At 44.5% G+C, this 71871-nt stretch overlaps 2 protein-coding genes across 2 annotated transcripts; both read left to right on the forward strand.

Moving 5' to 3' along the window:
- The first annotated feature begins 8128 nt into the window (after nt 1-8128).
- On the forward strand, nt 8129-43068 carry SLC25A43 (solute carrier family 25 member 43). Its single transcript, XM_036839121.1, has 5 exons — nt 8129-8463; nt 14896-15137; nt 18537-18709; nt 41252-41386; nt 42222-43068. Exons 1-5 carry the CDS (start codon nt 8189-8191, stop codon nt 42420-42422), a joined length of 1026 nt encoding a protein of 341 aa, XP_036695016.1. The 5' UTR covers nt 8129-8188; the 3' UTR covers nt 42423-43068.
- Nucleotides 43069-56511: 13443 nt separating this feature from the next.
- SLC25A5 (solute carrier family 25 member 5) lies at nt 56512-59427 on the forward strand. The gene is made up of 4 exons (XM_036840726.1): nt 56512-56715; nt 57758-58244; nt 58476-58616; nt 59009-59427. The coding sequence occupies exons 1-4, from the start codon at nt 56605-56607 to the stop codon at nt 59164-59166; spliced, it is 897 nt and encodes a 298-aa protein (XP_036696621.1). The 5' UTR covers nt 56512-56604; the 3' UTR covers nt 59167-59427.
- Nucleotides 59428-71871: the final 12444 nt, after the last annotated feature.

The following is a 71871-nucleotide window of genomic DNA, read 5'->3' on the forward strand; positions in this document are numbered from 1 at the left end:
AAGCAGCTTCCATGAATATTATGGTCTTATAGGAAGGCATATTCCTACAATGAAGATGGGTTGATCACATTTACCTGTAAAGAGTATCTATCCTAATATTCCCCTAACTTCTCATTCTAGTGTGACAGCCCATTAATACTCCCCTAAAGGGAAGAGGGTGCCTTGAATATCTAATGTGAGTATTCAGGTCTGCTTAGCAGTCATACTTCTCACAGTCAATTAAGAAACAGACATTCTGATGCATATATCAGTATCATATGACTCGGTTCATTCATTCATTCATATATTAAACAAATATTTAGTGAGTGCCTACTAGCCTATGTGTCATGGCACCATTCTAAGACCCAGAAATATAGAAGTATACAAAATAGACAAAACCCCTGCCCTCATGGAGTTTACATTCTAGTGGGCTAAAGGAAGACAGGTTTTTAAGGAAAATACATAGTATGTCACATAGTGATAAATTCTATAGAGAAAAAGAAAGCAGAGAAGGGGGCAGTGGTGGGAATAGAAAGCCCTGTTAGGAGGAAATTCCAATAATGTAAGGGAGAGAGAATAAATTTTAAAGGGAAAAATGAGTGCCAGGCACAACTACAAGATTTTTGGCCTGAGTTACCAAAAAAAAAAAAAAGTTTCATTTACTGACATGGGGAAGACAAGGGGAGGGGCAGATTTGGTGCGGAAGACCAGGGGTTTGGTTTGAGACACATTAGGCTTGAGATGCCCATTAGATGTCCAAGTGGAGCTATTAAGGAGGAACCTGGGTATGAGAATCTGGAGTTCAGGAGAGGATGACAAGCTGGAGATACCTATTTGAGTGTCGTCAGGACATAGATGGTATTTAAAGCCACACGACTAGATGAGATCACCATGGAAATCAGTTTAAACAGAGAAGAGGCTCAAGGACTGAGCCTGAAGCACTCCAATATTTAGAGGTTGTGGAGATGAAGAAGAACCAGCAAAGGAGACTGAGAAGGAGTGACCAGTAGTTATCAAGAGTCAGCCCCCGGAATCAGCTTATTGCAGGGTACACTGACAACGCTGGATTTCTGGATCCGCAAAGTGAAGGAATAGATAGCAGGGACTCCCACCAAGGTACTACTGTCCTGTGAAATCTGGTTGATTAGTCAGTCAGCTTTTCCCTTTGCCATCTTCAAAATGCAACAGACCTCATGCAAATTATATGCAAAATAGCAGCAGCATGGCAATATTGTGGGAGGTATGGCTAGTCTCTGGTTGAGGATACTAAACACCAGAACTGTGCATGCCACACTTGCAGGAGGAGCTCAGCCCTGTGACCCTCCAACCAGGCTCTCAGGCCCCATCTTGGAGAGCTTCCAGAAGACACAATGAAAACCACTCCCAGTGCCCCAATGGCAAAGGGCTACACAGCTCATTGCAGCCAGCTGCTGCTACTTTCATTGCTGCTGCCAACACCAGCTGATCTAGAAGGAACACTTTCCACGACAACAGCTGGACCTTACCAGCAGGTTAGGGTGAGGATGAGGGTTAAGTTAGTGTTCGGGTTGGATTAAGGTTAGAACTTCCCGTCTGTGATGGGCTAAGTCCCAGTGGCCTTGAGCCTCTCCTCGGGATGTTCCCGCCACATCCTGCTGTAACTGAAACCTTGGCTGTCTGCTGACCCCTCTAAAGTGCAGGCTGTTTATTCTCTCATCTCCCCACAGCTAAATGCCTTAGAGAGTGCCAAGAGGTGGAGTTGGAGCTCTCCTTGCTCCCCAAGGCCACTTCCTGATCTTCGTTCCTCGCCACTCTTGAGAAGTCTCTGGCTCCTCCTTGACTCACACCATCCTGTTATTTCACCCTCTCCCCATCCTGCTGGTAGTCTTCTGTCACCTTCCTGGTCACTGCCCTCATTCATATAGGCTTTAGTTCTTGACTATCTGTCCTCTTTGTCCCAACTTCTCTCATCATTCTCAGTGATTTCGACATTCACACGGTCAACCACCCAGCACCCTGGCCTCTTGTTTCCTCAATCTGCCCATTGCCAGTGATCACTGCCATTTTGCGGAGCACTTCACAATCTGGAGCAGCAGTATGGGGCCCTGTATCTTGAAGGTCCATGTACATCAATGCATTTTTTTTCATTCACACATCCACACATGATTTCCAGAAGCTGACAAACCTTTAGTACAGGAATTATGTAAAGGCGCATATAATTTACTAGGAATTAGGCCTGTGCTTCATTCTTTTCTGTTTTGTTTTCCATTAAACTCACCATGGGTCAGCGTTTACAAATGGGATTTTAAAGTTTAACAGTGGATGAAAATAAACCCCCAACAATACAAAAATACACATGCAGGAGGTTGTTCATTGTAACATTGTTTATAATTGCAAAATACTGGAAACCACCTAAATGTTCATTACTAGGAGCGTGGCTAAATAAACTACGGTACATCCATACAATAGGATACTATGTGTTTATAAATAAGAGTGAGAACAATACCTATGAACTGAGTTGGAGTAACCCCTAGGATAGAGTATACAGTGAAAAAAGCAAAGTACCAAAGTTATATCTATAGAATATTACCTTTCATGTAATAAAAGGAGATATTTTCATGCAAGCACCTGTACACAAATGTTCATAGCAGCTTTATTCATAATAGCCAAAAACTGGAATCAGCCCAGATGTCTACCAATGGATAAGTGGATGACCAAATTGTGGTACATCCACACAATGGAATATGACTCAGCAATAAAAAGGAAGAAACTATTGATGAACACAACAACATGGGTGAATCTCAAAGACATTGTGCTGAGTGAAAGAAGCCCGTCTCAAAAGGTTACATGCTGTATGTTTTCATTTATACGGCATTCTCGAAGGGCAAAACTATGAGAACAGAGAACAGATCAATGGCTGCCAGAGCTGGGGGTGGGGGAGGCCTTGACTACAGACAGGCAACACAGGAGAATTCTGGGGGCTGATGGAGCAGTTCTGTATTCTGATTGTGAGGGTGGTCACACAGATCTATACATGTGTTAAAACTCATATAACTAACTCTACACGGAAACAAGGTAATTTTACTGTACATAAATGGCAAAAAGTGTAGAGGTGGAGCTGGTGATTAAAATGTGATGAGTTTAGGGAATTCCCTGGAGGTCCAGTGGTTAGGGCTCCACGCTTCCACTGCAGGGGGCACGGGTTTGAGCCCTGGTCAGGGAACTAAGACCCCACATGCCATGCGGCCAAAATAAAAAAAAATGTGATGAGTTTAGCCCTAGGTCTTCAGATAGACATTAAAGGTGTATCATTTCATCACCTGGACCATCTCTTAGTGTTTTAAAAATACCAGCTGCAAAGAAACTAAAAGTATTAGGTGACTACCATAAAAAACCATTGAAATTTGTATTACCATAGCCTGGTAACGGGAGCAAATTAAATTCCATTATGTGAAATATGTATCCCCAACATAGTTCCTGATACAGAGTAAGTATTCAATAAACATTTGTGGAATGAATAAATGAGTGAGAGAATGAAAGAAGGAAAAGGCTCACACATTTTGATATGAACCCTTCCTGCCTCAACATCATCAAAAATTTTGAAGCAGAATGGAAGGAAATTCAAACACTGCTTAAAGTTAAATACAGTGTGCCAAGGGAGAGAAATGCAAAAGCTATGGAAGCCACACTTTATAGTGTTATATTTAACTGTAAAGGTCAGAGCTGCTGAAGTCATTGTTGACACACTTGCCAAAACTGCTGCTCAAGACATGGTGAAAATGATGACTGGGGACAAAGAGTCTCTGTCAGATATCACAGTTCACTTTAGAATTACAGATGTGGCTGGAAATTTAAAATGGCAAACATCCAATTTCTGACAAAGCTGATATTATTCACTGGGAATTGATAAATCTACCAATCTTGTGAATCTAGTTAATCTTTTGCTATTTATCATATATGACCTAAATAAATAATTTCGTGAAGACATTATGTTCTGCTAATCTTTTCCAACTTGTAGAACTGAAGATTTCCTTCCTTCTTTCCTTTCTTTCTTCCTTCCTTCCTTTCATCCTTCATTCATCTAACTAATGTTTACGGAGCACTAACTATGTGCCAGCCATTGTTCCAGGCACAGGGGACACAGCTGTGAACAAGAGACAACATCCCTTCCCTCATGGATCTTACATTCTGGTAGCTGGACACAGACGATAAACCAAGAAAAGAAAAAGAGCAGATAGGGATAAATGCTATACAGAGAACTGAAATGGGGCGATGTGGCGGAGTGAATGGGGGCTGTGTAGACTGGGTGGTCAGGCGAGCCCTCTGACAGGAGATAACATTTAAGCTGAGCTTGGAATGACAAGGAACCAGCTCTGCAAATATCTGAGGAAAGAAATTTCCAGAGAGAGCAGCTGGAGCAGTGGTTCTCAAAAGGAATGGCACTGTCTCCTAGAGGGCATTTTGGACACTGGGGAGAGGGGAGCCGGAGTGACTGGGGTACCCTACTGGCATTTAATGGGCAGGGCAAGGATGTTGCGTATCTGCAATGCACCAGACTGTCCTGCATCCTTCATGGCTTTCAAAGATCCCACCAGGCATCCATGTAGGTGGAAAAGCTGTTTCTAATTATCAGAGTTGAAAACTTAACTCTGCTTAACTCTAAAATACAAAACATTTTTCTCACAGTGTTTATGTACACAGAATTTCCCAAGAATGCAATTACCATGTAAATAGAAAGCAGATTGTATTTTGTTTCATTCAGAACTTCACCAAGAGTTGTTCAACATTTCAAAACCAACACCTCCCTCATGGCAAGGCAAATATCACCAGAAACACTGCAGCTAATGGGAATGTTTCAGGGAAAATTGATGATGGCGGAGAGATTTTTTTTTTTAAATGGATAATACATACCGGTGGTAAAAAGAAAAGAGGGGAAAAAGCAAACAGTACAAAAGGGCACACAGTCAAAAGTCAATCTCCCTTCCACCTCTGTTCCTACCTCTCCCAGTTTTCTTCCCTAGAGATAATCTGATTATCAGGGGTTTTTTTATATCCTTCCAATGGAATTATATTTTTTCTTTAGAAGGGAGGAAGGGAGTGAGAGGGGGGAAAATCCATACAAATGAATATTTGTCTGTGCATTAAAAAAAAAGATGAGGAAAGATGCACACAGCAGAGGGGGTATAGTTCAGTGGTAGAGCATTTGACTGCAGGAGAGATGTAGGCACACAACACACACACACACACACACACACACCCCCCAAGCTCTTAAGGTTGGTTGCTCTAACGTTACCTCAGAGGATGCGCAGGGGGACTTAATTTTCTTTAATACACTTCTATACTGTTTTTTTTGGTATGACAGGTATATTCTACTTTTGCAATTTACAAAATTCCATAAGGTTAAAGAATAAAATACAAATTAAGAGAGCAGGAATCAACCAACATTGGCATAAATATAGCAAGATAAACTATAATCTTAGAAACATCAGCAAGTTAAACTAAGGTAATGTACTAACAGAAGATTTAACTCAGTGAGAAGAGAAACAAAAAGTGAGAGTTGGAGAATCAAAAACTGTGAGCATCCCCCAAGGCCTGATGAGGAGGACAGGAGGCTGCCTGCTGGCCTGATCAGCCAGCCACCCTTTCTCCTCATATTACAGTACTACTTCTAAGATCACTTTGCTTCCTGCCTCTTTCCTGTTTTTCTTTTTTCTTTTTTTTAGTTATCATAAATTTATTTTTAACACAGCACTCCAGTTTCACATCGTGTGCCTTTTCCAAAGTTGGAGATCCTTTTCCAAAGTTGGAGAACTTACTATGTTCTTCACAGACTTTTCAACAAGTATGAAAAAGAGGCAATGAGATTAGCTTGAGTCTACAAGTCACAATCCAAATATAGGACACCCTCAAGGACTGATTTATGTTTAAGATCAAGCTACATAATGTTCCCAATGCTTAGCAAATGAATGAGACTCTGGCTGAGTAAAATATGAACAAACCTTGTTACGTTAGCACATTATCATGAAAAGACAGAAGGCAGCAGATAAATACTTTGCTGTTACTCATTTTACTGTGCAAGGTTCCTGTTGTGAAAAATTACTTCCGAGGTTAAAATATACCATCAACTCACGATCTCTCCTGGCTCACAGCTGTGAAGACTAAACTGGTTCTTCCTGCCTCTGGCTCACTTGAACATCTTATTCCTGCTGAAGACAAAAAGAACAGCAGTGCTAAAGAAAAGGGTATACCTGGTTCCCAAGGTGGATGAAGTTGCAAGCTCACACAAGTTGCCTTAAAACCAAACAAAACCAATACAACCCAGTTGAGCCAATCTCCACACAATGTGGTTATTGCATCAACTGTTCCATTCCCAGGGCAGAGCTCCCTGAAGGACCTTTAGGATCTAGTCCTGTTGTCCAACAGAGTGCTCTAGGACAGAACTGGTAACTGAAGGTTCCCTTACTGTAGCCCCCAAATTCCAATTCAAACCCTCTTAAAGTCCAGTGTCCTCTGGTCTTTAGAGTCATAAACCTACTTTCTCCAACCTCCCACAGCCGTGAAATTAGCTTACAGCAAGACAGGCGAATTCACAAAACAAGAAAAATAAGCATCCCCAGTGGTTGAGAGCAGAGCAAGCCTTCTGTAACTAGAACAAGTCCTCTTTTTCCATTTCTTTTTTTTTTTATTGAAGTATTGTTGGTTTACAATGTTGTGTTAATTTCTGCTGTACAGCAAAGTGATTCAGTTATATATATACATTCTTTTTCATATTCTTTTCCATTATGGTTTATCACAGGATACTGAATATAATTCCCTGTGCTATACAGTAGGAACTTATTGTTTATCCATTCTATATATGATACTTTGCATCTGCCAATCCCAGTCTCCCAAACCCATCCCTCCCCCACTCCCCATACCCCTTGGCAACCACAAGTATATTCTCTGCCTGTTTGTTTCATAAATAGGTAGAACAAGTCCTCTTGATCTAAGCCGTGCAATGCCTTTTAGAAAAGGATCCTTTATCATCATGTGTGTTAGTAAATGTAGAAAATAACTATACAAGCCTAAAAGCAACTGTGTACCTGTAATGTCTTCTACTAATGTACTGCTAGACTGCCTTTTCACTATTATTACTGACATGGCTTTTTAAGAAGAGAAAACAGAGAGAAGTTTGGAATTTTTTTAACTTATCAAAATCCTTCTTAGACTCTGGCCAAGTCACTCCTAACCCTTCTTTGCCTCTGTTGTCCCCTTAGCTCGCAGAACCACTGAAAATGTCTCTACTTGAGAGACACTCTGCAGTCGCCGTGGACGTGTTAGTGTAGCTGGTAGTGGATGCTGGCATAAAACCGACCTAGATTTGAATCCTGATGGCGTCTAGCAGCTGTGCCTAGAGCAAGTCAATCTCTCTCTGTCTTGGTCTCCACTTCTGTAAAATAACATCTAATCATGGCTAGCACATCTGTAGTGTTACCTGCATCATTTTTCATTTAATACAACAACCCCTAGAGGAAGAAACTATAGATGAAGCAACTGAGGCACAGAGAGGTTGAGTGACTTCCCCAAGGTCACACAGCTGGTAAACTGCAGAGCCAAGATTCTAACGCATGTTGGAGTCCTGGCCCTAACCACCACACCTACAGCCTCTCCAACTGAGAGCAATAAATGAGGACACACCTACTAAGGGCTGTTTTGAGGATTAAAGGAGTAAATGTATGAAAAACCTAATTCAAGTGTCTGATATCGTGTGTATGTTAAAAGAAGGTTATTTTTCCTTCTGCACTGGGAAATCTGTAAGGCTTTTTCCTGGGGCAGAAAAAAAGGTTGGAGGGATGAGAACAGAGGCGAGGGGAGGAAGGAGGCAAGGTGGAACGTGGAAAGGAAAAAAGGGGTAAACAAGGCGGTGGGGGGGCACTGAATATTCAGGACGCAAGAAGTGGAGCGGGCTAGGCCTTGAGAGAACGCGGTGACTCTTTCTCAACTGCAAACAGAAACGTACCCGCCGAAGAGCAGACATTAAACCGACGCAGCCTCAGCCCCGAGCCGGCTTCCTCAACCCCGCCCCGGCCCCAGGCCGGCTCGGCCGGGGCGCGGACCTGCTTCCCGTCCGGGCCGCGGGTCCGCCCTACGCCGGGCGGAGCCTGGCCCGCCCCCCGCACCGGAGCCCGGGAGCCCCAGGCCCGAGCCACAAGATCTGCCGGCCGCCCGGGGCTCGGGCTGGGGAAGCGCGATGGCGACTTGGCGGCGGGACGGCCGGCTGACGGGCAGCCAACGGCTGCTGTGCGCGGGACTGGCGGGGGCGCTCAGCCTCAGCCTCACCGCGCCGCTGGAGCTCGCCACCGTGCTGGCCCAGGTCGGCGTCGTGCGCAGCCGCGCCCGGGGGCCGTGGGGCGTGGGGCTCCGCGTCTGGCGGGCCGAGGGGCCCCGCGCCCTGTGGAAGGGAAACGCGGTAGCCTGCCTGCGCCTCTTCCCCTGCAGCGCCGTTCAACTGGCCGCCTACCGCAAGTAAGAGCCGGGCACGGGCGGCGTGGGCGGGGCCCGGGGCCCGGGAGGCCGCCGCCTGGCGTCCCGCGGCCCGACGCCGCCCGGGTGCACGGGATCCGGCCAGCGGCGCGCCACAGCCCCCTTCCGAAGCGCGCGGGAGCCCCTCGGGCCAGAAGGCAACCTCTCTGGCCTCCAAAGCGCAGTCCCCACCTTTTCCTTTTCACCTTTTCTTGGGATTCCTGCCCCGCCGGGTGCAGTTTTGTGGGGACGCAGCTCTGGCCCAGAGAGGTTGACCGGGTTGGACGGGCGAGGAGGTGGAAGGGGGCCAAAGGAGATTTGGGGGGAAGGAGTGAAGAGATCTCCGGAGAGATGGTCCCTAATCCTTCCCACCATCCGCCAACTTGGAAATTTTGCTTTGGCTGGCTTGGGAGAGAGACCCTTTTGAAGATGCGTGTATGGAAGTGTGTCAGAGCCCCCAGAAGAACGTGCTTGGTAGGGGCACAGGGCCCAATCCACTGCGACAAAAAGGCCACGGAGTTCGGTGCTCCCCACACCCCCAAGAAACTGGACTTTAGGGTCCTACAGAGGCTGCAGCTTCCCTTCCCCAAACTGCAAGCAGCTCCAACCTCGCTGCTCCCTGGACTCCTTCTTTGGGCTTTTAACACCTCCCCCCAAAACAGCTGCATTTTAGGAAAACATCTAAAAAGGTAATGCCAGATGACTCTTAAAAGCTTCCTCAAGAACTCAGAGATACTTGCATTTTAACTGGAAACAAAGTCTAAAAGAATGAAGCGGTAATGATGCAAATTCAGGTAGAGGAGATGTTTCTGCAGCTGGGGGGATGTTCCCCGTGTTCCTCATTCGCTGGGCACACTGCCAACTCGGGAGACGCCTTGGCTCAGAATTAGAGAAACACAGCCCACAGTCTTGACCACGTAGGTCGGCCTTGGAGGCTAACAGTCAAAGGATTTTGCCTTTGGCTCTGGGAGGCCAGAGCTGGCAGTCTCACCTGACAGCTGACAAACAAGCCCGATGGAATCTTCCTTATCACTGAGTCCTCGAGGCCAGTGCTCATTTCACCTGTGCCTGGGAATAGAGTTGCCTTCTCTTTCTCTAGGAAGGGAGGGTAGTGAGATCGTGGGGCATTTCTGTCAAGGCTCTCTTTCCTCCCCAGCCCCCTTTCCCTCAGCAACATCTGGCCTGCAGTCTGTAAACAGTTCTCCTCTGAATTTTAATGACTCAGTTTCTCCCCACTTCACTCTGCTCTCCACAAAGTATGGAACTCCTCCTTTGGAATGTGTACCAAGGGGAGGGATGCAGAACTTCAAAGGCTGGTTTAAGTACTGTGGCTTTGCTGCTAACCATCTAGAATATATACAGTCATCCCTCCGTATCCGGAAGGGCATTGGTTCCAGGACACGCCCCCCCAACCAAAATCCCCAGATGCTCAAGTCTCTTGTAGGAAATGGAGTAGTATTTGCATGTAACCTATACAGTCATCCTGTACACTTTAAGTCATCTCTAGATTGCTTATAATACCTAATACAATGTAAATACTATGTAAATCAATGTAAGTGCTATGTAAATAGTTGCTGATGTGCAGCAAATTCAAATTTTGCTTTTTGGAACTTTCTGGAATTTTTTTTCCTGAATATTTTCAATCCGCAGTTAGTTGTGGAACCCACAGATATGGAGGGCTGACTGCATATCATTGGATTTTTAACAGCTTTACTGAGATATCATCGACATAAAAATTGTATATGTTTAAGGTGTACAACTTGATGTTTTGATATGTGTACATTGTGAAATGATCACCACGATCAAGCTAATTAACATATCCATCACCTCTACCTAGTTACCATTTTGTGTGTGTGTGTGTGTGTGTGTGTAAATCGTTGGATTTTTACAACACCTGCCTCCTTCCCTGTAAGGTCCACAGGGCACGAAGTATTATGCCCACTTTACAGATGCACAGTTGGGCTCAGATTGGCCACGCCACTTGTCAGTGACAGAGCTGAGCTCCACCACCTGGCCTTCTGACTCCAATGCTCATGCCCTATTACTTCATGCTGCCTTTCTCTCTGCTTTCATTAAGTGACCATGGTGTGCATGATGCTGGGGACGATGCAAGATGAAAGGGGCATGGTCCCTGTGCCCCAGAGCTTACAGAGCAAAAGAATAAAACTACTGTGTCCATAGCATGTGATTGCTAAGGATAAAGTGCTATAGCAATTCACACCTCTGATGACGGAGGAGGAGGAGGAGAAGATGTAAAGATGTCACAGTGGAGAAAAACCATCGGAGTTTGGTGTTGGGAGAATGAGTAGGAGTTTTCTGGCAAAGCTGGGGAGAAAGATACTGCAGATAATGCCACAAGCAAAGGCACAGAGGTGGGAAGGCATGCAGCGTGACTGGAGCATAAGGTGTGTCTCTGGCTGTAATGGCAAGTACAGCCAGAAAAGCAGGTTGGAATGAGATCTTGGAGGGCCAGATTAAGGAGTTTGGACTTTACTTGGAATGCAAGGGTAGCTGTGGGGGATTTTTGATGGGGGAGTACTGTGATTACAGCAGTTCAACAGGAATTGTTGTCACCTGGTAGCAGTGGAGGACGGCTAAAGAGGAGGGAGGCTGGGGGGTGGCAGGACCACCTGTCGCACTAGTCCATGTGGCGGCTGAGGGCACCTGAAATAGGCTGATGACAGTGGGAGTGGAGAAGAGGAGATGTGTGGGAGAGGAAGAACAGACAGTTACCCAGGCTAGGTTTGCTAATAATTTTTTCCTGCAAGATTAGTTTCTTTCTGGAAATTAAACAGAAATATTTCAGTGATGGACAGCAAAGTGGTTGATTAATCATGGTGCCAGCCTTCCTACATAAAGACAATACCTTGGGTCCATCATTATACTGATTAATCTCTACCCTCCTGACCATGAATTTGCAAAACAGTTGGTTGGGGGTAATGGTACAGCCTATGATTATGGGTTTGAACTAAGCATAAACCTCCAGAATGTTCAGAAAATGGAGTGGTTCAGTGACTTGTCCACAAACACAATTAATGGCAGAGCTGGAGCTTGAAACCAGGTCTTCTAGCTCCTTAGTGCAGGGCTCTGCCCAACATTGTGATGCTGAAGTGTCTCCTTACTTGGATTTACAGTTAAAAGAATCCACTCAGTAGAGTCTTTTAGGAGCTAGGTCCTTGTGCTAAACAAATAAAACCTAACACAATGGATGGCTTTCAAATATATCAAATAGTAGACCCTCACCCAACTTTATGCCACAACTGTTTGTCTAGCTGTAGAAACATTGGTTTGGGTCCCTGAAACTCTGAAATTGTTCATAACCAACACCATTTCCTTATTGTGTAATCGATTCATGAGCTTGTGTTTGGCTGCTAACTTGTGTTAGGTTGAAGTGTTGGCAGTTCTACCTACATACATCCAGGGTGTGTGTAATATCCATGTGCCTGAGAGGACGGGGTTACTGCTGTTCACCAGCTCATCCAGTTTCGCTGGAAGAAGCTCCTGTGCTGTGTGTAGGAGTGGGAGGAAGAGCAGAAAGGGGAACTGCTCCACACAATCAGACGAGCACTTAAGATGTGGGGACCAGGATGATGTAATTGATGGCCCATCAGGGGTGCCCTGCCTTGACTCTGATTGTAAGAGGAACGATTTGTAGTCTTTGTCTCTGTATAGTAAAAGTCTGAGGAGAAGGACTTTCTTTGGTGGTTCTTTTAAATTTTGTATATTTGATAGCAAGACCCTACTTTATAAAACAAACTCATACGAGACAGAGCTCCTCTTCCTAGTTCATCAAGTCATTCAGAGAACCAAGGGCCTAATGCCTCTCTTGTTGCCCCTATCAGTCATCTCTTTGGCAGGGCTGTTGAACTCTCTTAAGATCTGTGCTGAATGCTAGCGCAGTGTCTGGCACAGTGTGGATGTTCAGTGACTGGGGAATGAATGCATTAATGCCCTGGGAGTGGCGCGCGGGATGGGGAATAAGGAGGAGGTAATGAGAATGAATGGTGTTTCTTTTGGCATTCAAACTCCTGCTTCTTCTAGATTGTTCCCGCTTGCTGCAGACCACCCCCCCCCCAGCCAAGCATTTCCACTTCCTGTCTCCCCTCCCCCGGCTAAGGTTCCCCTGCCACTTGATTGGCCAGGGGAGGGAGGAGGGAGGACCGAGGGAGTGTGCAGGCAGCGAAACCGAGGCAGATGGCCCACTGGTGAATGCCAGCTTAGTTACCTGCATCTTTAAAAGGTTGCTGGTTCACTCAAATGACTGTTTCAGTTGGTGCAGTTAAGGTAGGGTGACAGAATGAAGTCCAGACTTTCCTACAGCTTGAAGGAGATGTTTTTAATCGACCAGTGTTTACTTGGGAGCCAAGGAGCCGTCCTAGAACCCCTTCAGTGGTTTCACCTGAACTCTGGCTCGTCTTATTTATCAGAGAGGGGGCCCTGGCCTGCTGCCAAACTGAAAAAGCAGGAAATACACAACTTCACTGGAGCTTGGAAAGCCAAAGAACTGGGGATGCTCTCATTTTTAAAAAGATACAATACTTTTATTTTAGCCTAGCTCTGTTCACTTTCTTTTTATTCAGATCCTTGCTATCCCCCTCCCTCTTCCCCTCCCCACCCTCCGACAGAAAATATTATTTTTCCTGGTTTCCAAGCCCTTTTTTTTATTTTGTCCTCATCAGCAAGAATGAGTAAAATTCCTTTGCTTCCTGGCCAGGGAACGTGCACCATGTAAAAGTCCCCTTAGAACAATTTCTGCCGAGGTAGGCCCTCATGACTGGGGATGCACTGCTTCCAGAAAGAGGGATTGTAACAGAGTGGCTTTCTATTCTGCATTTAGAAAAGTCCACCCAAAGCCATTTTTTTACTAAATTGTGAAACTGCAGAGAAACACAAAGAATAGTCTAGCAAACATTCATATACCCACCATGCAGAATTGACAGCATGAAAGATAATTAGTTTAAAAGATACTTCAAGTATCTTTTTTTTACACAAGAAATAAAATATTACAGATAAAGCTGAAGTCCCCTTCATTCTCATTCCCAGTCCCATCCACTCTCCACCTTCCTGGGGGGTCTATTTTATACTTTTTTATATGTATCTATATCTATCCATGATTAGTATAATATATGGTTTTGTGGATGTGTTTCTTAATTTAAATGTAGTCAGCCCTCTGTATCTTCGGGTCCTGCATCCATGGAGTCAACCAACCACAGATTGGAAATATTTGGGGGAAAAAATTCCAGAAAGTTCCAAACAGCAAAACTTGAATTTGCCACACTCCAGCAACTAGTTACATAGCATTTACATTGTACTAGGGATTATAAGTAATCTAGAGATGATTTAAAGTATACGAGAGGACATATAGTATACCATTTTATATGAGCAACTTGAGCATCTGCAGATTTTGGTATCCGTATGGGGTCCTGAAACCTGTGGATATACAGAGATGGCTGCAAATGGTTATCATACACCATAGGTCACTCTACAACTTGCTATTTTCACTCAACTTTATGCTTTTACGATTTATCCGTGTAAATACATAGTTCTAAGCACATTCATTTTAACTAAAGTATCATTGTATCACTGTTCTACAATTTATCCATTCCCCTACAGATGGACATTTAGATGGTTCGATTTCACTTACAAACAACGCTGTATGTGTCTTCATATGTACCCGTGCAAGAGTTTCTCTAGGATATACACCTAGAAATGGAATTGCTGGGGTGAAAGTAGGCATTTTTCCAATTTTACTAGATACTGCAAATTGACCTACCAATTTACATTTCTCACAGCAGTGGGTGAGCGTTCCTGTTTCCACACTTTCTCACCATCACTTGATGTTATCAGACTTTTTAATCTTTGCCAGTCTGCTGGTTGAGAAGTGGTATTGTGTTATTGTTTTTATTTGTTATTTCCCTGACGGTGGGGTGGCACATCTTCTCTTATAATTATTAAACCAATATATTTTTTAAAACTCAATTACTGGGGATGCTCAAAGTCATCGTTTCAAGCAATTTCATTTACGTTGCAACAGAATCAAAGGAGCACATTCCAGTTCCGTATTTACCAAGTATTTCTGTTCATTTACACCCCACAGGTAAGCCAGGGTTGACAGTTATGCAGATAAAAGGGGGAAATGCTTGAAATGAAGTGAGGACTTAGGGTAGATAGAAATAAGAGGGTTAGGTATCTCTTCCTTATAGCTGTTATATAAATTATAACAGCTAATTTTATATAATTAGAATCATAGTCATTAATATGAACATAATTGAATGTGTAGAATTGAATGTGTTATTCATTAATCCTAATACATTAGTAATTTTCATTTTGTAAAGCACTTTCAAATGCAGGGAAATTTTGCAATAAGTAGCATCGAGCACTCTAGCACAATCCATGGCTGATTCCCTTGGACTTTTTCTCCCTATTTTCTCCCAGGTTTGTTGTGCTGTTCACGGATGACCTGGGACACATCTCCCAGTGGAGGTCCATCATGGCTGGGAGTCTTGCGGGCATGGTTTCCACCATCGTGACATATCCTACAGACCTCATCAAAACCCGGTTAATTGTGCAGAACATGCTGGAACCATCTTACAGGGGGATCCTCCATGCTTTTTCTACTATTTATCAACAGGAAGGGTTCCTGGCCCTTTATCGAGGGGTGTCCCTTACTATTTTAGGTAAGATGGAACTTTTCACCTTGCCCAAGAAAAGACTGTGTTCTTTGATACATGCAAATGACTTGTATACCTTTGTTGGTAACCAGTTAAATCCATTTTATTGAGTTCAAGGGATATATATATGAATGTATTGTATACCTTTGTTTGTAACCAGTTAAATCCATTTAACCGAGTTCAAGGTCATATGGATTCAATCCACACAGAGTCGATTAGCTTCATTCTGTTCCATAGCCATACACCCCACTCCTAACTCTGGTCTGTTATATCCCAGGGAGGGAGTAGGACAGAGTGCATGTGGCTCAGCACAAATTGATAGGAAGACAGTCCCACACACTCCCCATCTGACTGCAGGAAAGAGTCTCTGTGTGCATCGGTACACGTATGAGCACAACCAGGGTAGCAACTGTAGCTTCTGTGGTCTTTGGAACCTTTGCCAGGGCTACACGTGCACAGGTCACCAGGACCCCCAATTGCCAATCCAGTAGACTTTTGCCTTTTATCTGACCTTTGTTGCAGCATTTGATGAGATCGATCACTCTATTCTGGAAACTTGGCTTCTAGGACCCCACTGTCTCCTAGATGTCTTTCCCACCTCTCTGCAGCTCTTTCTTATCTGGCTCATCTGACGATGCCAGCCCCCTGTGTGTCACTATCCCCCAGCTCCTGCCTTAGCTTTCTTCTCACCCTCCATACCCGCCCTGGGTGGCCTCATCTAAGCCAGTGGCTTGAACAAGCATCATTATACTCTAATGACTCCCAATCTCATCTCTATAATAACAATGACTAACATCTAGTGCAGTTTACTATGTGCCAGGCACTGTGCTAAATGGTTTGCATACAGTTCCTCATTTAAGCCTCATTTTACAGATGAAATAGATGCTTGGGGAAGCTAAGTGACTTGCCCAAGGTCACAGATAGAAAGTGGAAGAATCTAGCAATATAACCCCAGAGCCCTCTCTCTTAACCACTGACTACTACCACTTCCCAATGGCAATACAAATGCCTGCTATTGGACACCCTCACTTGATGCTCCCTTGGCTCACTGAAGTCAAGAGTAAACCTGATGGCCTCGTCAGTCGCACACCTGCCCCCCTCCTGTGTTCCCTAATGAACGAGACCACCTTTCTTTCACCCAGTGGCCCAAGCCAGAAGAAACCTAGAATCACTTCAACTCCTCTCACTCCACGCCCACTTCAGCCACAAGTGTTGTCAATTTCACCTCTTTTAACTCTCAAGTCTGCCCCCTTCTCCATCCCCATCTTCTCTGCCATAGGTCACACTCTCATCATCATCTTTCCTGCAGACACTTATGAGAGGCTCCTACCTAGTCCCAGTCTTGGGTCTCTGCTGCCCTAGTCCGCCCTGTGCCCTGCTGCCAGGGTGTGACGATCTTTCTAAGTGCAAGTTGATCATTTCACCAACCTCTTTCCACTGCCCTCCTTAAAAGCCTTCACTGACTCCTGTGAGCTACAGGGAAAAGCCCAGATTCCTTGTGGCATACTAGATCCTTCAGACCTGGCCCTGCCAGCCCCTCCTACCTCATCTCCTGTCACGTTCTACCTGTACTCCTGCTTTGGCCATCTAGAAATACTTGCATTTCTTGGAAATACCACTCTCTTTGTACATGCTGTTCCCTCTGCCTGCTCTCCCAATGTCTGATGAACTCCTACTCATTCCTCAACACCCAGTTGAAAAGTTCTCTCTTCTGTGAAGTCCTTCTTGATTCCCCCAGGCAAAATTAATCCCTCTGATCCTTGTGTACCTAAAGCACTTTGTATAGCCCCCTTACTATGGCATATGTCATCTGTCTGTCTCTCCCACTAGGTGGTGAGCATCTCCAGGAATTAGCCTACTTACACCTCTGTATATTCCTGGCACCTGGCATAGGGCACATCACATAGCATAAACTCCACAGATGTTTTCTGAATGAAGGAAAATGTAGGGTTGGTGCGTCATTTTTAATGTGTTTATTAAATAAATATTACATTTTTCTAAAGATGAGCAACCCCACTAGTGTTAGCCCCTCTTTTAAATCTCATTTTGAGGGAGAAATTTAGTCCCTGTGTAAACTTCAGATTGCTCCCAAAGTTTCTGGAAGTTTCAAAGTGCCAACTACTGCACTACTTGCTCACCATGTTTTCCTAGAAAGGTGAGGCTGCCATAAGGTGCAGGGTACCCACTGAGCCCTGATATGGCCACATCATTCCCAGGGGCAAGGGCAAGTAACCTTCCTCACCACTACTATCTCACTCTTCAGGTTTCACAGAATGTTTCCTTCTCAGCTGGAGATCAGTTCCCCCCTAGTCTCCAAAACTTGATTAAGTGCCGCCCACTAACTTTTTTTTCATGGGAGTGATTTTTTCCCCAACACTCTATTTTTTAAAATTCAAACACCCAGAAAAGTTAAGAGAATTGGAAACAGCCTGGATAAACAACAAGGTCCTATTGTATAGCACAGGGAACTAATTCAATATCCTGTAAAAAAACCATAATGGAAATGAATATGAAAAAGAATATATATGTATCACTGAATCACTTTGCTGTACAGCAGAAACACAACATTGTAAATCAACTATACGCCAATAAAATAAATTTTTAAAAAAAGAATTGGAGGGGCTTCCCTGGTGGCGCAGTGGTTGAGAATCCGCCTGACAATGCAGGGGACACGGATTCGAGCCCTGGTCCGGGTAGATCCCACATGCCACGGAGCAACTAAGCCCGTGCGCCACAACTACTGAGCCTGCACTCTAGAGCCCGCGAGCCACAACTACTGAAGCCTGCGTGCCTAGAGCCCATGCTCCGCAACAAGGGAAGCCACCGCAACGAGAAGCCCGCGCACCACAACGAAGAGTAGCCCCTGCTCGCCGCAACTAGAGAAAAGCCCGCAAGCAGCAACAAAGACCCAACACAGCCAAAAATAAATAAATTAATTAATTAATTTAAAAAAATTGGAAACACCCATATACCCACCATATACCAGCTCCTTCAATTAATGTTTTGCTTTATCTGTCCCTCTAACCATTCATCAGTCATATATTTTTTGATGATTTCCATGTAAGTTGCAAACATCAATACACTTCACCCCTCAACCCTTCAACATGCATATCATTAACTAGAGTTCAATATTTGTTTATGGCTCTTTTAAAAGTAAAATCGACATAGAGTACACAAATATTTAGGGAATCTTTTGATGCATGCATTTTGATCAATGACACAACCCGTATCAAAATATAGCACATTATCATCACCCAAGAAAGTGCCTGCTGCTTCCGTTGGAGTGACTTGTTTAACAAGCCCAGAGCCGGTCCTGTTTACTTTCCCTGGATTCCCCACAGGCATTTATGTTCTCAAGCCAGTGTTTCCTGAGACATCACAGCCTCTCCCTGGCCTGTTTTTCAGGTGCTCTCCCTTTCTCTGCTGGCTCCCTTCTAGTTTACATGAACCTGGAGAAAATCTGGAATGGACCCCGAGATCGGTTATCTCTCCTCCAGAACTTTGCCAATGTCTGCCTGGCTGCCGCAGTGACCCAGACACTCTCCTTTCCCTTCGACACGGTGAAGAGAAAGATGCAGGTGAAGAGTTATGTTTGGGGGGGTTTGTGAGTATGTGGGAGGGATGGCTTGCAGTGTTTGTGGGTGGGTAACAACAGCAAAGAACATGGAGCCTGAGCGATGCCAGGTTTCCAAGGAGCCCATGACTGCTCATACAAACATCCTGCAAACCCTCACTCCGTGGCATTTCTGCTGCTAACCTCAGGGCAATGGACTCGAGCCCAAGCCGCCTCCCCATTCCCATCCTCTGCTTTTTTAGGTCTTTTATAAAGCGCTTTCCTTTCCTCTCTTCATAGCTGCCACCGCCCGTTACATCAAGGCGGCCTCCACAGCGAGGACAGGGCACCCTTGCCTTCATAGCCTGTCCTTACTTCAGTGAAACAGACTGGAAAGAACCAAAATAAGCCAGGAACTATCAATAGCAAGGGGCCAGTAGTCCCTGATTCCCCTGCTGAGGAAGTAACTGCATTTGAAATGGGCCGGTGTCTTAGTGGGATTGGCCCTGCATTTTCCTAATTGTTACCTAGGAAAACTCACAGTTTCTCTACAGACCACAGAGACAAAAGCCTGATATCTGAGGTCTCAAAGAGAGGAATTGGCTTAGCCTAGAATCAGCCAATTTTGATCAAAGAAAAATCAGAGTAGTCCAAGTAAGGTTGGGGGTTACAGGCAGATCCACACAGGGCAGGGGTGGGAGTCGGTGGACTCAGAATCAAGCAAGGCTTCACATCTGCCCTGAACCCTGCTCACTCTCCACCAGCCTCCCTCCAGACTCCACATCCACAGGCTTGCCTGCCTCCCTGGCCTCTTCCGGGCAAATCTTGATTTATACAATCGATGTATTCCTGAAGAGCTGCTTGGATATTAACTTGGGGGAGTTGAATCCAATTTTAAATGATCAGTCCCCACTGAGTTTGTTTTTCCCCAGGTCTCTAACTTGTCCCTCTGCTATCTCAGTGGCCCCCGGCTTCCCCACGTGGTTTTCTTGGCCAGGCCAGGCCAGGCCTCACTTACCTCAGCACTAAAAAGCCTGAAAGTACTTATCTCAACCTATAAAGAAAAGCTGCCTTCAGAACAATACACATCACAATTACACCCAATTCTGCTGCTCCAATCCATCAAACTTTTCATCTGTCTGGGTTGTGTTCCTTTCCTGTCCTTTGTCCAAACACATTTTTTAAATTGTCACGTTATTGTAATTTTAACGTAGATGCAAGTTTAAAGCCTGCTTAGTGTGTGCTTATTTATAAAAGCCATTATTCCTCTTTTCAAGAGTAATGTACATACACTTAAAGATGGTTAAAATGGTCAATTTTATGTTGTGTGTTTTATTTTACCACAATTAAAAAAAAAGGAATGCACATAGATTATAGAAAATTTGGGAAATACAGAAAAATACAAAAAAGAAAATAATAATTACCTCTAAGCCCAACACCTATGCATTATAATGATTAATAGTTTTACTTCTGTGTATGTTCATATGTGTATGCATATGTGTGTGTGCATAAATGTAAGTATATAATATATGCATATGGAAAGTTATTTTTCACAAAATTGCATTCCTACTGTATATAAAAATTAATATCTGTTTTTTTCACTTATTTTATAATGGATAGTGCCTCAGGCCATCAAATATTAAGAGCATCTTTTCTAATTATCACATATATTCCACCATATGGATGTGCCATAACTTAAAAAAAAAAAAAACAGATTTATTCTCTCAAAGTTCCGGAGGCTAGAATTTTAATATCAAAGTGTTGGCAGGGCCATGCCCCTTTTGAAGGCTCTGGGGGAGGATTCTTCCTTGTCTCTTCCAGCTTCTGGTAGCCCTAAGCATTCCTTGGTTTGTGGCAATACAACTTCAGTCTCTGGCTCCATCGTGCCATAAATAACAATTTTTGTTTTTTAATATTCAGGCTGTTTCTAATTCTTCAGTATGATAACACCACAGCGAAAGCCCTTGTATTTTTTCACATTTGTGATGATTCCCTTTAGCTGTATTCCTAGAAATACAGGCCACAAGATAAAAATAATTCTGAGGCTCTTAATGAAGTTTGCACCCCAGAAAGGCTGTAAGTTTACGCCTGCACCAGCAGTGAGTGGGGTGGTTCATCTCAACTCCCATCAACAGTAATGACTATCACTTTCTAAATCCTTGTGAACCTAATAATAGCTGAAAAATGCTGGCACATTACTTTAATTTGAATTTCATTGATTATAAGCAAATTGTATGTTTTTCATATATCAATTTGTCCTTTGTATTTCTTTGTAAATTTTCTGTGTCCATTGCCTATTTTTCTAGGCTATTCAGCTTTTTTTACTAATTGGTAAGAAGTCTTTATATGTTAAAGATATTAACCCTTTGTCATACACTGCATGCATTTTTCCCAGTTTGACAGTTGGCTTCTAATACTGTTTATGTTGTTATTATACATATTTTTAAATTTTTATGCAAATATATATATATATATATTACTATTTTTTGGTTTCTAACTTTGCTCTTCCGTGTAAAAGGCCTACCTCGTCCCACAATCATATGGCTATTCACTTATATAGTTCTTTAAATATTTTTGTTGTAATTTTTACACTTATCACCTTATTTAGAATTTACCTGAGGTATGATGTGAGGTAATCATCTGACTTTTAAAAAAAAATAGTTTACCAATTGTTTAAGCACCATTTTTGGAATACTCTCTTTTCCCCACTACTCCGTGCTGCGACTTTTACCACATCCTAGATATTTGTATATGTTCTAGGGTCTGTCTTGGGGCTGTGTATTCTGAGCTGTAGATTTGTCAGCCTGTCCTCGTGCCAGTGCCACACTATTTCAATTCCTATAGCTTCATAATACCTTGTAATGTCTGACAGGGCATCTACCCCCTCACCACTCTTCTTTTCAACATTTCCTTGATTATCCTCAGTCATTTGTTCTTCCTGATGAACTTTAGAACTACCTTGTGATTATGACTGGAGTTATGTTCAACCTATATACTTGGAATAATTTATGTAAAATATTCTATCTTTATTCAGGAATACTGTATATCTCTCCTATAGCTTCAGTCTTCTTTCTTTACATTGAACCATATGACATTGCCAACATCCTACCTTTTTGACATACCCAAAGGGCAACTTCATATGGTTAACTCTTATAAAAGTTGATTTCTTCATATGATAATTATGCTATTTCTAAAAAAGATAGCTTCTTAAAAAAAAATCCAGGGTGAGGTTGAGTGGGAAGGAGGTATGATATACTACAAGCTTTTTATTCATTTTTTTTTAACATCCTGGCCCTAGGAATTTATGTTCCTGTCAGGAGTGAGAATGGGCTCTCGCTGGTTGGCCATCAGAAGATGGATGAAACTAAGGCTGCTTATATCACTGGCTTCCATGCTTTGAGGATTGCTTTTTGAAATAGTAGAGCCAGAGGCGTCTCGCCAGCACTTTCTGGCACCTCTTATAATTTAGTGTTCCTTATGCAGAGTTCAAGGTTTAGTGAGCTCACTTCCTCCCCATAGCAAGCCTGCTCAAACCCAGGGCTTTGAGCCTGGGGGTTGGAGCAGTCAGCGAGAAAGGGTAAAAGTCTAGGACCAACTCCGGTGTGTGGGTTTTTTCCCTACACCAAGGAAGTCTCCAACGGCAGCTGAGTGTCCTACAGTTCCACTCAACTCGGACACTCTCTACTCAGAGACAGCATCAGATTCCACAGGCCAAGGGCTCAGTCCCACAAGACTGCCCCCCCACTTCAAATGCCGGTGTCAAGTCCAGGTTGTCACCTGTGCTTCTGAAGTATAAATTAGAGGTTCCCACAGCCCCATCCTTGGATTCAATTAATTTGCTAGAGTGGCTCACAGAACTCAGGAAACCAGTTGACTCACTAGATTACTGGCAACCAGGCCCCATCCTTAGGTGCTTTCCAAAAGTCACTGCATTAACATAAACTCAGGCGTGGTTGAAAGGGGTTTGTTATGAATATCAAGGCACCTTTATTGCTCTCTTCACTTAGGTAATGTCAAGGATTATAGGAGCTCTATGCCAGAAATGGGGACGAAGACCAAGTATATATTTCTTATTATACATCACAATATCACAAAGGGTTTCAGATGAAATTCAGTGACATCTAAATGTGAGGGTGGAGGTTTCAGTCTTCTCTGTAAACTTTTAGCTTTCCTTTTTCCACCTGAGAGCTAGAACAATGACCTTTTATGGGGTAATCTAGCCACCACTACATTCTACTCTAGAATATACACCTACCACAACAATATGCTGTACACTAGAAGTGGGTATTTGGGGGTAAATTTGATCATATTTTCCCTTGTATGGAAGCCTTATGCATAATGCATACACAGAGCTTCAACAAGAAGCTTTCAAATAAGTGCAAAGTCATGATGGTTGTAAAAAAACCCAAAAAAATCCAAAGAGGCAATTGAATGGTTTTCACAAAATATGATCAGCATCCAGTTACGAATGACAACATAAATGTCATCCAAAGATACGGGAAGCGAAATCTTACGGTTGCGATCAAAGTGTTATTTTACAGGAGTTAATAAACACTAATACCTTGTCCCGCCTACTTAAAAAAAATTAACTCCCCAAAACAGAACCACAGGCTGCTTTTAAATGCAAACATGCGTTGCTTTCTCTGGCCATTAGATGTCGCTGCAGTAACGGAGTTTATCTGAGCACTACCTGAGGGTATGGGAGCCTTGCAGCTGGTGATCACCGACTAGTTAACAACCCCCTAATCCCTGCTCAAAATACATCTTCAGTTCGGAGAGTAAGGAACCTAGAAACAACAGGCTAACCCTAAATTCTGTTGTGGCTGTTGTTTGTTCCTGCAGAGCACTCAATCCAACTTCTCCAAGAAGAGAGAGCTTTAATAACAGTCTCCCCGCCACCCCCCGTGGGAGCAGGCAGGGTTTGCCCGCAGAATTTATAAAGAGAGAGCTTTGCGGGGCAGCCGGGCTGCTCTGACCTGAACACACTTAATGGTAACATTTGCATTCCATCGGCTTTCCTCCTCACACTGTCCATCAGGAAGCAAATCAATGTCAGGTATCTGTTAGATAACAAGCTGGACAGGGAATTTCCTGAACCCCATACCGACTGGCCACTTTGTCTGAATGTCTCATTCTCCTAATGTATGCTTTATCCAGACACACACAAAATCTGTCCGTTTAATGCCGCATCGGGTTGGAAGTCTCTTGAACACTAATGACAGTAATCATAAGTCTTGTTTAACCAGCTGAGCCCTTCCTTCACCGTGCTTACACTCATTTTATTCCTTTTTCTTTTTCTCACCCCGGCTCCTGGCTGGCATGCTAGAGACTGGAGAGGTAAATAAATTATGCATGTGCATGTTTTGATGGGATGGTTTCTGGTGGGAAGGGGGTGAGTCAGCCCTGCGCACAGATAGGATGAGGTGCCCCCATACCTGGGGCGCTTTCATGGCCCCCAAGACCACCCTGCCTGAAATGCCCTTGGCCACACTTCAGCACATTTCAGCTCAAGCTCTTCTAGGTATATACCCAGCCTTTCCACTTTTGTCTCTCCCACACCTGGCCCTGAGCTTGGGACCAAAGAGGCTGGCAGCACTTAGTGTATTGAGAGGACAAGTAGAACAGTAAAATACTGATGGAGATTAGTTTGTCTGATGAATCTGTGGGCTCTCCATAAGGACCAGGGAGTCCTGAGCAAATGGTTCTCTGGACAGTTCATGTGGAAAAAAAAGAGGAAGATAAGCTGCCCGGAAAATCCAGGGAGCAGCTGAGAAGGTGGAGCTTTGGAATCTGGTGGGCCTTCTGAGAGGATCAGGAGGGAGGCACCAGGCACAAGCTCAGTCTCCCGCAACTCTGCCTGACCCCCCTCCCTGCAGCCCGTATTAGGTGTCTCTGTTTCATTAAACATAAAACCAAGTGTTAGCCTGTTGCTTTCTACCCAGGGGACTTCGACCCCATCAGGGCTCACAAGGCAAGCAGGATTAGGCCAGGTCAGCATTTGAACTGAAAGCACATAAGATGAAGGACAGAGGTAGTATCCAAGGGGCACAGCTGACTGAGCAGAAAAGGCACGGTCCCTGAGTGAAGAGAGGGCCCCAGCTGTTCAGACAGATGCTTGAACCTGCCTGAGATGCTGAACTGCGCACGTAGCTTCATCCATTCCCGCCAGGGCGCCCCGCCCCTCTCGTGGTTCCTCCTGCTCAGATCCACATCCTCAGCCCTGAGCCACATTTCCCGAGCCCTGGTCCCACACTTCTCACTGTTTGCCAGACGCTGCCATTTGGCTGTCGCCTCTCCAGGGTCACTTCTAAGTATGTATCAAACTGTCTTCCCAAGGTTCTGCATTTCAGTGCTGTCATTCCCCCAGCCACCCAGGCTGCAGACCCGGAAGTTGTCTTTGACTCTTTCTCTTCCCCCTCCCCCAGTCAACCTTGAACCCAGTTGGGTCTTCATTCCTAACGCTCCCACGTTGGTCTTTCTTTTTGTCACTGTCCCTGCCCTAATCTAGGACCTTATCAGCTCATACCTAGGCTACTGCAGTAATCCTCTAATTGGTCTCAGGATTAACTCTGAAACTGATCATAAGCATTGGGTACTAATGTACCAGGCACTGTGCTAAGGGCTTTATGCTCATTATCTCATTTAATCCTGGCAACAAACCTGCCAGGTGGGCACTGTGCTTATCAAGCCCATTTCACAGAGGAGAAAATCAAGGCACTGAGAGGTTCTGTAGCCTGCCCAAGTTCACACACTCAGTCACTGAGTAACCTGAAATGTAACTTATCGCCAGGGCCAATATTCATTTCAGTCCCCTCCAGCCCAGGCTTCTGCCAGATGAATTTTCTTAATATCTGCCTGCGTTGTGTCCTTTATTGCTCTGAGAGAATAAAGGCTGAGCCCCTTGGCCTGGCAGGCTGCCCTTACCAACTTTGCCGCGCTCATTGCACAGAGGCCCCCTATATCAGGAGTCGCAAAATCAGATGCCGGCAGGAACTTGGAAGTAACAGGAAAAAGAGAAAGTAGGGAAATGCAGGTAACATAACACTCACCCCCTAGAGAATAAGGATTCCGATGCAGTCTGAGCCATCCTGGCTTTCAGAAGCATTCTGGAGCGCTAACTGCACTGTGCTCACAAAATGTGACCAGCATCTAAATATGAATTGCAGCGTGGAACAAAGTGGGCCAGGGGAGGCTGCAGCAAGTTCCTCTTCTCCAAAGGATAGATGCCATTTAGAAATGTGGGCCCACTTTTCAAGGGAGCCTGAAATCCAGATTTTTATGTAAGATCCCAATTTTTCAATGTTGGCAAATAAAAATTGTTAAATCCTGCCAGGGCTAAACAGAACATGCCTTTTTCTGACCTCTGCTCTGTTCCAGCCTCCAATTCAATCAAAATTATCTTAGCCCCCCTCCCCCATCCCCCTGAAGAATAAGTGTATTTCACATTCCTGTCCCCTCTGCCTGGAGCATCTACCTCCATCTCACCTGACATCTGCCTCGTCGTGGCTGTCTCTTCGGACCTACAACAGCACACATCTGTTGCTTTCGTTTGATAAAGGAGTTGGCTTTTCCTACCCCTCAAACAGCTATCCTATCATGATGGATAAAGGCAGGTGTTTTGCCTCTGTAGAACCACAAATGGGGGTGTTCCCTACGGCCTCGGAGGGGATTCCGGGGTAGGAGAATCCAGGTTAACTAACAGGATTCTCTGCCGATAACTGCAGATGCTGTTTTCACTGTCACTCCCACCCCACCCCCAAGGGCATATTTTGTTCCAAAAGCTTTGTGGGTGAACAACCCCTTTTAAATGATGCTCTTAGCCTGTATGTGCGCTCTGGTCCAGCTGGTTTATTTTCCACAGCATTTCTCCGCGTGCCCCACCTTCTGCCATCTCTCCACCATTGCAGCACATCTCCACCCTGTCTGAGCCCCCTCCTGAAGCCTTCTCTCCCCTCCTCAAGAGGAAGAAGTCTCCCCATTCTGAACGCCCAAAGCTCCCTCTCGCTATAGCTCTCAGGCCCATGTCACATATTTCCTTGTATCGTAATCTTCTGTGTCCATTATTCCTTCTAGACTTTGAGCTCTTTGCCTTTGGGACGTATGTCTTACACGTTTGTATGTCCCCACAGCACATAGCCTCATGTAGCAGGCACTCGATACTTGTTTAAAAATGAATGAAGTTCAGGGCCGGCTTCTGAGATCTCACTGCCTTGTGAGTACAGAATTGAACCTTAGCTGCTGCTGGGTGAGCCTCAAGTCTGTGTGCTCGTCCCTACCCCTGCTGAAGGTAAGAACAGCCTGCCCTTTCCCCGGCCTGCTGACCTAGGGAAACCTCGGCTTGTCCCCTGTCTCAAACTGCCTGCAATCCTCGCTCTGAAAGTGCACTATCTCCCACCCCCTACCTTAGCTCTCCAGTTGTGTATCGCAGCTCCAACAGCTGTTACCATTTCAAGATAAGTAAATATGCTAAAAGGACAGAGTAAAACAGTCTTGATGTACACCCCCCTCTTCATGGCAACCTCCCACCGCTTTGTACAGTGCCTGGAAGTGCCTGATGAACCAGCATCATAGCACTTGTATTCGTCAGTTTGTTGACTTCAGTAAATGTGATATGAATGAACAGGTCTAAATCTGTGCCCTCCTTTGGTGGGGAGGCTTTTGTCAGGGGTAAGGATGGGGACAAAATATGTCTGGAGGAGGTAACGAAAGGAAGGTTTTCCCTGGAAATAAGAAATTGTGATAATGTGATAAAACTACCATTTATTGGTCATGTGATACAGACCAGGCAGTTTATTATCCCATTCCATCCTCTTTATCGACCCTGTTAAGTATTGTTATTATTCCTAGTTTCTAGGTGAGGAAATGAGGCACAGAGAGGGTAACAGTCACTTAGCTAGCAAGTGGGGCGGGGGACTGGGATTGAACCTAGGTCTCTCCTTCAGGCCCATGCTTTATCCACCAGGACTGTAGGGGCTTGGTCCTAGATGCTAGGTAATACGTTATTTTTTTTTCCAGTTCCCTTGCCCCGGGTGTGGGAGTAGAGGATGAGGGAGAGGGAAACCTAACCTTGAGATTCGGGAGCACTCGGCATCAGTCGAAAAACACAGTAGTGCGCAAGCTCAGAAACAGGCACGAGGGCGGCTTTGGCCAGGGAATGGTTAACTCAAGTTGGAGAAAAAAAAAAAAACCTTTGGAAAACCAGGCTGTCGGCGGCTCTGGCTTTCTTTGGCCACTGGCAGCCTGACAGTGGAAGGCTTGAAGCCGGCAGGTTGGAATGAGAAGCAGAGAACATTCAGCAGCCATGGACCTTTGGCCGCCGCGGACTGGCCACACCGCTCAGACGGACTGGGAAGAAAGCCCCTCCGGCTCACCGAGCCCCTAGCAGAGAAGGTGCAAAGCCCCAGGAGGGGAAAGTAGATTGTTCTCATCACACCTGCTAGGAAGCGCTAAGCGAGTTTCAGATGTTCCACCTAGCTCGACATTTCTTGGTTGACATCGTGTCTATTGTCAGTAGGAATAGAGTTCTATTTCCCCAGCACAGCCAACTTGCCCGATGATCCTGAAGTACGAACACTGCTGGGTTCTAAGCTCTCGGGGTCATGGGAGAGGATGGGAACCTTATCTTTTTAGTTCGTTGCATTTTTAACTCCTTGCCGTCATCTTGCTCTGGGGGTTGGCCCCTCTGGGGACTGACTTCTGCCTAAGTCAGTAGCATTGCCTTGGCGTTCTGAGAAAAAAGTATGCTTTTCGGATCCAGGTAGATGTCTGGACATCCCTCAGGCCAGGTGGCTTCGTTTGAGCATTATCGTTAAGGTGTAAGGAAAGGACAAGTCTCCCCTTTGTTTTTTCCAAAGGTGTAGAGTGCCCTAAATACTTTAGGGATGGCAGTTGTTGATCATGGAAACGAGACTCTCCCCTAGAGGGCAGGCGAGGAGGGAGTAGGGAGGAGCCTTCCTAATTCCACTCATTGTGAAATCACTCTGCCCTTTCTCCTGACCTGAGCTGGCTTACTCCTTCCAAGAGATAAAGTCTAGGTATCAAAATGGCCACCCTCTGCTAAGCAGACTTCTTTGAGCTCCAGCTAAACAATAACAGCAGCTAAGACAGGCGTTCCCCTTCCCCCTGCCTCCAGAGTGGGGGTGAAGAGAGAGGTAGGGGAAAGGGGAAGAAAGGTCCCAGAAAAGGCCTGCTGTCAGCCAAGAAAGGCCTGCAGCTGTGAGCAGTCATCTGCGGCTCCTGCTGTCAGGAGGAGATGGACACTGGGGTTTGCCCATCCCTCCGCTGGCCTCAAGCCAGCTTTAGAAACGCAGCACCGGTTTTTACCTCCTTCCCCCCACAGAGCTGTTGTTCATTTGTTTTTGACAGCTGTGTTCATCTTAAAGCTTTCATGGGCAGATTAGCTCATTGGTCCAGAGTGTGGGCTTTGGGTGCCATCCCTGTCCCTTACTCTTCCCGTGAACTTGGGTAAAAGCCACATCGCCTCTCTGAGCCTCACCTTCCTCATCTGTAAGGCACGGGGAGAAGCCTAGTGCCTGGCTCATATCCCCATGGAGAAGACTGAATTGGGTTAATGCAGATACAGAGCCAGGAACAAGGTAAACACTCAATATAAATACTCAGTAAAACCGAGGTACTATTTTTATTCTTGAAGCATCTCTTCAGAATCTACGCATGGCGTTGAAGGCCTGATTAGAACCATAAAAGCCGGGCCAAGTGTGTTTGTGTGTTTCCTATGATCGCTATAAACACACAAATGAGCTAGCATCGCAAGACCTCAAAAGATCTTCCGTCTCTATAGATAATGGTGATCAGGGATGGTAGGGGAGTGGATCATTCATTCGTTGGGTTAATTTAACAGGCGTTTACCTAGAGGCCACCCTGCGCAGGTACTGCCTATGTCTGTATTCCCAGCCTGCAGAAAACTGGCATCTGCCAAACCTTCTCCTGCACCCTTCCTACCCAGTCTCACTCCCAATCAAGGTGACACTAGGGAATTCTCTGGCGGTCCAGTGGTTAGGACTCCGCGCTTTCACTGCCGAGGGCCTGGGTTCAATCCCTGGTCGGGGAACTAAGATCTCCCAAGCTGTGGGGGGCAGCCAAAAAATAAAAATAAAAATTTAAATTTAAAAAGGTGACACTAAAAGTTGGCTCTTGGGCCACTGCTGCTCAGCACGCGCTCCACGGCCTCCCTCTGCTGCTCTCGCTTGCATGCATCTCAATTGCTTTCTGGCCCAGCTGCACTTTTGATTTCCCCGCCCCCGCCCCCAATCAGCACGTGGGAACTGTTTCCCTTCTCTTCCCAAGCAAAATACTAACCTGCTGTCCATTTAGTCGCTTCCCCCATGTCATTGCGGGCTTTCCGAGCAGGTCCTCGGGCACCTCGGCCAGGATGGGGGGGTGACTTGTAGGCTTGCCAAGCCGGGGGCAGCTGCCTGCACCCGTTTGTGTGGACGTCCCCACCACAGAGCCAGGGTGCGTCTCGGCTGTATGAGGATAACTCTTGGGGACCTAGCTCTGCCCAGAGAAACTTGGGCCATGTGGCTCACAGGACATAAAGGTCCTTTTACTTCAATACCATTGGCTTTTTTTTTTTTTTGGCTTGTTTGACTATTGGGGATTTGCCAAAGGACAAAAGCCTCCTACCACAACTGCCTTCCATGCATGTATGTCCTCAGATGGCTTGGGAAGTGGACCACTTGGTCTTCAGGTTGCGTCCCATATGGCTACAGAAGATAAAAGTTGTTTCCAAATACCAAGTGAAAGGTTTTGAGCTCCTGTTTGCTCCAACTAGCAGACTCTCTTTTTTTGTTTTTGTTTTCTTTCTTTGGTCTCTCCTTTTAAATGCTTTTTTTTTTAAATTAAGACTTTGGGGGTTTTGGGGAGCAGTTTTAGGTTCACAGCAAAATTGAGAGGAAGGTGCAGAGATTTCCCACGTACCCCTATCCCCACACGTGCGCGGGCTCCCCCATTACCCACAGCCCCCACAAGACGGGTGCATTTGTTACCAAGGATGAAGCTACACTGACACATCTCAATCACCCAAAGTCTGTAGTTTACCTTAGGGTTCACTCTTGGTGGTGTACATTCTGTGGGTTTGGGCAAATGTATAATGATGTATATCCATCATTATAGTATACAGGGTGTTTTCACTGCCCTAAAAATCCTTTGTGCTCTGCCTATTCATCCTCTCCCCCAAACCACTGATCTTTTTACTGTCTTCATATTTTACCTTTTCCAGAATGTCATATAGTTGGAATCATACAGTATGTAGCACTTTCAAATTGGCTTCTTTCACTTAATAATATGCATTTAACTTTCCTCTGTGTCTTTTTGTGGCTTGGTAGCTCATTTCTTTTTCATGCTTAATGATATTTAATTGTCTGATACCACAGTTTATTTATCCATTCACATACTGAAGGACATCTTGTTGCTTCTAAGCTTTGGCAATGATAAATAAAGCTGCTTTAAACATCCATGTGCAGGTTTTTGTGAGGACATAAGTTTTTTTTTTACCTCCTTTAGGTAAATACTAAGATCTAATCTAATCAGTACAATTGCTGGCTCCTATGGTAAGAATATATTTAGTTTTGTAAGAAACCACCAAACTGCCTTCCAAAGTAACTGTACCATTTTGCATTCCCACCAGCAATGAATGGGAGTTCCTGTCACTCCACATCCTCACCAGCATTTGTTGCTATCAGTGCTCTGGATTTTGGCCATTCTAATTGGTGTGTAGTGGTAATTGGGTTGTTTGTTTTCTTATTGTTGAGTTTTAAGAGTTCTTTGTATGTTTTGGATAACGGTCCTTTATCAGATATGACTTTCGCCAATATTTTCTCCGAGTCTGTGGCTTGTCTTCTCATTGTCTTAATTAATGCTCTTTTAAAATTAATATTCTACCTTTTGCATAGGTAACATATGCATATGATACAAAATCCAAAAGGTACAAAGAGTGTCCATTGAAAAGTAAGCCTTCCCCAACCTTTGTCCCTGGGACACCCAGTTCACCGCAGAGAAAACACTGGTTGTTTCCAGTTTCTTACCTGGTCGTTCCAAAGGTGGTCTATGCAAAGATACACATAAACGTGCACATTTATGTTCTTTTTGTTTTTAGATAATCAGCAGCATGCTACATATACTCTTCTGCACTGCTTTTTTCACCTAAAAATGTATCTTGGAGATGGCACCTTATCAGTCCAGATGGAGCTGCCACATATTTTTAAATGGTGACATAGTATTCCATAGTCTGATGTACTGTTTCTTTAACTAGCCCCCTATTGATGGACATTTAGATTATTTCCAATTTGCTGCTGTTACTAACAATGCTGCAACAAAAATCCTCGTAACACATCATTTCCCACAGGGGCAAATATATCTGTAGGATAGATTCCTAGAAATAGGATTGCTTTGGTCGAGGGTATATGAGTTTTACATCTTCATAAATATTGTTTAATTATTTCAGAACTCATGGAAAGAATGAACAACCTAAAATGTTGCCTCTGTTGGAAGGCCTCTATGGAGTTTATCACAGAAACAATCACGCACATTGCTTTGAAGCATTTACCTTTCATTTCTATCAACTGCAAGTTCGTTCCTCCTTTTCTTCAGTATGTATTAAGCACATACTGGATGCCTGGCATATTGGTAGATTTGGGGGCTACAACCACATACAAGATAGATAGACATGGTCACTGCCCTCATGGTATTTATAGTCTGTGAGGTGGGGGAGACATGAAAGAAATAATTACACACTAAATCATTACAAACTGTGTCACGTGCCAGAAAAGAGAAGTACAGGGTGACCAAAAGTGTTTACTAGGCTCCTGACTTAGGCTGGAGATCTGGGAAGACTTCTCTGAAGAAGTGGTGTTTAGTCTGATTAGTAAGAGAGACTTAGCTAGGCAGAGGGAACGGCAGGTTTGAAGTCCTAGGGGCAGGAAGGAGCCTTGAGTAGGACCAACAGCATGGATTAGAGGAGCAAGAAAAGGCCTTCAAGTTCATTTAGTTCCAGTCTCCTTACCTGACGTGTGAGGAAACTAAGGTTCAAAGAACTAAAGGACTTGGTCAAGGTTATGCAGATAGTGGCAGAGCCAGGACTAGGACCCGGCTTTCTCAGATGATGTCTGCTGCAGAATGCTGCATGCCCATCCTGGCAGCTGCAGATCTGAACTAGACGCCATGGGATAGTTGCCTGGGTTTCTGTGGAGGGAGGATTTAACTTCAGAGCCTTGTAGCTAGTAACCTGACATGTTTTGTGTCTCTTTGCTAGGAAGATACGGTTCGGGCAAATGGCGGTCTAGCGTTCTAGTCTACTGGGTTGGTTTAGTCTTCAGCATAATTTTCTCCAAGTTTTGGTTTTTGGTTTTTTTGGGGGGTTTGGGGATTTTTTTTTTTTTTTTTTTTGGCCTTGCTGAGCAGCTTACGGGATCTTAGTTCCCTGACCAGGGATCAAACCTGCACTCTCGGCAGTGAAAGCACAGAGTCCTAACCACTGGACCACCAGGGAATTCCTCTTCTCCAAGTTTAAATACTAAATAATAATGATAATGGTGGTTACTATATGTCAAATGCTGTTCTAAGCACCTTACATATGTTTCATTTAATCTTGACAACAATCCTATAAGGTAGGTGTTATTATTATTGTCCCATTTTACAGATGAGGAAATTGAGGTTCAGGAAGGTCAAGGCATTTGCTCAAAGTCCCAGAGCTAGTGAGTGGCAAAGTGAGGTCTCCATCTAAGCAGTCTGGCCTCAGGACCCATGTGCTTTCCCCAGGCGTTCTCACTGTCAGCAGCTGATTGATGGGCTCAGGTCTCAGCCTGAGCTGCCTTGTGCTATGGAGGGCCTACACCAGTGATCCTCAACCTGTCTGCATATCAGACTCATGTGAGGAGCTTGCCAAAAATGCTGACGTCCAGACCTCACCCTAGGTCAGTTAAATCTCAGTCTCTGGGGGTGGATCCCAATCACTGATGGTTTTGAAAAGCTTCCCTGTTTCGTCTAGCATGCAGCTAAAGGTTGAAAAGCACTGCTATATAGCCTTACCATTCCTTCTTTCTTTGGGGGTATTTTAGTTGGAGCTGCTGTAACAGAAATCCATAGACTTGGTGGCTTAAACAACAAGCACTTATTTCTCACAGTTCTGGAGGCTGGGAAGTCCAAGATCAAGGTGCCAGCAGATTTGGTGTGTGGTGAGAACCCACTTCCAGTTTGCAAATGGCCACTTTTTTGCTGTGTTTCCCCCATGGTGGAGTGAGAGACATTATCTCTCTTGTGTGTCTCCTTATAAGGGCACAAATCCCATTCATGACAGCTCCACCCTCATGACCTAATCACCTCCCAGAGGCCCTCACCTCCAAATACCATCACAGTGGGGGTTAGGGCTTCAACATATGAACTTTGGGGGCGCACAAACATTTAGTCCAAGGGGCAACCAGCAATATGGTTTGCCTTTGTGATCTGGGTATCTGTTTAGTATGACAGTTGTAGAGGTATTTATTCATACCACACCATGAGCTCCAGTCTTAGCATAAAGAATTCATTTGGTGTGCATGCTGTGGCACCCACATTCAAGGACGATGTGTGGAAACAAGTCTGTCGAGGGCTGAGGTAGTCATCGCAGTCCTGGGCATCAGGAACCAGTGTAGCTTAGTGGGGTAGAGCTTGAATCTGAGTCAAACAGACCCAAATTCAGGTTGATGCTTTTTTTCATACAGTCTGTGATTTGGGAGATTTATCCTTTCTCGGGCTCCATTTTGCCCTCTATAAAATTAGGCTAATAAGATAATACTACCTATTGCATGGGGCTTCTGTGAGGATTAAACGAGCTGGTACATGTCAAATGCTCAGTGTAATGCCTGGCACCTAACACTCTGTAAATATTGGCCATTATTTTACTTCATGGCCGTCCATGTGGCTTACTTGAGCCTGGTCACGGGTAAACAGTTGTATTTGGGAAAAACTACTAGTGACACTGATATTAAGGGGAATTTTGTTTGACATTTAATGAGTGCCCAGTATGTGCAATGAAGGGTATTAGACCCCAAAGAGCTAGGACAGTGAGGAAGGCCTAGTGCCTGCTCCATGAGCTTGCTGGCTGCCAGGCCAGAGATTGCATCCAGATAACTCACACCAGGTAGCCTGGACCACAGCAGAGGTCTAACCAATAACTAAGGGAGCACAAAACAGGAAAAGAACCTCGATTCAAACGAAGAAGCTATAAACTAATTATAAGGCGATCAAGGAAATGTGAACACGGATTAGATACATGATAATATTAAGGAAATATCATAGGTGTAGTAATGGTATCATATATTTCTATATATGTAATATACTTTATTTTATATTTTAGAGAAGAAGCCATTGTATTTTCGAGAAACATAACTAAATTTAAATTAAACAGATACATTAAAATGATGTCTTGCGGGCTTCCCTGGTGGCGCAGTGGTTGAGAATCTGCCTGCCAATGCAGGGGACACGGGTTCGAGCCATGGTCTGGGAAGATCCCACATGCCGCGGAGCGACTAGGCCCGTGAGCCACAATTGCTGAGCCTGCGCGTCTGGAGCCTGTGCTCCGCAACAAGAGAGGCCGCGATAGTGAGAGGCCCGCGCATCGCGATGAAGAGTGGCCCCCACTTGCCGCAACTAGAGAAAGCCCTCACACAGAAACGAAGACCCAACACAGCCATAAATAAATAAATAAATAATTTAAAAAAAAAAAAAAAAAAAAAAAAAAATGATGTCTTGCAAGGGATAGAGATGAAAAAAGATTGTCAATACACTGCTAATTGTTGAAGCTGGGTGGTGGAACTTTCCATTCATTTTACTAGCCTCTCCACTTTTGTATATGTTTGATATTTTCCACAATAAAAAGTGTTTTTTAAAAAAAAACAGGGACTTCCCTGGTGGTCCAGTGGTTGGGACTCTGCGCTTCCACTGCAGGGGGCGCGGGTTTGATCCCTGGACGGGGAACTGAGATCCTGCATGCCGCATGGCGCAGCCAAAAAACAAACAAACAAAAAAACACAGAGAGAGGTAAACTTCAAGAAAAGGAGGGAGGGAGACAAAGGAAGAGGGAGCAAGGAAACAAGCAGTTCCAATCGCAGAATCAAGAAGTTTCAAGATGAGGTGGCATCTGACCTGGACCTGGGTGAGGAGGATTTTGCCCATCAGAAAAAGTATACGTAATGTTCAGGAGGTAATGGGTGTGACTGGACGTAGGGCTCCTGGGGTGGGGGTAGGTATTAGTCAAGGTTCTCCAGAGAAACAGAACCCATAGGATGTATATATGTAGAGAGAGAGAGAGATGGATTTTAGTTACTTGGCTCATGTCTGAAATCCGCATGGTAGGCCAGCAGACTGGAGATGTTGCAGTTCAAGTCCAAAGGCAGACTGCAGGCAGAATTCCCTCTTTCTCAGGGCACCTCAGTCTTTTTGCCTCTTAAGGCCTTCAACTAATTGGATGAGGCCCACCCACATTATGAAGGGTAATTTGCTTTACTCAAAGTCTAGTGATTCATTTTTTTTTTAATTGAAATATAGCTGATTTACAATGTTGTGTTAGTTTCAGGTGTACAACAAAGTGATTCCATTTTATATATCTTCTTTTTCAGATTCTTTTTCCTTATAGGTTATTACAAAATATTGAGTATAGTTCCTTGTGCTATACAGTAGCTCCTTGTTGGTTATCTATTTTATATACAGTAGTATGTATATGTTAATCCCCAACTCCTAATTTATCAAATTAACAAAGTCTAGTGATTTAAATGTTAATCTCATCTACAAAATACCTTTACAGTAACATCCAGACTGGTATTTAACCAAATAGCTGGGTACTGACAGCGGCCTAGCCAAGTTGACACATGAAACTAACCATCACGGGGTGATAGTGGGAAATGATACTGGGAAGACAGGTGGGAGCCAAACTGTAGAGAGTTTCGAATTCTGTTAAGTTTTCTTTGGAAAACACTCCTTCTGGAAGTGTTTCTTTGGAAAATTGGGGGTTGGTGAAGGTTTCGAAGCAAAGCAATGACAGCACCTGATGAGTTTTGAGTGGTACCTGGCCGCTGTGTGCAGGAGGGAGAGGGCAGAGACTGGAGACGAGGGGATGGGTAAGCAAAGTCTCGTCCTCACTCAAGAGAGATGAGAGGTACTGGCAGTGGAACTGAAAAGTGTCTGAAGCATAGAATGTAATGCAGGAAGGAGCAGGAGATCAGACTGAGAAGCAGGCAGAGACCAGGTCATGGAGGGCCTGGTAAGCCAGATGAAAGAGTCTGGACTTCATTCTGAGGGCAATAGGGGCACCCTGAAGAGTTGAAGTCAGGGAGTAACCAGATCAGATCACCCTGGCCGCTCTGTGGGGAATAAGGGCAGGTAGACGAGCTAGCAGCGGTTGTGGTGAAGGTGAAAGATGATGTGGCTTGGACAAGGGCGATGATAGTGGGAAGAAAGAAAAGTGGACAGATTTGGGATACGTTTGGAGCACTAGCTGGTGAGAGATGAGATAGCAGAAGGTGAGGGATGAAGAGAACTTAAGGGTGACTCCAGTTTTGGGCCTGATCAAATAGGTCAATGGCGGTGCCATTTCCTGACATGAGGACAACTAGAGACAGTCAGGGTTGGGGTGGAGTTCTGAGTAGGACATATAAAGTTTGAGGTGTTTGTTAGACTTTCGAGTGGAGATGTCAAGTAGATAGTTGGTTACACGATCCTGTGGCTCAGAGGAGAGAGGGGGGCAGAGGGGAACAGAAAGAAAGCCAGTGCAGTTGAAGTGTAGTATGTGAGCAAGAGAGTGACACAAAATGAAACTGAAAATATGTACGGGGGCAGGTCACTCAGGGCCTGAGCCTTTGAGTCGTGTGCTACAGCCATCTCCTACTGGCTCAGGAGAGCTGATTATTAAATTGCAGCAAATTTGGGAGCTGGTTGACCTCACAGTTGGTAGCCTGCAATCTGCCACAGTGGGAGTATTTACACCATCGAGGTCAGCAAATGCTACAACTCAGGGCTTCCCCCGCCCACAGAACCAGTTGTTAAATATTTATCACTATATTACCACTGCAGCTTACAGACAACAGTAAGAAATTTATATTTTATCCTAAGTGGCTTTAATAAAGCCATTAAAATATTTTAAGCAGGTGAATAAAATGAGTTGATTTTTTTTAATCACTCTAGCCGCTCTATAGAGAGGGAGGGTAAGGAGTTTCAAACTTTTTATGTCCCAAGGGGACTACTAAGGAAGCTGCTGCGGTGGTCCATGTGAGCACTGATGGTGGCTTGGCGGTGAAGGTGGAGTGAAGGAAAGACATTTGGAAGATTGTTAGGGTCCTAAGATTGACTACAGATGGCCCCCGATTCATCACAAGTTGATTATAACTGACCTGTCATATAACTCATGTATATGAGTTATACATGAGTTAGACACTTGGTTAGTGTCTTCTGTTTTAGTTGTGGTAGGGGCTCTCAGGTTGCAAAATTATTACCTTGACTCATGACTGGGGGCTTTTTGCAGTTTTACTGGAAACCGGCAGAAAATAAATCAATAATATTATCTCATAGCAGAATAAGACAGTTAATTTCCTACATGAACACAATCTCCTTTTTTCAATATTTCAGTCTTACAGTAGCAGGAGGAGCTTCAAGTCTTGTGATTAGGCTGATTCTTTCTAAGGGAAAGGAGGCTTAATATCTGTTTGACAGCAGTTCTTTCTCGATGGGATAAGAAGGAAAGGAGGCCGAGTCGGAACAGTGCTAAGGTAAATGCTTTAAAATAAGACATTCGCTAAAACCCCCTGACCATTTTGGTTCCTGTAACTCCAGGCTGGAGACTCAGCTTGTTCATTTCATATCCTGTTTCTCATACTCTGGTCTGTGCTTGGTTGTTACTGTACCTCAAAGGGAAGGCCAAACCCCAAAGTTCACCCTTCGCCCTGATGGGGAACAGAAATCCCTTTTCCTACAGAGCTGAACTTCTAGTTGGGGGTAGGAGCAGACCAGTAAAGAAAGTAAATAATTACACCAACTATTAAAAGGCAGGGAAAAGATATAGGCCTGGTCAGAATCAGTTCAGTGAAGTCATGGAGACAGATGCCACAGTGAGTGGGTAGAGCAGTGAGTGGGGAGGTGGGAAGGGTTGTGCCTCAGCAGGTGAATGGATAACCAAACATCCACACAATGCAATACGACTCAGCAATAAAGAAGAAGAAACTAGTGATGAACTCAACATGGTGACTCTCAAAGGCATCGTGCTGAGTGAAAGAAGCCCGTCTCAAAAAAGTTACATGCTGTATGTTTCCATTTATATGACATTCTCAGAGGGCAAAACTATAGGGACAGAACAGATCAGTGGCTGCCTGGGGCTGGGGGTGACCTTGATTATAAAGGGGCAGCACAGGAGAATTCTGGGGGCTGATGGAGCAGTTCTGTATCCTGATTGTGAGGGTGGTCACACAGATCTGTACATGTGTTAAAACTCATACAACTAACTCTACACCAAAACAAGGTAACTTTACTGTATGTTACTTTGGGAATGAGATTGGGCAGTGTCTATAGGACAAAGATTGGAGGAAGGAGTCATTTTTAATTTGGGAGGGACTTGAGTTTATTCCTCTGCTAGGGGGGAAAATCAGGTCTCTTGGGAAAGGTGCCCAAGAGGAATTCAAAGGTGTGAGATCCAGGGCACCAGTGGGAAGAAAAGATGATCTATTTTCCCTACGAACTGGGAGGCAGGGTCGCCTGTCTAGGGCGGAGGACACGGTGTGGCGTGTGGGGCGTTGAGGGGTGTGGTAAGGTTGGGAAGAGCCACTGTGAGGAATGGGAAAGGATGCTTCCAGGGCTCGCTCTCCAGTATGAGGATCCAGCAGAGGTTAGAGACCTCAAAGCTTTGGTGGCACCGACCTGCCCCTTTGTGGATTCATGTTCAGCGGCTTGGAGCAGAGAAGGGGTTGGTGGGGAGGGGGGCGTGGAGATCAGCTGAAAGACAAAGGATTTCGAGACTAGGAACAAAAAGAAGTGCTGGGAGGACAAAAAAGGAGGACCGTGAAGCCAGCAGGGAAGTGGTGGCCTGGGAGACAAGGGAGAGGGCGTGTGACTAGAGGGGTTAGTGATCTGAACGCTGACGGTTAAGAGGCACCAGGGAGCGGGGGAGCTGGGTGGATGAGGACACGGGTCCGAGCAGTTCTCAAGTGTAAGATTTCAGAAGTGGAGACAGAGGACTAATAGGTCACGTAAGGGATTTGATTGATATTTAGAATAATTTCTACATAATAGTAATAGCAGCACTGGCTCATATTTATTGATCCTTTCCATGTGCCTGACACCGCTGAGTGCTTTGCATGCACATCTCATTCATTCTCACAGCAGATACTATTCTTATTTTCCAAATAACGAAACTGAGTCTCAAAAAGGTTAGGTGAGTTGCCCAGGGTCACATGGCCAGTAAGTAAGTGGGGCAGCCGTGGGCTAGAACCCAGCCTGCCTGACTCCAGAGTTTATGCTTTTCCGACTCTTATACTCTACTGCCTCTCCCACATGGAAGAGCTTGATTCCATTGCAATAAAATGCTATACTAGCCTCAGCTAGACATTTCAGAAACGAACCAAAGTAGGTGCGTAGCTTGAGGTAAACTTGTCACCATTTCTGAAAGCCAGCTATGAGGGGCTGTCCCCCTCACAGTGAACAAATAGAGTCCATTTGCATATAGATGGTATACTGAAAAGTTATTTCATCTGATCGTAAAATTGTTTTTCTAAAGGACAAAAGAGTTACTTTCAAAGATGGGGCATTTTGGTGGTCAGTCAGGATGGTACTGGGGGTGATGATGAAATCCATGGGGTGGCCAAAGGGGTGTAAAGGTGAGGATCACTGAAGCCGAGGTCCAGAAACTAGGTATGGGATGGCCTGTGACTACAGATGCCGAAGTTCCCTACGACGGTGGTGAGTGTGGAAGACGGGGAGCTACCAGGTGTCACAGGCCTCAGTGAATGTGGAAGAGTGGCCAGGAGGCCAGTAGCTCAGAGCAGGGACCAGGAGTGTGGTTCAGTGGCACGAGCCCCAGCTGAGAGCTTTTGGCATGAGAGCAGCAGAGTCAGGGTCTGGGAACAGAAAGAGGGAGCTGGAAGAATGCCCTGCCCTCTGCTCCCCAGCCTGGGACATCTGTGATGTGGGGAGATGAGCAGCCCCCACTTGAGAACTTCACAGAGGAGGAATCAGTTAAGACAAGGAAACAGAAGGCACTTAAAAAAGATGAAGGGCCTGAGAGGTGTCTACCACGTCCAAAGGGCATAGTTTGGGAGGCAGTGTTAAGTGTGAAGTTGAGTCCATCCCAAATGGCTGCTTCCTTCCAAGAAAAAATAGCCACAAATATGTGAATGGGGTGTCATGGCTTTACTGCATGCTAATATTCATTCTAAGCCCACGGAACAGGTAGAGCCCCGAGGCAACCATTCTTTATCATCATCTTGGCCAGGACATTGCATCCAGAGCCCAGACTTGAGACCTTGGCTACTTGACTAGAACCGTTATTTCCCAGTGACTAAATCACCTCATCCCATCTTCTGTTTCCTGCCAGGCTCAGAGCCCCTACCTTCCCCACTGTGGAGGAGTAGATGTCCATTTCTCAGGAGCAGTGGACTGCTTCCGGCAGATAGTGAAAGCCCAAGGGGTCCTGGGGCTCTGGAATGGATTGGCAGCCAACTTACTGAAGGTGAGAGGAGTGGTGAGTCTACTGCTTGTCTGCCTCTTTCACTTCTACCCTGTTCTGTGCCTTTGCTGCTCCCCCTACAGTTTGCATAGAAACATCTCCTCTAGCACAATGCAGGCTGGTTGTCAGCCCTGAAGAGTGGGGACCCTGTGCAGTGTTGGGGCATCTGACACCCCATCCCAGAGGAGCTGAGCATTTAGTGTAAAGGTTCCCAACATGTAGGTTCATGGACTCCAAAGGGAACTTAACCCCCTATCCTAAAATTGTATGCAAAAATATGTCTATATGGGCATCTGTGCGTCCCTCTGCGGAGAGGATCCATAACTTTCATCATTTTCCCAAAGAACTCCATGACCAAAAAAAAAAAAGTTAAGAACTGTGGACTAACCTTGGACTAACCTTGATGCCAAGTGATTCCTGATTCCAATCAAGACAAGCACATGTTGGGAATTCCCCAGCTGTCCAGTGGTTAGGACTCGGTGCTTTCACTGCTGGGCCCAAGTTTGATCCTTGGTTGGGGAACTAAGATCCTGCAAGCCGCGAGGCGCAGCCAAAAAAAGGACAAGCATATGTTGACAGGCAGTGTCAGGCTGCCTACATGCATATCAACCCAGACCCAGGCTTCCCCAGGGCGTGCCCTTCAATGGTTCTGCCATTCCTCTCCCCAACACTCACTGGGCCAGCTTGCATTTTGCCATCTTCCCTGATTCCAAAAAAGAATGACCATGTTGTATTGTCTACAGCCTTTATCTTAGTTTACCCTGATCCAAGTTGATTGCAGACGCACTGATGTTTTCTTTTAAGATTTTAACATGATTTTCATTTTCTTTTTAAACAGATAGTTCCATATTTTGGAGTTATGTTTGGCACCTTTGAGTTCTGCAAGAGAATCTGTCTTTACCAAAATGGCTACATCGTGTCTCCTCTGAGCTATAAATTGACCCCAGGGGTGGATCAGAGTTTGAAGCCCCAGGAATTACGGGAATTAAAGAAGTTTTTCAAAACTGGACAACTAAAGTCTAAAAAACCAACTCTTTAAAACTGAATGGAGCTAGAAGTGCACTGACTGAAGGTGTGTTGCAATCAGAGAGAAATGTAGCCTCAGAATTGTGCACGCGTGGAGTGACAAGAGGGTGCTCCTGTCTGCTGCTCTTGGAAATGAGAAGATTCGGCCATACCTGAGCTCCAAACTGATGGCCCTGTAAACACCTACGCCACCGAGGGTTTCCCAACGTGACCGTCGCAGGATGGCATTCCACCAGATTTTACAACAAAACCTAGCAGTAGTGAAATGTGCAATCTACACTCTGAATGTAAGTAGGCAATTTACACAACACCAAAGAAAGGGCATTGCCATGACTCTTCAGAGCAACATGTAGTTGAAGTGGCTGGGCAGATACCACGCCGGGAGCTCCGCCACAGGCTCACAGCTTACACCAACCCACAGCAGCCTAGTTTCACCCAGATTCACTCCAGGCTTCCTGGAGTGAATTCCTGATACAGTCCTGGAACTCATAATCTTTGCTGACTTCTGAGTGCACACACCATGGTGTAAATTATGCCTTATCAGAAACTAAATGAAAACATTTAACATTTAAAAGTTACCACTGTCGAGGAGGAAAACAAGATGGCGGAGTAGAAGGATGTGCTCTCACTCCCTCTTACGAGAACACCAGAATCACAACAAGCTGCTGGACAGTCATCGACAGGAAGACACTGGAACTCACCAAAAAAGATACCCCACATCCAAAGACAAAGGAGAAGCCACAATGAGACGGTAAGAGGGGCACAATCACAGTAAAATCAAATCCCATAACTGGTGGGTGGGTGACTCACAGACTGGTGAACACTTATACCACAGAAGTCCACCCACTGGAGTGGAGGTTCTGAGCCCCACATCAGGCTTCCCAACCTGAGGGTCCGGCAATGGGAGGAGGAATTCCTAGAGAATCAGACTTTGAAGCCTAGTGGGAATTGATTGCAGGACTTCGACAGGACTGGGAGAAACAGAGACTCCACTCTTGGAGGGCACACACAAAGTACTGTGTGAATCGGGACCCAGGGGAAGGAGCAGTGACCCCAGGAGAGACTGAACCAGACCTACCTGCTAGTGTTGGAGGGTCTCCTGCAGAGGCGGAGGGTGGCTCTGTTTCACCGTGGGGACAAGGACACTGGCAGGAGAAGTTCTGGGAAGTACTCCTTGGTGTGAGCCCTCCCAGAGTCTGTCATTAGCCCCACCAAACAGCCCAGGCAGGCTCCAGTGTTGGGTTGCCTCAGGCCAAACAACCAACAGGGAGGGAACCCAGCCCCACTGATCAACAGTCAAGTGGATTAAAGTTTTACTGAGCCCTGCTCACCAGAGCAACAGTCAGCTCTACCCACCACCAGTCCCTCCCATCAAGCCTCTTAGATAGCCTCATCCACCAGACGGCAGACAGCAGAAGCAAGAAGAACTACAATCCTGCAGCCTGTGGAACAAAAACCACAGTTATAGAAAGATAGACAAGATGAAAAGGCAGAGGGCTATGTACCAGATGAAGGAACAAGAAAAAACCCCAGAAAAACAACTAAATGAAGTGGAGATAGGCAACCTTCCAGAAAAAGAATTCAGAATAATGATAGTGAAGATGATCCAGGACCTCGGAATAACAATGGAGGCAAAGATCGAGACGATGCAAGAAATGATTAACAAAGACCTAGAAGAATTAAAGAACAAACAAACAGAGATGACCAATACAATAACTGAAATGAAAACTACACTAGAAGGAATCAATAGCAGAATAACTGAGGCAGAAGAACGGATAAGTGACCTGGAAGACAGAATGGTGGAATTCACTGCTGCGGAACAGAATAAAGAAAAAAGAATGAAAAGAAATGAAGACAGCCTAAGAGACCTCTGGGACAACATTAAACGCAACAACATTCGCATTATAGGGGTCCCAGAAGGAGAAGAGAGAGAGAAAGGACCAGAGAAAAGATTTGAAGAGATTATAGTCGAAAACTTCCCTAACATGGGAAAGGAAATAGCCACCCAAGTCCAGGAAGGGCAGAGAGTCCCATACAGGATAAACCCAAGGAGAAACACGCCGAGACACATAGTAATCAAAGTGGCAAAAATTAAAGACAAAGAAAAATTATTGAAAGCAGCAAGGGAAAAACGACAAATAACATACAAGGGAACTCCCATAGGTTAACAGCTGATTTCTCAGCAGAAACTCTACAAGCCAGAAGGGAGTGGCATGATATACTTAAAGTGATGAAAGGGAAGAACCTACAACCAAGATTACTCTACCCGGCAAGGATCTCATTCAGATTCGACGGAGAAATCAAAAGCTTTACAGACAAGCAAAAGCTAAGAGAATTCAGCACCACCAAACCAGCTCTACAACAAATGCTAAAGGAACTTCTCTAAGTGGGAAACACAAGAGAAGAAAAGGACCTACAAAAACAAACCCAAAACAATTAAGAAAACGGTCATAGGAACATACATATTGATAATTACCTTAAACGTGAATGGATTAAATGCTCCAACCAAAAGACACAGGCTCGCTGAATGGATACAAAAACAAGGCCCATATATATGCTGTCTACAAGAGACCCACTTCAGACCTAGGGACACATACAGACTGAAAGTGAGGGGATGGAAAAAGATATTCCATGCAAATGGAAATCAAAAGAAAGCTGGAGTAGCAATACTCATATCAGGTAAAATAGACTTTAAAATAAAGAATGTTGCAAGAGACAAGGAAGGACACTACATAATGATCAATCCAAGAAGAAGATATAAGAATTATAAATATATATGCACCCAACATAGAAGCAACTCAATACATAAGGCAACTGCTAACAGCTATAAAAGAGGAAATCGACAGTAACACAATAATAGTGGGAGACTTTAACACCTCACTTACACCAATGGACACGTCATCCAAAATGAAAATAAATAAGGAAACAGAAGCTTTAAATGACACAATAGACCAGATAGATTTAATTGATATTTATATGACATTCCATCCAAAAACAGCAGATTACACTTTCTTCTCAAGTGCGCACGGAACATTCTCCGAGATAGATCACATCTTGGGTCACAAATCAAGCCTCAGTAAATTTCAGAAAATTGAAATCATATCAAGCATCTTTTCTGACCACAATGCTATGAGATTAGAAATCAATTACAAGGAAAAAAACGTAAAAAACACAAATACATGGAGACTAAACAATATGTTAGTAAATAACCAAGAGATCACTGAAGAAATCAGAGAGGAAATCAAAAAATACCTAAAGACAAATGACAATGAAAACATAACGATCCAAAACCTCTGGGATGCAGCAAAAGCAGTGCTAAGAGGGAAGTTTATAGCAATACAAGCCTACCTCAAGAAACAAGAAAAATCTCAAATAAAGAATCTAACCTTACACCTAAAGGAACTACAGAAAGAAGAACAAACAAAACCCAAAGTTAGTAGAAGAAAAGAAATCATAAAGATCAGAGCAGAAATAAATGGAATAGAAACAAAGAAAACAATAGCAAAGATCAATAAAATTAAAAGCTGGTTCTTTGAGAAGATAAACAAAATTGATAAACCATTAGCCAGACTCATCAAGAAAAAGAGGGAGAGGACTCAAATCAATAAAATTAGAAATGAAAAAGGAGAAGTTACCACAGACACTGCAGAAATACAAAGCATCCTAAGAGACTACTACAAGCAACCATATGCCAATAAAATGGACAACCTGGAAGAAATGGACAAATTCTTAGAAAGGTATAACCTTCCAAGACTGAACCAGGAAGAAACAGAAAATATGAACAGACAATCACAAGTAATGAAATTGAAACTGTGATTAAAAATCTTCCAACAAACAAAAGTCCAGGACCAGATGGCTTCACAGGTGAATTCTATCAAATATTTAGAGAAGAGCTAACACCCATCCTTCTCAAACTCTTCCAAAAAATTGCAGAGGAAGGAACACTCCCAAACTCCTTCTATGAGGCCACCATCACCCTGATACTAAAACCAGAAAAAGATACTACAAAAAAAGAAAATTACAGACCAGTATCACTGATGAATATAGATGCAAAAATCCTCAACAAAATACTAGCAAACAGAATCCAACAACACATTAAAAGGATCATACACCACGATCAAGTGAGATTTATCTCAGGGATGCAAGGATTCTTCAGTATACGCAAATCAATCAATGTGATACACCATATTAACAAATTGAAGAATAAAAACCATATGATCATCTCAATAGATGCAGAAAAAGCTTTTGACAAAATTCAACACCCATTTGTCATAAAAACTCTCCAGAAAGTGGGCATAGAGGGAACCTACCTCAACATAATAAAGGCCATATACGACAAACCCACAGCAAGCATCATTCTCAATGGTGAAAAACTGAAAGCATTTCCTCGAAGATCAGGAATGAGACAAGGATGTCCACTCTCACCACTGTTATGCAACATAGTTTTGGAAGTCCTAGCCACGGCAATCAGAGAAGAAAAATAAATAAAAGGAATACAAATTGGAAAAGAAGAAGTAAAACTGTCACTGTTTGCAGATGACATGATACTATACGTAGAGAATCCTAAAAATGCCACCAGAAAACTTCTAGAGCTAATCAATGAATTTGGTAAAGTTGCAGGATACAAAATTAATGCACAGAAATCTCTTCCATTCCTACACACTAATGATGAAAAATCTGAAAGAGAAATTATGGAAACACTCCCATTTACCATTGCAACAAAAAGAATAAAATACCTAGGAATAAACCTACCTAGGGAGACAAAAGACCCATATGCAGAAAACTATAAGACACTGATGAAAGAAATTAAAGATGATACTAACAGATGGAGAGATATACCATGTTCTTGGATTGGAAGAATCAATATTGTGGAAATGACTACACTACCCAAAGCAATCTACAGATTCAATGCAATCCCTATCAAATTACCAATGGCATTTTTTACGGAACTAGAAAAAATCATCTTAAAATTTGCATGGAGACACAAAAGACCCTGAATAGCCAAAGCAGTCTTGAGGGAAAAAAACAGAGCTGGAGGAATCAGACTCCCTGACTTCAGACTATACTACAAAGCTACATTAATCAAGACAATATGGTACTGGCACAAAAACAGAAATATAGATCAATGGAACAGGATAGAAAGCCCAGAGATAAACCCATGCACCTATGGTCAACTAATCTATGACAAAGGAGGCAAAGATATACAATGGAGAAAAGACAGTCTCTTCAATAAGTGGTGCTGGGAAAACTGGACAGCACATGTAAAAGTATGAAATTAGAACACTCCCTAACACCATACACAAAAATAAACTCAAAATGGATTCGAGACCTAAATGTAAGACTGGACACTATAAAACTCTTAGAGGAAAACATAGGAAGAACACTCTTTGACATAAATCACAGCAAGATCTTTTTTGATCCACCTCCTAGAGTAATGGAAATAAAAACAAAAATAAACAAATGGGACCTAATGAAACTTCAAAGCTTTTGCACAGCAAAGGAAACCATAAACAAGACGAAAAGACAACCCTCTGAATGGGAGAAAATATTTGCAAACAAATCAACGGATAAAGGATTAATCTCCAAAATATATAAACAACTCATGCAGCTCAATATTAAAGAAACAAACAACCCAATCCAAAACTGGGCAGAAGACCTAATAGACATTTCTCCAAAGAAGACATACAGATGGCCAAGAAGCACATGAAAAGCTGCCCAACATCACTAATTATTAGAGAAATGCAAATCAAAACTACAATGAGGTATCACCTCACACCAGTTAGAATGGGTATCATCAGAAAATCTACAAACAACAAATGCTGGAGAGGGTGTAGAGAAAAGGGAACCCTCTTGTACTGTTGGTGGGAATGTAAATTGATACAGCCACTATGGAGAACAGTATGGAGGTTCCTTAAAAAACTAAAAATAGAATTACGTATGATCCAGTAATCCCACTACTGGGCATATACCCAGAGAAAACCATAATTCAAAAAGACACATGCACCGCAATGTTCATTGCAGCACTATTTACAATAGCCAGGTCATGGAAGCAACCTAAATGCCCATCGACAGACGAATGGATAAAGAAGTAGTGGTACATATATACAATGGAATATTACTCAGCCATAAAAAGGAACGAAATTGAGTCATTTGTTGAGACGTGGATGGATTTAGAGACTGTCATACAGAGTGAAGTCAGTCAGAAAGTGAAAAACAAATATCGTACATTAACACATGTATGTGGAACCTAGAGAAATGGTACATATGAACCGGTTTGCAGGGCAGAAGTTGAGACACAGATGTAGAGAACAAACGTATGGACACCAAGGGGGGAAAACCACGGTGGGGTGGGGATGGTGGTGTGCTGAATTGGGCGATTGGGATTGACATGTATACACTGATGTGTATAAAATTGATGACTAATAAGAACCTGCAGTATAAAAAAACAAACAAACCAAAAAAACAACTAATACTAAACTTTCTTTGGGTTATTTGTATGGAAATATGTTAATATAAATGTTTCAGACATTACATGAAATTTCTAAAAATCTTATATGTTCTGGTATAATGTTATAAGTCATAATTCTAGTTATTACCTTAATATGTATATCTCAGAAATAACTAAATTTCCTTGTCAATTGCATTATTATGAACTTTCATCAGATCTTTAACCGTGGTCATTTTTAAGTCTTCAGTCATTTACAGACAGTTCTGGGTGTACTCTGATGCTTTTGCAAAAATGTTCCTATAAAAGGGTTTCATCTTCAAGGAATTCATGGAAAAGACTGACAAGTACAGGTTTCTGGTAACTGACTATACTGCTGAACTGAATGAATAAGCATTTTCAGAACTCTAATGGAAAACTGATGAATTCATAAAAGTGCTAACAAAAGATCAAGATGAAAAAAAAATTAATTACATGGGACTGAGTGAACTGATGAGGATGATTATAATTTTTGTGACTTTCTGTTTGAATAAAAAAAAATCCCACAAGGACTCAGAGGCAAAAAATATACAAATCAGTTTTCACTGCAAAGTAAAGGAGCTGTTACAGTGGAGGATTACTGGACTGAATGTCAATATTATGACATAGTATGAGTGTGTTTCGTGTGTGGTAATTGAAATCACTGTTGCTTTTGTTGTGGTCATCCATTTACAATGCTTGGTGTCAGTTTATCTCTTGTAAAAATAAAATACAGTGTGTGTGTGTGTGTGTGTGTGAAAAAATAAAAATAAAAAATAAAAATGCGGAAACTGAGAAAAAAAATAAATTACAAAAAAACAAAAGTTACCACTGTCATAGTAGAACCATCCTTCTTTATTTAATTTGAAGCATCCTAGGCTTAGAATCTTGTGTTTCTGGAAGGTAGTTTATACCATGACTGCTTCATCATGCCCCAGAAGACCTTCTTTCAGTTGAAGTCATGTATAGTTCAAGTGGCCTGAATTCTCTGCCTTTTTTACTTGCTTTACAAGCCTACCCTGAAAATAAATTATTTAGTCAACTTATTCTCACAACATGTCCCAGTTGCCTAGAAAGGATCAAATAGAACATTGGACGTACACACACACACACACACACACACAAAATGTAACTAAACAAAAAACACTTCAGTCTAATCATCTCTCCTAGATTTTTTAAAATCAAATTTCGGGTTTATTCCACCTTGGGGATTCTATGTCAAGTTTATGTAACTGTACCTTTTGAATAGTGCCTACCTATGCATTAAAAAACTATCTAATATTAAGTTGTTAATTTATACACAGAGAGAGAGAGACTTGCAGTATGTTGAAAGTATTTTTCCCTATTAAATTTATTTTCCAAAGAAAAGTGATGTTGGTCATTTATTACTAATCTGAGTTGTAAAACTATGGCTATCTATATATACTGGCCAAAACCTTTAAACTCTCAGAAACCTGTCCTATTGAAATATATCAAAATAACTCATTTTTCCAACCGCTGGGCAGACTGTGTTTTATGGGGAAGAGCAGTTAATACACACATGAAAATCTCATCTGTAACCCAATCTGTTAGAGTTTAGAGGGTAGCAAATTCTTAACCCAGAGTGAATCGCTCATGTTAATTACTCGTGATTTTCCTTGAGGTGAACAACTTCTTAAAAAATTCTGAAAGCTGCAAAAAATTATTTTAAAACTCTAGTTCTGTTCCTGAAATGAACTTCCAGCTCTTTGCATTTTCTCAGAGGTATGAAGGAAGTGTTCTGCTTTTCCACCTTATGGCTGGCAGTGGGTACCACCAAACTGGGCTAAGTACTTTAGGATTGTAAAGATGTGTGATGCAATATATATTTGTTTTAATTTTTAAAATAAATTTATCTATTTTATTTATTTATTTTTCGCTGCGTTGGGTCTTGGTTGCTGCACGCAGGATTTTTCTAGTTGCGGCGAGCGGGGGCTACTCTTCGTTGCGGTGCGTGGGCTTCTCATTGCAGTGGCTTCTCTTGTTGCAGAGCACGGGCTCTAGGCACGTGGGCTTCAGTAGTTGTGGCTCACAGGCTCTAGAGCGCAGGCTCAGTAGTTGTAGCACATGGGCTTAGTTGCTCCGCGGCATGTGGGGTCTTCCCGGACCAGGGCTCGAACCCGTGTCCCCTGCATTGGCAGGCAGATTCTTAACCACTGTGCCACCAGGGAAGTCCAGTATTTTTCTTAGTATTAATAAAATCTAACATGTATTGAATGCTTACTATGTACTAGACTGTTTATGCATATATTATCTCATTTAATTGTCCCTATAGTCCTTCAAGGTACAGGTACCATTATCATTCCCATTTTACACCTGAAGTCATGGAAGTCTCGAGAGGTTAAGCAACTTACCCAAGGCCTGACAGCAAGTGGCAGAGCCAGTATCTGAACTCTAGCAGTTTGGCTGCAGAGCCCACCCTCTTGACCACTGGGCCAAATTACCTCTCTCTTACTTTGTCCCAGATTCCCAAACTCAGATGCTCAATCCATTCAATCTTATACATACAAAGGAATAGAGCCACAGAATCTTAGAATTAGATGGGTGCAGAACTCTCTTCCCAGCCAACACAGTAATCTCGTCTACAGTGTCCCTAACAAGTGGCCATTTTACCCCAACTCTTAACATTTCCAGTGACAAGAAGTTCCCCACATCGTAAAACAACCCATTCCACCTTTAAGTTGCTCTTTTGTTTGTTTGTCTGTTTTGTTTTGTTTTTTTGCCACACCATGCGGCTTGCAGGATCTTGGTTCCCCAACCAGGGATTGAGCCCAGGGCCCCAGCAGAGAAAGCACAGAGTCCTAACCACTGGACCACCAGGGAATTCCCAAGCAGCTCATATTTTGGAAAGTTGTCTCTTGTTCAGCTGAAGTCTACCTTCGTGACACTTCTACCAGCTGGTGTTGATTCCATATAGAATGTCTTATTCTCTTCCACCTGACAGCCCTTCAATTATGAAAACAGTCATGATGGCCCTCCTTCACCCAAAGCTCTTCCCCAGTTAAATCTCTCTCATTCATTCAGCCATTTCTCATATGACATGATTTGCAGGTACTTCACTTTCCTGACTGCATTCTTTGAATATGTTCCAGTTTGTTAATGTCCTCTTAAACATGGCATCCAGAAGTAAGCACAAAGCGCTATGGGCAGAGAATGGACTTGAGGACACGGGGAGGGGGAAGGGTAAGCTGGGACGAAGTGAGAGAGTAGCATGGACATATATACACTACCAAATGTAAAATAGGTAGCTAGTGGGAAGCAGCCGCATAGCACAGGGAGATCAGCTCGGTGCTCTGTGACCACCTAGAGGGGTGGGATAGGGAGGGTGGGAGGGAGACGAAAGAGGGAGGAGATATGGGGATATATGTATATGTACAGCTGATTCACTTTGTTATAAAGCAGAAACTAACACACCATTGTAAAGCAATTATACTCCAATAAAGATGTTTAAAAATATATATACAAAAAATATATATATATATATATACAATAAAATAAAATGGATAACCAACAAGGACCTACTGTATAGCACAGGGAAGTCTGCTCAATAGTCTGTAACAAACTAACTGGGAAAAAAATTTGAAAAAGAATAGATACATGTATATGTATAACTGAATCACTTTGTTGTACACCTGAAACTAACACAACATTGTTAATCAACTGTACTCCAATATAAAATAAAAAGTTAAAAAAACAAAAACTTGGGGGGGAAAAAAAAAAGCTCTATGGGTGGACCAGCAGAGGCCCCAATGGGACTAAAAGTCCCCCGATCTGTTCATGACCATCATCTTGACCCAACTCAAGACTCATTAGCATTTTTTGGCATTGCCAACTCACAGTCAAGTAAGACCCTCAGTTCTTTTTCACACATGCTCTAGCTCCTTATCCTTAAATGTCCTGCACTAAATAGAGCATTAGAAACTTTTATTGTGTTCCTTCCCATTTTCTAAGCCTGAGTTTATTCTGGACTTTAGCCCTTCTGACTCAGTTCCTAGAGGTTTGTGATACTCTTTGGTCTTTGCCCTTGGAAGTCTAGCCCTCACTGTGTCATCTATATATGTACTTTAAACATTTGAGCTCATCAGAGGATAACCTGGAAGGGCATTTAATTTATTAGATATCTCTCCCTTTTGAATTTCTCACTGGAATTTTTCCAAATTGTACAGGTCTGAATTTTATCTTGGGAATCTCTCACCCTCCTGAGCTATCTTTCTGTTTGGAGCTTGGCCAAGAGATCATATTTACCTTTTCTCTGGTCCTTCTGAAGTCTAACACACACACAGTCCACAGGTTAGTTAACCTATCTGACTATGCCGAGCATTCTTTTGTTTGACAGATCCAGACCAGTCAGTCTTGGTCAGTTTCCCTTAGATTCTTGTCACTTTTACTTTGCTAACCAGATCTTCCTTATTTATTATCAGGATTAAGCCTAGTTTAGCAATTTACCTCATTGCTCTTCAGTGTTCTGAGAAGTGTAATTATCAGCAAGAGAGTAAAGAATTTATCCAGTCTGTTGCTATCAGAATAATGAAACCTACAGCAGATATTCAGATGGCTTTTGTCCCTGATCAACATTTCTAGTCTAGGTGATGGCTTTATGAAGTACTATTCATAGCTTTTATCTATCTAGGCAATCTCTAGGTATGCTTCCACAATGACAATCACTTTCATCTCTCCCTTTCATTTTCATGGAATGCTTTTCACCCTCCCACCAGTGAATTGTTCTCCTTCTATATGGTATCTCTCTGAACCAGGTTTACCCTTCCTTTTCCTGATGCCAGTCAGAAGTCCCATTCCATCAAGTTTGAACAATACCTATAAAGTTGTGTTTTCTTGCTTGTATTGACATTTTACATTCACTTTATTACCCATACTCTGGGTGTGTTAGTACATAGATAACTGAGGCCTTAAGTATCATTTCTGACCCTCTTCCTTGTTTTTTCTGAGAGTTACTAGGCACTGCCTTAGCTTTAGTTTCTCTTTCTTAATTATACATGTATTCTACACAACTTCCAGAACACAACAGTTACTAACACAGAGCTCCCACTATGTCTCACTGGAGGAATTTGTTTTTGATGAATTGACTAGCCATATATCATTATCAACGTCATTATCATTGACATTAGTCTCTATTTCCCTGGACTCTTGCTACTGGTTTCTTTTTTTTTTTTCCTTTTTTTTCTTTTGACTTTTTCATTTTTTTAACTTTCAGAAATAAAAATGTTGCCCCCAAAAAACCAGTATAAAGAATTTCCATGTATCCTTCACTCAGCTGCTCCAAATGTTAACATCTTACGTAACCGCTGTAACTAAAAGTACTATTGGTAGACTATTATTAACTAATCTACAGATATGTATCCAAATTTCAATAGTACCATCAATGTCCTTTTTCTGGTCCAGGATCCAATCCAGGATCACACATTGCATTAACCTGTCATTCTCCTTAGTCTCCTTTAATCTGTGACAGTTCCTCAGTCTTTGTCTTTCATGACCTTGACACTTTTGAGAACATCTGACTCCTTGAGGTACACCTGGTCATTGGCAACCAGGAGAGCTCCAGCTCACAGTAGATTTAGCAAAATACCAAGTCATGACATGGACTCGCTTTTAAATGTATTTCATCTTCAGTAAAACTACACTTAAGCACCCAAAGACTGAAAAGGGACAAATTCTATGTAATTATTTGATCATCTTTTTGTGGAGAGAGAGAAATCTAACAGAACAATAAATGTGGAGGTGCTTGAAACAGTAAAAGACCTTTGGACTAGAATATGGTAGGGACATCATGCTCAAAGGGAGTAGCAGATGTGGCCAATGAAAGGTAGAAAAAGGTACATAAGTGATGGTAAGGTGGGTCAGAGTAATTAATATTTGAATAAAAATGCATTCATCAGAATGTCAAGAGTTCAGACTAGAAAGGTTTTGAATTGTATTTTGAAATGCATTCTAAAACCCACCTCCCTCTAAACAAAATGCTCCAGAGATTTTTTGTTTTAGCTGTTCATTCTCTCACCAGTAGAGGTAGAGGATTGGCTACCGCTTTCAGAGAACACACTCTGTCACTGAAATTGCACAGCAAGGTCATTTCTGTATCCAGCTGCATTTCTATTATAATCAGCTAACAAGAGCATAGCGGCCTCTCGAGAATACAGGTCAAAGATAGCCCCCAGGATCAACAAAGCTGGAGTGAAAATTTCTCTTCTTTGAACACTTGCTGTGTGTGCTCAACACTTCAGATTGCTGGGGTTCTTGGGAAGACTAAGAAATTGCAAAGTATACTTAGAGGAAGGACCTGACATTCCTGGAGGAATCCTAGAATTGGGTCCTTTAACGGGCAGATCTGGAGAAGGTGGGAGAGGGCAAGATAGTAAAGTGAGGGGTATGCCACCTATGTTTCCAGTGTGCTGGGTACCTAGGGCTCAGCTGCAGTTGGAGTTTTCAACAGTTATCCTTACTTTTATAAACATGGTTGTCATTACTTACACAGGATTTGTGATGACACTCTCAGCTCCTGTTCTGAATCTGAGGGAGTGTACTCAAGCTAACAAGTAGGTTTTTAAGGACATGTGTGGCAAATGCTCCCCCAGTGCAGAGATTAAGGGACTCAGTAAGCACTTGTCCCTTGACACAATGGGTGTCAATCTAGTTCTACTGATTCCTCTAAACCTTTCTGGAGTTCAGGAATCTACTCAATTCAAGAGCACTTTACCTGGGGTCCAGGACCCCAAATACCAATCTAATTCACACAACCTCTTAACCTTAACGGTATAACCTCTATCTTTGGCTTCTGGCTAAAATAATTTCCCCACCCCCTACCGAGTTCTTTGGATTCTCCTCTGCCAATTCCCGGCAAGATCTCTGTTAAACTGCATTTGCAAACCGGGGTCTGGGGCACGCTGACAGTGTCCCAGCTCTGCTGTTCCCCAGTTTCCTCTATAGCTTCACCCGTCAAGCTCCAGGGCAGTGCTAGGTCTAGGGTGAGAACAGTGAGGCACTTGCCTTGGCACCAAATGTAAGCGGGAGCTAAACAGCTCAGTAATCAAGACGAATGATTATTTTAATGCACTATTTTTAAATATCAAAAGGAATACAAAAATCCATGATGAACAACGTTTCGAAATTTATAATAAAGACAGGCTCCCATCTTGCACTTGTAGGGTCCTGCCTCACTTGCCTCACCCTCATTCCAGCCCTGGGGCTCCAAGTAAACTTTATTTACAAAAACAGGCGACCGGCCAGAGCGCCATACTTTGCCTACACGAATCTTTTTTTAAAATATTGCATTAAATATTATTTGTCTTGACTACCAAGTTTGGGAGGGGGATGTTTGTCTGTTCTTTGGAGTCCCCTTAAATATCGCGCCTCACCCTTGTCCGGGCGCGTCGTGGCCTCTCGCTCCCTCCGCGCCCCCAGGCCTCCCCCAGGGTCCCGCGTCCGGGCCGGGTACTCTCTGGGGCCGCCCCTTCCTCGGGCCGGGTCAGGCGCTGCGGGCGAGCCGGGGCGACGCCGAGGGCGGCCGGTGCCCGACTCCACGGCTCCTCCCTCCGCGCGCTGAGCCATTCAGCGGCCCCGGCGCCCGCCCCCGACGCCGGCCGCCCGGGCGCCGGCCTCCCCTATATAAATCGGCCATTTGCTTCGCTCCGCCCCAGAGCCCCGGAGTCCAAGCCGGTTCCTCGCTGTTCCCGCAGTCGCCCGCCTCCTCTTTCCTTCCAACATGACAGATGCCGCCGTGTCCTTCGCCAAGGACTTCCTGGCAGGTGGAGTGGCCGCGGCCATCTCCAAGACCGCCGTAGCGCCCATCGAGCGGGTCAAGCTGCTGCTGCAGGTACGTCCCGGAATCCGAGAGCCCGATCAGGAAGTGGGGGGAGGGGGTCGCGCGGGAAGCGGTGCCCCAGGGCCTGGGGAGAACGAACCCTCCGGACCAGTCCAGGGAAGTGGCAGCGTGGGAGCAGGGGTGGCCGCAGGGTCGGACCAAAAGGCAGACTTGAGGGAGATGCTTTAGTGACCTGAAGTTCAGGATCTAGGAAAGGGTCAGGGGCGGAGGGTCGGGGGAGGAAGCCCAGGGCCTGGGCATCCCGGAGGCAGCGAATTCGGATGGGACAGCCCGGGGGTGACTGGCTCCCAGGCCTGGAGGTCAAGGGCTAAGCCTGCAAGCCGGCACTGAAAAGAGGGACACCTGCCCTTACCGAAGACCTCAAGGTCGCGGCAAGGAGATAGCAGCCCCGTGGAGGCCGTGCGGCCGGTGGAGCTGCCTCGCAGCCGGCCGCCGCGCTCCGACCTAGCCGGGCCGGAAGCCGGCGCCGGGAAGCGCGTGTCCCTTCTGCGTCCTCCCCCGCGCAGCCGCCGGCGCGTCCCCGCGGCTTGGCGTCCTGCGCGGCGCGCTCTCCCGCTCCGGCTCTAGAGGGCGCGCCTGCACGGGCGTAGGGGTGGTGGCCCACGGGTCACCTCCAGGAGAGGAGGGGGGCCAGAGCGGGAGGGAAGCCGCTCCGGGGACCCTGAGGCGTAGGCCACGGTCACCAAGGTGACTGCGCCCGACGTGGGCCTCGCCCTGATGCTTCTGAACCTGGGTCTGAGGTAATGACTTTCCTCCCAGGCCTAAAGGTCACGGGTCCGCTTGAGGGTGCCTCCTCCCCACCCAAAGGGTTGGAGGCTTAATGCTTCTAAGGGTGCAGATCACCTCTTCCACCTGTGACAGCGTCAGAGGTTTGCGGGGGGGGGGGGTCCAGCCTGTGTGACATAGAAGACTAGATCTGGGGAAAGCGGGAGCCAGCTAACCTTAAGTGTGTCCATTGAGATGATATATTCTCTTCCCTTTTCCCTCCTCCGTGGTTATAACTCTCCCTGTTGGCCTCCTCCTTGTCTGTCAGGTGCAGCATGCCAGCAAGCAAATCACTGCAGATAAGCAATACAAGGGCATCATAGACTGCGTGGTTCGTATCCCCAAGGAGCAGGGAGTCCTGTCCTTCTGGCGTGGTAACCTGGCCAATGTCATCAGATACTTCCCCACCCAGGCTCTCAACTTTGCCTTCAAAGATAAATACAAGCAGATCTTCCTGGGTGGTGTGGACAAGAGGACCCAGTTTTGGCGCTACTTCGCAGGGAATCTGGCATCAGGTGGTGCCGCTGGGGCCACATCGTTGTGTTTTGTGTACCCTCTTGACTTTGCCCGTACTCGTCTAGCAGCCGATGTGGGCAAAGCTGGAGCTGAAAGGGAATTCAGAGGCCTTGGTGACTGCCTGGTTAAGATCTACAAATCTGACGGGATTAAGGGCCTGTACCAAGGCTTTAACGTGTCTGTGCAGGGTATTATCATCTACCGAGCTGCCTACTTCGGTATCTATGACACTGCGAAGGGTAAGTTTGCTGTGTGCTTCAAAACTGTGTTCTCATGAGATCATTTATAAGATCGTCGTGCCATCCTAATTTTCCAGGAGCCAGAGATTTCTTTGTAATTGCTGAAGGAAGCCAAGGTCACCCAGTACAGCCCTTTGTGTACAGATGAGATGTTGGGGATGAGGGGACGTGGCAGACAATGAGTCAGGAGGACTCCGCTTTCTGGTAAAAGTGTCTCTTTCCTATCCTCAGGAATGCTTCCAGATCCCAAGAATACGCATATCTTCATCAGCTGGATGATCGCACAGTCCGTCACAGCGGTGGCTGGGTTGACTTCCTATCCGTTTGACACAGTGCGTCGCCGCATGATGATGCAGTCAGGGCGCAAAGGAAGTAAGTTCCGCTTGAGCAGAAGACGAAGATGTGGGCATGGAGCATGGGCACAAACTAGCCATGCCTGTCTTTGAAAATGGCAATCTGTTGAGATCGCAGATGGGGTTGGTTGGTCTGTCTACTGCACGGTTGCCTTTGAGTGGGCCCTTTGGGTGCTTATGCCCAAGAGGCTTCCATGGTATTAAAGGTTAAGACCAGCGGGTAATCTACGTATCTCTGTTGTTCTCTAGTCACCAGATTAAGATTTCAGTATTGCCCACACTAATGTGTCAGTGTTGGATTTTTAAAAACTGACATTAGCTCTTAGAGGTGGGGCTCTGGTTTAGTCTAGTTAAACCTAAGGATTTTTCATCAGCCTCAGGTCACCAGCTCCTTGTCTTTGTCCTTTGCAGCGGATATCATGTACACAGGCACACTTGACTGCTGGAGGAAGATTGCTCGTGACGAAGGAGGCAAAGCCTTTTTCAAGGGCGCGTGGTCCAATGTCCTCAGAGGCATGGGTGGTGCTTTTGTGCTTGTCTTGTATGATGAAATCAAGAAGTTCACATAAGTTATTTCCTAGTTTTTCTTCTTCTGTGAACAGGCATGTTGTATTATATAACATATCTTGAGCATTCCTGACAGACTGTTGGCTGTCTATTTATCAATGGCAACTATTTACTGGTTGAAAATGGGAAGCAATAATATTCACCTGACCAGTTTTCTCTTAAAGCCATTTCCATGACGATGATGGGACCCAATTATGTTTTTTATTTTAGTCACTCCTGATAAAATAACAAATTTGAAGAAATAAAAAATACCTGAAATATAATTTTGTTTGTGGTTTATTTTCATATAAAAGTACATTTTATAATTTAGTAAGTGCTACGTTTGAGTAAAATGCTACATGTTTAATAAATGCTACAGTATCTCCTGAGATGAAGAGCTTTCTTCTAAAACCAACCTTCAGCCATCCACTTAGCAAAGAATAGCTCAGTCGTGTGACCCATCAACATTCCCAATACATTAGCAAAGTGAAATTCAGACCCAAAGCATCCAAAAAACCATTGGTCCATTGCCTGCGGACAGTCATAGCTGATGAGCTTTCTCTAAAAAGTACTATGTACCCACCTTTCCTATCTTGTGGTTATTAATCAAGAAATATAAGCTGAATTGTTCACTTTAGAATGGTGGTTCTATGAATTTCACCTCATTTCAACAGAAGTATTGTAAAATATAAGGTGGTAACAGCTAGCAACTTTTGTCCAGTTGCTTTCCCTCATCTATCTTCACCTGTCTCAAGTCATTTTAATTTAATCCTGTTCAAAGCAGAGGATTAGAGCTGGCATAGTTACGCGGTGCTGAGATGGCAGTGCTGTTAAAGATTACGGAGAGAGCTGCCACGACCTCAAAACTCATTTTACAAAGAGGAAATGGAGCATCTGCATCTTGCCTAACATGCAAATAAGCCTAGTCAATGGAGGACATTTGTTTTTTTTGGATAAACCCTTACTTGGGATCCATGTGTGTTTGCAATTTCTGTAGCTCTTGATAAGGCCTCAGAAATCCAGTGGATCTTACCTGTAACATGAGATTTGTATGAAGAATAAAGCACCATGGCTGTCAAGCCACAACATTTCAAAGTAGAAAGTGATAGGATAGGTGGTCCACGTGCACAGGTAAAACATTCCTGAGGAACATCTCACACACTGGCATGTTTAAGTGCCACTCACAGACAGGGTCTGCATCACAGGCACTGGTGCCCAGGGGATCGTAGAGTTTGTTATGTGCCCCCTGGCCAAGCACCTTAATTGTAGTATAGCTTAGTTGTTGAGAACTCTTCACAATGTATACATATCGAATCATCAAGTTGTATACCTTAAATATATACAGTGGTTACATGTAAAAGGTGTGGTATTAAAGTTGTTAAAAAATCCAGGCATCAGGCCTGGATTCTGCCACCTACTCTGCTGTTGGGTAAGTTATTTAATTTCTCTAAGGCCCAGTTTTCCTCATCTATAAAATGAGAATAATAATAATGCCTGCCTCCGAGGATTGTTTTTCAAGGATTAAAGAATTTATGCAAAGCACCTACCATAGAACATACATAATAAACACTCTATAAATGGTAACTGTGATAATCATTAAAAGACAGTTAAGATTTCAGGGACTCCAGAATCGGAAGTACCTAGATTTGAATCCTGGCTCTGCTGCTGATTTAGCTGTATGGCCTTGGGCGAGTCACTTATCCTGGGTCTCAGTTTCCTCACCTGTAAAGTGGGGATTTAATAGTGCTAGCCATATTTCCTAGGGGTGTTGGGAGTGAGGGTTAAGTAACATAAAGCATGTAGAGCAATCAATATGGCGCCCGGCATCTAGTAAGCACTCTGATGTGAGTTTTTCATAATCAGACATCCATTTTGTTGAATGAAGATCTGCCCAAGCAGAGAACTACTTAAAAATGAATTCAAATCCACTTTTCTTTCTCTGCAACAGCCTACACATACTATTTTTTGCAGAATTTATATAAAATAAACTTCAGCTTAGGTCTTTTTCAGAGAATTTGTTCCTGAAAGGGGATAAGAGGCTCTCCACTTAGGGCTGCAAACCACAATACAAGAGAACCCAAGCCCCCTTTATGGTTATTACAATGGATGTGGACTCACTGAGCTGGCAGCTATTAAAATAAACCTAGGACCGAGCATTAATGATCAGAAAGAAAGAAGTGGTGCTTCCTACAATTGGGTGGCTGACAGATGAGGTGTTTTTTTTCTCTCTCTCTTTCTATTCTTGTTGTTCAATGATTTTTGAAATTTAATTTAAAGACAAAGTGGTTTTAATCTCTCCAAGCTGTGCAGGATAGTGCTATAGAATTCATTATGTCCATTATGCTCATGCGAACATTGATGGTACACAATCTTAGCAACCCCCTAATTTATGCCGTTGTTTTGTTACTATTCAAAGCCTAACAGCATCCGTGAAGCCTGATTCCAGGTGAGAGAGCCAGAATACAGGTCAGCTCGCACACAGCCGTGCTCCCCATTCCAGGGGCCACTCCGCTCAGTCACTGAAGGCAGTGTGCTCCGGGTGCTCCAACCGCTGGAGAAAGAAACCAGGGGTGTCTCCCCACAGGGGCAGTTGTCGTGGATGGTAAGTCATTTAAGCCATTATTTTTGTATTAAAAGAGATGCGGATATGTTAGAGAGTCTATTGCACAATTTGAATGTGTTTTAAAGCTGCAAAGAGAGTTCTTGTGTATAGAGGACCATTTCTGGCACTGCCCTCAGACCCCAGGGGGAAACCTTTCAGCCTTCTCTGCCATTATGGACACTTCAGTAGAAAAAATCTTAAAGTATTGCTGTACCGGATGCTAGATTTTCAAGCGTCCGTGTTCCTGTGGTAAATTTCATTTCTCCTGTGAAGTTCGTGAGCATAGTATTTCTAATTTGTTTTTTAGGTTTTCAACACAGTTAATATCTGTACATGGTCATCAAAGTTGAACAGTAAAGAAAAGATATAAAATGAAAAGCAAACATTTCCCTGTCCTCCCTCTCCCATCCCTAATCCCCCTCCTCAAAAGTAACCATTATGAACAGTTTCTTGTCTATCCATCCAAAAAAAAAAAATGTAATGCATCTTGTTGTAAGAGTAGCTGATTTGTTTTTATCTGAATCATATTCTGACTGCTTGGATTCAAAATGGCATGATTCTTTTAGACCGGTGTCAGACTGTGGGCATGAGGACTCAGACGCTGTCAGAGGCAGGAGGGTAGGGAAAGGGTCGCTTCTGGACCCTGAGCAAGGATTTCTAAGTGTGACCCTTTATTAAAACCTTAAAAGGAAGCCAGTACTTTCCTTTGCGCTTTTAGCTTTTGTCGCTGAGTGACCCGGGGGCAAGTCACTTTTCACATCACAACCTTAATTTCTCCTCTAAAGTCCTTCCAGTTTAGATGTTCTCTGGGTCCATCATTTTTACATAAAGCAGAATCTGTGAAAGGACTGGGATTAGGTGATTGAATCCTTCCCGAGAACATTTTAAAATATCTAACACAGTTGTAAGTGAATAGTCTCTGACTCAGAACAGTCATTTGCAGACTGTGTGGGAGGGTTGGCGTTGGCAAATAAAATTACGATTGTAAAGATTTACATTAATTTCGGGACCAAGAAGCTGAGCAACAAAATTACAGCTCAGAGTTTGGGTCAAAGGTGGTCTGATTTACCTCAAAATAATTAACTTCAGTCTTTTCAGAGCCTCATTTTATTATGTGTAATGTGCACTTCGGTATGCAGGTGGAGATTTATTGGAACAACAAATATTGGATGCTACAATTTCTGGACACACACAAAAATGCCTTGCGGTCCACTCAAAATGTTTGGAGAAGCTTTCCCATCATTTCAGCCATTATTTGCTTTAAGTGCAGGTGAACAAGTTCAGATGCATGGTGTTCTTCTTAGCCAAAGGCTTAAAAGAGCCTTCGGTATCCTGGCAACAAATATAAACAATGTTCAAGTGACAGACTGGGCAGTATTTTCACTGTTCCCTCTTCGGAGACACAACTGAGTGACATGAAAAGAGTATTAATCCATGGTTTTTCCATGACTGTCAGTCGAGGAGGGGTCTCATTTTGATGGTGAGCGTCCATCCTGGGATTTCGTTTCCTTGTGTGACTTTTGTAACGCAGGGAGGAAATTTAGCACTGTTGAGATTTAAGGGAACTTGTGGGATCTAATCTCCCGACATGTTTCACCGTCCCTAATGTTTTCACTCCCACAGCAGAGATAGTTGTGGCCATAAAGACATAACCAGGGCAAAGTCTGTGCTAGACCACTCTTGACAGATCAACTTCTGAGGGCCTCGTGTTTGGGAGTGAAAAGGGAAAGTCTTCCATCTAAATGAGCTTCCAAGGCCCTGCTGGGCGAGGAGCAAATGTACTCCCTCATGGCAGAGAGACATGCCGCGAACCTAATGATGCCTCAGCCTCGGAGCCGCCCCTTGCACGGGCCCCTTTCCAGCCCTGGGAGGCACCGTGGCAACATATTCATTTGGTCATCTGGTTTTGTAAAATGTTCAAAAGATATGTTTGTGTTTTTTAAAAGAGGGCACCCAGATTATATATAATTATATAAACTGATATCCCCACAAAACCTGCATCTATTCCTGCTGGTGGAGCTGGAATAGATAAAGGAATCTGAAGGCAGCCCTGTACATCAGGCACAGGCGTCACCCAGGTCTGGGACTTCCTTGTCACCTGGTCTCCCCACTGCTCCCCATCTTCCCACTCAGGACTCGTTCATGAGACTCTTTTGGACTAGAGGTCTCATTTTCAAATACCAAACTTTCTCACTTGACAGCTGTGCAATTTTTTTTTTTTTTTTTTTTTTTTGGCCTTACCACTCAGCATGCAGGATCTTAGTTCCCCGACCAGGGATCGAACCCGTGCTCCCTGCAGTGGAAGCACAGAGTCCTAACCACTGGACTTCCAGGGACTTCCCCACAGCTATCCAATTTTTACTTAACTGCTTCGTGCCTCAGTTTCCCCATCTGCCATTAGTGGATAACAACAGTACTTACCTCATAGGAATAGTGTGACGATTAGCAAGGTTAATATGTGTAAAGTGCTTAGAACAATGTGGGCACCTGCTTTACACAGTTTTGCTATTATTATGACTGTTATTGTTTTATTGGAATGCTTTAAATGATTTTTGTTTCATTCATGGGAGACTGATGTAATGGATTTATCCGTGACCTACAGATTTCTGAAACAGTCTCAAGAAAATGCCACATGTCCTATAGACAGTGAATCACACACACACACACACACACACACACACACACACACACATGAACAAAGAAAAGGTTGTAAAGAAAGAAAAGGACACTTGGAGTGGACTGAATAGAAACGTGGTTATAGTGGTAATCCTGAACTCTAAGTTAGAGCACTTATTTTACAACACTGACTATTCAAGGGAGCAAAGGCCAAAAATAAATCCATCCTGCCTCATACCCAGACCCCACTGCCCTGCTGGCCCAGGGGCACTATGTGATCACCGGGGTTCCCTTTGCTCTTGTAGTATTTCAAGGAACCCATGAGGTCCCGGCCTGATTACCCAAGTCTATGACGTGACTCCCTAGGGAAAGAAGCTGCTGGGGAGAGGCAACACACCAAGACCTTTGGAAGCAAAAGATCTTCTTTCACTCTTGCAATTAAGTTCAGGAATCAGGAGTCCCTTTGTTACGAAATTTGAGCCTTGTAGTGGGCTTACCCTAGAAGTGAAGGTCAGGGGGTAAAAGTGCTTGCACTTCTGGGTAAAAGCATGCTGTTTGCCAATTAGGATTTAAAAGCTGGGAGTTTGGCCATTGAAATTGTAATCCCACTTCAGCTCCATGTTTCTCTGTCTGTCTTGGGTCACATCACACCTCATCATGGGTTAGTGCCTCAGTTTGTCCACCAGGAAGATTGGGAATCAACTTTTCTTGTTTGGGTTACAATACCGTTTGGTTTCTTTTTTTAAAATTTTTATTGAAATGTAGTTGATTTACAGTGTTGTGTTAGTTTCAGGTGTACAGTAAAGTGATTCAGTTATACACACACACACATATATATATTTTTTTACAGAATCAGATACAATATCATTTCTTAAGTCTTCTACCGAGGACTGTGGCCCTTTTCAGAATTTCTAGATCTAGACACATTGGATTGTTAAGCTTGCTTCTGCTGATTAAACAATCGATACAACCAAATACCATGATTTCTCTAAAACTACAGAATCAGGATCATAGCTAATTATTTTGACCTCCTATATGCCAATGTTGTGCTAAGCACTTCGCATGGATTAGCTCTCCTGACCCTCTCAACAGCCCTGAGAGGTAGGTATTGTTATTAGCTCCATTTTACAGCTGATGAAACTGAGGCTTAAAGAGGTAAGGTAACGTACTCTGAGCTGTCCTTGACTTTCAAAGAGAACTTCAAGGCTATCCTGTCCAACTACTTATTTTCAGTCATAAAATATATTAAAATATGAAAGCTGGCTAGTTTCAACAATAGACAAAATCCACCTGACAAATATTCAATTAAATAGAAATTGTGATAACCAAAGCACTGTTTACAGAGTTCATTTTTAGAGTATGGGTTATTTACTATTCCAGCCAATTTAAGAATTATTGTTTAAGAATAATTACTTGAACCTAAAGCTACATTTGATTTTATTCAAGTTTCCCTAGCTTTTTCAGGACAGACCCTCCTTTTAAATTTATTTATTTTATTCATTTTATTTTTGGCTGCGTTGGGTCTTCGTTGCTGTGCATGGGCTTTCTCTAGTTGCGGCGAGAGGGGGCTACTCTTTGTGGGGTGTGCGGGCTTCTCTTGTTGCAGAGCACGGGCTCTAGGCACGCAGGCTTCAGTAGTTGTGGCACACGGGCTCAGTAGTTGTGGCGCATAGGCTCAGTGGTTGTGGCTCATGGGCTTAGTTGTTCCGTGGCATGTGGGATCTTCCCGGACCAGGGCTCAAACCCGTGTCCCCTGTAGTGGCAGGCGGATTCTTAACCACTGCACCACCAGGGAAGCCCCCAGACCCTCCTTTTAAAAGGAGGCTCTTAGCAAGGAACGCTGAGCCCCCTTCTGATGTTATTTGCCTGAGGCTGGGGTTATTGGGTTATTGGGCCATTGGGTAAGGCCCAACCCAACTAACACAACCACATGACCACTTGGTGTTTGGCGCCCCCTCACCTCTTGCCAGGGTTAGGGGTTGGGAGGGGCCATCTCAGCAAAATGCTGACACCCGGGCGTTGGTCTGTTTTAGCTGATTGCACCAGCTATGGAGAGACAGTAACTTGTGCCTCTTGTCCTGCTACTTCTGCTCATGCTCCAAAGTCCCAAACCAAGCTGCTTGCCATTCCCTCACCAGGCATTCACGTTCATATTTCTAAGCTTTGCTGTACTATTATGTGGACTACAGAAAAACGCTCAACCTAACAGTTGTGAGTTATGTTTTATTCGGGGACCTTACTGAGGACTGCACCCGGGGAGACAGCCTCTCAGACAGCTCAGAGAGCTCTGAGGAACTGTTCCAAAGAGGCAAGGGAGGAGCCAGGATATATAGGAGTTTTTGCTGGAAAAAAAACTGTGGTCGAACATCAAAAGATTACTGCTAATCACAAAAACATGCACCTCAAGTTAATGATTTTAGCGCTTTTCTATGTATGGGAAGATGCAAGAATCTGGGCTCATTGAAATCATTCCTTAGATATGCATCTTAACTATCTATAGCCAGTATCCTGTTTTTCTCCTTTCTGAATTCCCCTCAGGGTGCGCCGTGTTGGGCTGGGGGTGCAGCTGCAGTGGCTTCTGGCCTGATGGCAGGCAACATTCTTTGTTTACTAGAATGGCAGGTGGGTTTTGTCCGCAGTTACCCCCCACCCCCTGCCCTGGCCCACCTGCCCTTCCCTACCTCTCTGTCAAGGCACGGTCCTTCAGGACCCAGGTGCCATCATGCCTTTTTCTGCAAGCCTTCCCAGACTCCACTAGCCAGTGCTCGCTGCCCTTTCCTTTGAACTGCTAAAGTAGTCTACTTATGTCAGCTCCATGAGCCAAGGAATTTTGTCTGTTCAATTCATGGTTGTATCCCCAGTGCCTAGAACAGTGCCTGGCACATAGTAGTTATTCAAGAAATTATTAAGCAAATGAATTATAATGTTTGTGTCATTGTATGATGACTAAGTATTTACTTGTCTGTCTCCATTAGGGGCTGTCTTGTTCCTCTTTACATTCCTAACATGGAGCAGAGAACTTAACACAGAGCGGACGTGTGGTAAATGTCCATTGGAGGGAGAAATGAATGAGAGGATGAATGAATGAACATGTAAACTGTGCTCGCGCAGGAGTGAATATTGGCTGGATCCAGCATCTTGCTCCCTGGGAACGACTCTGCAGTAATAAATTGCACAGGGCCTTCTTGATTGGCATCTATTGTTTGCCCAGCTCCTGGGCTTAGAGGGAGGCTCTGGATATAGCAGGGGTTTGGAAATCACCGGGTTCCCATACTGCTGCTATATTGTCCATGCTAGAGCCAGGGTCTTAGAAACCCCCCTCCCCAAATCTGTGTGAAAAATAGGTGTGACTCCACAGCAAGTCCTCCTAGCAACCTGTGGACATATGCTGCCTATTCAATCACGAACCCCAAACACGGATCCCTCCATATAGTAAGTGCTTGATGGGTATCTGGTTGTGATGGTGACAATGCTGAACACTGACTGTCACACAAGATGACTCAGGCCACTCCAAGGGGAGAGGAATAGGCATGTTACTGGGGCACCTGAGGACGCTGCCATCAGAGCTGTACCGACTGCACACCCACGTGACTTATTAGGGCTGATTAGGCCAGACATACTCCTGTGCCTGGGCCTGATGTTCCCAGCCTCTAAGACAGACCCAGCCACAGAAAGCCGATGAGAACCCTAGAGTGAATGTGACCCTCTTTGATCTGCTCTGAAGGCAAGTGGGTTTGCTCTCTCTCTCTTGAAGGTGGGTGGGAAGCCCCCAGGGATTTGCTCTCTTATTGCTCACCCATTGTCATTTCTAGAGCTTTTTATTGTGGGCCAGACACTCTTCTAATTGTGTATGGATTCTCTCATTTAATCCTTTCAGCTGCTTTATGATGCAGGTGCTATGATTACCATTTTCCAGATGTGGATAACTGAGGCAAGCCATATATATATATATATATATATAGCACCTGCAGCTGAAAACCCTGAAAGCAGAGGCCCCCCACTTAAGAGAGGGCCAGGAAGCACTGCAGGATTATGTGGTTCCTGGAAAATGACCAGGGAGATCCGATGAAGGAGAGTGGTCTGCAGCATCAGGAGAGGCCTTGGTGTAGTGGTTAGAAGATGGCTCTGCCTCTTTCCAGCTGTGAGGCCAGGCGGTGGACAAGGTGCTAAGTTCTCAGTGCCTCAGCTTGCTCAGCTGTAAAATGGGGTCAAAAAGAGCACTGTAGTGCGGATTAAATGAGTCAGTACTTGCGAGGCGCATGGAACAGAGCTTGGCACAGAGTATGTGCTTAAGTGTTAAATGACGGCGGGGCTCTTTGGAGACCGCCAGCCTCGTCCCTTGAGGTGCTGGTTTTTTCAAGGGAAACGTTGTAGGGGGCGCTCTCGGCATGTTAGCTACAATAGTCTTTGCTGCGGACGGGGAGTGGGGGAAGAGTAGCAGAGGGAGATGTCCCCTCCCGCCACGGGGGCGACTGAAGGCAACTACCTAGGAGAGAGGAGGGCCGGGCACACCCTGAGGGGAAAACGCGGCTGCTGTGAGCATGATGGCGACTGAAAGCCGCTGGAAGCGCCAGGCTGGATGAGAGATACAGGCTAGGAGACCCGCCGCGCAGCCGCCGCCGCCAATGGCGAACTCGCCTCGCGGGGCTCAGCCGCCTCCTCGCAGCTGCCTGCAGAGGGCGCGCTGCTTCTCTGCTCGGCCCGGCGCTGCTGCCCGGCGGCTGGGAGTGCGGCGCCCTAAACGCAGGCAGCTCTCCAACCATCTCGGGCCAGCCCTCCTCCTCCAAGAAGCCTGCTCTGACCACTGCGACCACAGTCTTCCTCCCCTGATCCCCTAAAGCATCATCCGCGCTTGCATAATTTAGAACTCGGATATGTGCTGGCTGGTTCGCTGTGTCGGATGTATTGGGAAGTCTTGGCTTCACAACATATCATACCTTGTATTTCTCCCCCGCACCACACGCGGCCCCTGGCGCACCGGTAGCCACATAGCGAGTGCCCAGCGAACACTTGACTTGCCTCTACGAGGTCCCGCTGTAATGACTCCCCAGGGAGACTCTCAGGGTCCCTGATGTCACAGAGCCCAGGGTTGGCAGAAGAGGCGCCTAGCGGGATGCCTGCATGGCCTCCCTTGACACCTGAGCCTTCACTAACCGGGTGGGACTGGTATAGCCCACCTCCAGAGGCAGTGCCTTGTGCAGAGGAAGCCTGTCTGCAGGGAAGCCCACGGATATGGAAACATTTGCCGAGCCCGGGCTTCAGTGCAGAGTCCTGTGCTGGACACCCGGGACACAGATATAAACAGGGTGCTTGCCCTCATGGGAGGCAGCGTGGAAAAATGGAAACAAGAGATGGAGAGTCAGAAAATTCCCACATGCTAGCTGCGTGACCTTGGGCACATCGTGTTGCCTCTCTGAGCCTCAGTGTCTTCATAACTTATCTCTAAGAGGGTCTGGAGTGGGGTGGAGTAGGGGTGATCAACGTCTACTGTAGCCAGACCTATAATGTTTCCATTTTCATGAGGAGAATATATTTGTTTATTGAGTAATTTATATTACATTTTTAAGTCAAAAAAATTAAGTGGAAGTGGTAGCGTTTTGTGACAATCAAATGATAAAATATTTATGAAAGCTTTTTGTTAAATCGAAGAGGCTCCACAAAGGTTCATCACTTTTTCCACTGCTAAAAATACGTAGTAGGCACTCGGGTAAATGCTTCTTGAGGAGGATGAAAATGTTTCCCAGGTGATGAGGTGAACAGTTAACTCAAGGTTACAAGATCCATACATAAACATGGAAGTTAAGGATACAAGAAGGTCTGGCATGTGCCAAGTGACTTGTCCAGACACTTGAGTTATCCAGATGGTAAGTGTCGAATGAATGACTCCAGAAATCACTGTGGGTAGATGGTCAGGGGAGGCTCCACCAGGGGCACAAGTCTCGAGATCAGCCTTGAGGATTGGATTGGATTTTGGTAAAGAAACACAGGGAAGACCATCTAGACAGAGGAATGGCCTGAGTAAAGGTGCGAGGCAGGAAGGAATGAATGGTTGGAAACTGCAAGTGCCAGCGGGTAGTTTTTTGCTATCGTATCCACAGTCCTTGGCATGTAGTAGGCTCTCAATAAGTATTTGTGGAGGGAAGGAAGGAAGGAAGGGGGGAGGGAGGGAGGGGAGAAAGGGAGGGAGGGAGATGAATTAATTTGGCCAAGTTGAGACCAAAGCTTCCCATGAATCACGAGTCAGGACAAGAGACAAACGGAGACTAGAGGGACACAGAGTTGTCTAACATCCCTGAGACTCATCTTCCCTTCTGATGATAATACTCACCTCGCAGGACTGTCCTGAAGATTCAATGACAGAGAGTGTGTAAAGTACCCGCGGCAACCCACAGGGACACTTGGTAGCCATTGTGATCACAGCCCTGAGGCTGGAGCAGATTTCGGAGGAGTGCTTTGTATACAGTAGTCCATCAGTCAGTATTTTTGGCTGAGAGGAAGTTTGGGGACTTTGAACTTTTTCCCTGTAGGCGGCGGGAACCTCATATGCAAAGTGGGGTGAGGTGTGGGCTGCAGGGCAGGAGGGGAGGAGGTGCAGGTGCGAGGCTGCTGTAACTGGGAGAGGATTAGGACAGGCTAGGGCGGTGGCAGTGGAAATGGAAAGAAAGGGATGATGGGAAGAGGAGAAGCAAGGGGACTTGTTATTTTTGAAAGGAGACTGCCTGGAAATGGCTGCAAACTAAAAGGGGAAATAGGGACTTCCCTGGTGGCGCAGTGGTTAAGAATCCGCCTGCCAATGCAGGGGACATGGGTTCGAGCCCTGGTGCAGGAAGATCCCACATGCCGTGGAGCAACTAAGCCCATGCGCCACAACTACTGAGCCTGCGCTCTAGAGCACGCGAGCCGCAACTACTGAGCCCTCGTGCCACAACTACTGAAGCCTGTGTGCCTAGAGCCCATGCTCCGCAACAAGAGAAGCCACCGCAATGAGAAGCCCGCGCATCCAACAAAGAGCAGCCCCTGCTCTCCGCAACTAGAGAAAGCCCGCGCACAGCAACGAAAACCCAACGTAGCCAAAAATAAATAAATAAAAGTAAGTAAGTAAGTAAATAAATAAATAAATAATAATAAATAAAAGGGGAGACAGGTATGAGGTCAGAAAGATGCAGAGACCTCCCAAGTGGGTTTCACTGCAAAGAGTGAGGATCCAAGTGCTTTCTGGACTCCTTTAACGAACTGAATCCACATTAGTTCAGAGAATGACTCTGGGATCAGAGAGGCCTAGGTTCAGATCCCAGCTCTACCACTTCTTAGCTCCATGTCCTAGGGCAAGCCACTTAACCTCCCTGAGCCTCAGTTTCCTCATCTGGAAAATGGGGAGAGTAATAACAGCACTCTCTGTGAGGTGTCACAGAGCAGTTGTGGCGTTTCAGTGAGACAATGTGTAAATGAGAGAGAGCCTAACAAACAGCACTCAATGAACGGTAGCTGGAGTCCTCGTTATTGTTAATAG

The sequence above is a fragment of the Balaenoptera musculus genome, chromosome X (assembly GCF_009873245.2).
Source record: "Balaenoptera musculus isolate JJ_BM4_2016_0621 chromosome X, mBalMus1.pri.v3, whole genome shotgun sequence".
NCBI lineage: Eukaryota > Metazoa > Chordata > Mammalia > Artiodactyla > Balaenopteridae > Balaenoptera > Balaenoptera musculus.

What these genes read in the sequence shown, in the direction of transcription:
- SLC25A43 (XM_036839121.1), top strand. Translation starts at nt 8,189, where the DNA reads ATGGCGACTTGGCGGCGGGACGGCCGGCTGACGGGCAGCCAACGGCTG. An exon ending in GGTGTCCCTTACTATTTTAG is followed by an intron (nt 15,138 to 18,536) that starts GTAAGATGGAAC and finishes CCTGTTTTTCAG; the next exon opens with GTGCTCTCCCTTTCTCTGCT. An exon ending in CGGTGAAGAGAAAGATGCAG is followed by an intron (nt 18,710 to 41,251) that starts GTGAAGAGTTAT and finishes GTTTCCTGCCAG; the next exon opens with GCTCAGAGCCCCTACCTTCC.
- SLC25A5 (XM_036840726.1), top strand. Translation starts at nt 56,605, where the DNA reads ATGACAGATGCCGCCGTGTCCTTCGCCAAGGACTTCCTGGCAGGTGGA. An exon ending in TATCTATGACACTGCGAAGG is followed by an intron (nt 58,245 to 58,475) that starts GTAAGTTTGCTG and finishes TCCTATCCTCAG; the next exon opens with GAATGCTTCCAGATCCCAAG. An exon ending in GCAGTCAGGGCGCAAAGGAA is followed by an intron (nt 58,617 to 59,008) that starts GTAAGTTCCGCT and finishes TGTCCTTTGCAG; the next exon opens with CGGATATCATGTACACAGGC.